Source organism: Haemaphysalis longicornis, unplaced genomic scaffold (genome assembly GCF_048455015.1).
Source record: "Haemaphysalis longicornis isolate Haplotype H1 unplaced genomic scaffold, Haemaphysalis longicornis Haplotype H1 scaffold_6, whole genome shotgun sequence".
Taxonomy (NCBI): Eukaryota; Metazoa; Arthropoda; class Arachnida; order Ixodida; family Ixodidae; genus Haemaphysalis; species Haemaphysalis longicornis.
Window position 1 is genome coordinate 116,501,266 of NW_027526407.1, and position 72,089 is coordinate 116,573,354.

The window sequence follows — 72,089 nt, forward strand, 5'->3', positions numbered from 1 at the left end:
TTCGAACAGAAACATAATGCTCTTACAAAAAGTGGGCATCTCCACTCGCAATATTCCTGCCTGCCCATCCCCAATGCTGATACTTGAATACAATGTCTGTGCTTTTCGCCCCCCCCCCCCTTTTTTCTGTGTTGTTCCAAGCCGACTTCGACATACCACGCGCCTCCCTCGACCTTCGGCATTTCGTCTTACTACCTGCTTTACACACACACGCAAAAAGGAAAAACAAAAAAAAGAAAGAAAACAGAAACGAAGTCCTTGAATGTACCGCAAAGCTCCGCGTGAGTTGGAACCGCGCATACCCCTTCTATCCTTCTGTGAACTCTGACCTCCACAGTCAGAATTCTTCAAACTATACAGGCTGTTGCTGTTTACAAGTTTTCTCCTTTGCACACAGTTCAGTAACCTTGTAATTGCACCCCTAAGACGCCTCTCTCTTCCCCGATCTTTGCGGAAGACTTCTTTACGCCGCCAGGTACCACCGCAGCCCAGCTTAAGCCGTTCCCCCCTCTTTTCTCCGACTCTCACGTAGTCTTCCCTGTTTCTCTACTCCGGGTCCTGTGACAGTAACCACACCTCCCTTTCTGTCTCACTATTTCGCTCCTTTCAAGAGACCTTTGACCCACTCTTCTGTCCTCCTTCCGGCACCGCTTTTAACAACCTCCCCCCTTTCTCTCCAACTCAAACTGTATCTATAAAACAGTGTGCCAGAGATGAACCCTGTTACCTTGAAAAAGACAAGTCTCCTTGTCAAAAAATTGGCAGAGGTCTGAGGCTGCTACCCTCACCAAAGTAGTGTTTGTATCTGGTGACCATCTTCAAAGCCATCTCGGTCCCTGGATTTCATCTACGGAGATGACGGGACAAGGTAAGCAACCTCTCTTCTCTCTGGCGCACGTAGCTCTAATTGGAGACAGCAATATCAAATACATTTAAGATCACCTTCCGTCCAGACAACATGCACCATACATTAAATTACAAAGCGGCGCCACAACACAGGACATTAAGAATCTCATAGATTCTGCCCCACGCAACATCACGCACTTTATACTTTATTTCGGAACTAATGATCTAAAATATAACAGCGCTGAAAACACTTTCGAAGCCATCAAATTTCTCGTACGAGATGTTCAGACCAAACGACCCAACGAGGAGATAACACTGACAACAGTGCTTCCCAGAAATAAACCTCAGGTACACAGGCTCTAAACTCACTACGAGCGAACAGTTAAGCTCAACGACGCCCTCCTTGACCTAGAACTCACCCAATAAAGCGTGGATATCATCTACAACATAGAAATCTATCATGACCCCAGGGACATCTGGTCAAAGACGCTTTACACCCTAACTTCCGAGGCGTTTGGATTATGGCAAATAACATCAAGTATAGAATGAGCAAGTCATTTGAGGTGACGCTCTCCACTACCGGCCCCACCGGCCCGTCAGTGACCAGCACCGAGCAGCAGACCGAACCTGACATTCCCAACAGTAGCGAACCACCCTGTCCCCCAAAAACCCCACACGCGTCGCGAGCACACAAACGGTAGATGCAGCCACAACACCAGCTGAACAGCGCGAAGGAGAACAACATCACGACCCACCAAGGACATCACGCTCAATGTTCACACAGACACTAACACGCACTGAAACGCAAACAAGCACCCAAACAGACTTACACATTGACACCACCCCTAACAGCCACCCTAAGCAACTGACTCCGAACAAAAAAGAACCATTCCGTAGGTCCACTCAGAACAAACGAAAATGACTTTCACCAAGCGGACCCGACGCCTTGTTCCTCAAATCCCGCGCTTTCCTTAGGGTTCGAACACTCGCCGGAAAACAAACACACTACAGATTTCACCTCAACACCTATTCCTCCTACCTCCAAACAAGAAAAATCATCAAAGGCCTCCGCCTTAAAGCTTTTAGTTCTCTTGCAGTTCTCCCCCCTCAACTAGAAGCTAAATGGCAGGACACTTTGAAGCATGCACCGCTTTCCCTCCTAGAAATTCTCAGAGAGCACTGTGACAAACAACCTAGTATTTTAACTGAGCAGATCGAAATCATTCCACTCACTGAGCAAGAGAAAATTGATCTTGATGCCTTTAGAGACCGTAAGGAACACGAGCTGTGCAAGAAACACAGAAAGAAATTTGAATGTGACCAGCTCCTTTTGCCTGACACACATTGCACCAATCAAGCTCCTTTCCTCGCTAGGCCAGAAGACGTGGCACTAAATCATCTGACGTCCCCTGCAGACACATCAGAATCTGCTACGGTGGAATTTTTTCCTCCCGCTAATAATCAAAATCTATAATCTAGCTCCCGCAGTAGGATTAACAGCAACCTGACACCTGTTCCCGAACAGAATGTTGTATCTGCCTCCCCCTCACGTGTAACAGCAACATTATAGATGTTTCAGAAACATTATCAACAACCGAAAAAATTATCCTAGAACGAGGCCTCATTTTCTGCCCTACCAACAACCACGTGAATGAATACGAGTTAGACAAGGATATCACTAAATTTTCCCGAAGAATGAGGCTGAAGGAATTCTTTTCCGATAAGCAAGACAATGCTGAAATCAATGACAGCGCACTCCGTGCACCAACCACTTGGACGCCAGATGCCGAGGAATCTCCAGAACTCGATTTGTATATAAAATCAGTATCAAAAGAAATATTATTCTCGGCCAAGAAATCAAATAAACGCAAGAACTTGACCTCCACAGAAGAAGTCACTCTAAATAACCTAGCCACCAGAACGGACATAATCATAAAACCTGCAGACAAAGGAGGTAGCGTTGTCATCTTACCAATGAAAAAATATAAAGATGAAGCCTATAGGCAGCCTAACAACCATGGTCACTACCATCCTTTCGACCATGATCCTACCAACGAATACAGTCAAACGATCCTTCGCACTCTTACAGGTCTGCTGCCCGGGAAATAATCACCACAACAGAACTAAACTTCATGAGACCGACGAACAAGCAAGCAGGACGGTTCTACCGCCTCCACAAAAACCATAAAGTCCCCAAAGAAGCATATTTCTCAGCTGACATTCCGGGAAGGCCCCAAGTTTCTAATACCAACACCCCCACAGAAACATTGTGGTTCTGAATCACCATTTGGCAGACATTCCGACTTCTCTTCGTTCATTCGTTAAGGACAACCCACACTTCCTCCGCATAATAGTAGCAATAAACGGTGGTGGGCAAATACCCAATGACGCCCTGCTGGTCACGCTCGACGTCTCCGCCCTCTATGCGAACATTCCACTCACCGAAGGAATAGAAGCTACATCAAAGGCTGTAGCAGAAAACCGGCACCAACATTAATTGGAAGTTTAAATTACCTTACTAAAATTAGTTCTAACTTTCAACTATTTCGAGTTCGACTCATATTACTACTTGCAAGTTTTTGGAACCAGCATGGGCACTCCTTTCGCACCAACCTACGCCAACATTTTTATGGAACAACTTGAAGCTTCCCTCTTAGACTATTTCCCCCTCAAGCCTAAGGTTTATCTTCGATACATAGATGCCAGTCTTCATAATTTGGGAGCACGGCCGCACAGCCCTAGAAAGTTTCATTTCGCATCCAACCATTAGGTTCTCATGCCAGTACTCGGATAAACAAGGGAACCTCCTAGACACCACTGTTGTTCTTGACAATGGTAAACTGAAAACCCCACTTTATGGAAAACAACGGACAGGCAACAGTACCTAGACTACACTAGTCATCACCCACGACATTGCAAACAATGTATGTTTGTATGACAGGCTACGAGACTAAGAAGAGTATGCAGTGATAACACAGACTATATAAAACACCTTAACGAACTAAAGTCCACCCTGGCAAGCAGAAATCACCCGGTCAGCTCGCTGGATATGGCTTACGAAAGAGCATCCAAGCTAAAAAGTGACCAAGTGCTCAAGCAACAACGTCGAAACGAAAGCGCCCGACCACCAGCCTTAATAACCAAATTCTAAAACGCGCTCCCTAACAAAAAGAACATCCTGCGGAAATACTACCGCATTCTAGCCAGTAATGACCGACTTAAAAACACGTTTCCGGAAGCCCCCAAGAGTTACCCACTGAAGAAACAAGAACCTTAAAGACATTTTAGTGAATGCCAAATTAGCGCTTCCCAGGAACTAGTCATCAGCACTTGCCTCCGCCATCGATGCAAGACCTGATGATGATGATGGTTTGATTTCATTGGCGCAAGGACGACACGGGCAAAGAGCGCCAGATACCAAGTTATTTTATGAGGAGATAACACGAAATAAAATAAGTTAAAAAAAGAGGCCCCCGCGTTTCCCCGAGGGGAAGAATGTGAAAGTCGAATGCACGAGTTGAATTTGCGCGGTTCGGTAATGTTCGCGAAAGAGAGATCACACACACACACACAACTACAAAGAAAGAAAGATGCATTTATTCACAGACACCTATTTGTGTTCTCGTTGTACTTGATTGCTAGAGCGGATCTCAGCTTTGAAATTTCGTGTCAGTACTCCTTTAAGCAAGTGCATTAGCCCTTCTCACGCCCGATTCCTGGCCAATCCCCCACGTGGGTATGCGGCATGTCAGCAGGAACAACAACAAGAATGAGCCATGGGGACGCGGCCAGGCAGCGCGCGCCCATCTCCCCCGTTGCTAGGGAAGACGAGGAGCGCGCGCACCCGCAGCTGTTGCTATGCGGACTACGGCGGCGGACGATTCAGGCTCGCTTAAGAAGTGCATTCGCACTTAAAACTATGAGCACAGCTGGTGTAAAGGGCCAGGGTGAAGAACAAGAGTGGTGAAAAGATAAATGAGGTGGTTGGTGTTAAGGACCAGGGGTAAAACTATGGGTGGTATGAGATGAGTGGTAAGAAGAGAACTTCTGATAGGAACCTAAAGGTGCGCTGAACAGAAAACATGGCATCGTCTCCTAAGAAGTATGACGGGTGTGGTGGAATATGTCGTGAGTGTAGTTTTGGGAAGTGTTTGCGTCGTGTAATGTCTAGTGCCTTACATTGTATGAGGATTTTGATCACGGACAGGGCCTCTCCGCACCTGCTGCACAGAGGTCTTGGAGATGCAGTGAGAAGGTGCGCGCGCGTTGCATGTGTGTGCCCTATCCGTAATCTAGCCAAGGCGACTTCAGAGTATCTATTGCGTGTGTCGGTGGTGTATGGTTCCAAGTGAGGTTTTATTACGTGTAACTCGTCTGTTTGTTCACTCCAGTGTGTCTGCCATGTTTTGCGAAGTTGTTGTCTGATGTGTGGTTTCACGTCGGTGCAGGGTAATGCGGTTATGTTTACTGTATTCAAGAGTGTAGCAGGAGCAGCCATTCTATCCGCTGCTTCGTTCCCGGCTATACCACAGTGGCCAGGGACCCAACAAAGAACCAGTTCAAATTTGCGTACATACACAGACATAATACCCTTGACGATCAGATTGACAATGTGGTTTTTCGAAGTCATTGTTGGCGACAGTGCCCGCACAACACTTAGGGAATCTGTATAGATAATTGATTGTGGGATGTGGCTTTGAAGTATATGATTGACAACAAGAAGTACACCGTAGGCCTCTGCCGTAAAGATACTAGTATGAATATTCAGAGTTCTAGTGACATTAAGGCCGGGCCCATGCGCCGCGCAGGATAAGAGGTTGGAGTTCTTGAAGCGTCCTTATATAATTCAGAACACTCATACTTCTGCTGCAAATACAAGAAATGCTGCAGAATTGCACATGTTGGAGCTCGGTTTCTATCTACATGTGTGAAAGATGTGTCGCATGATACAGGGCGGAGATGCCATGGTGCTATAAAATCTGTTAGAGAACTTTGGATTGTATCTAAATAGGAGACAGCAAGCTCTGACGCTTCCTCTCAAACTATGTAAGAGAAGGGCGAGGGAAGCGATGGTCGATTTAGAAGGAGTTCAGTCATGAACGTATCATGAAAAACTGATTTAAAAGGATGGTGTGGTATGGATGAAATTTTAAAGGCATAAAGGAGATCTGTGTATGCTCGCTGACGTTGTAGGTTCCATTTGTTGCACTCCACATAGAGGCTTTCGACCAGGCTAGTGCGGAAGGCGCCACACGCCAGGCGGAGCCCGAGATGGAGCAGTGGGTCCAGAATTTTGCGGGATGCTTTACTTGCTGATCCATAAGCAACGCTACCATAGTCAAATCGTGAACCTATCAAGCTGGTACAAACACGTAAAAGTTGTTTGTCAGCGCCAAAAGAAATGTGCGAGAGAACCTTTTGGATAGCCATTGCCTTTAACCATTTATGTTTTAGTTGTTTTATGTGTGGGATAAATGTGAGATTTTCGTCGAAGATTATACGTAAAAACTTGTGTTCATTTTTGACAGGAATCAAAACACCATTTAGTTGAATGTCTGGATCCGGCCGCATGCCACACCTCTTGGAAAACAAAACACAAGTGCACTTCCCGGGATTAAATTGAAAACCATTGCTATGTGTCCAGCCAGCTAGCTTGTTAACACCAAGCTGGACCTGGCGCTGACAGACAGACACTTTACAGGATTTCAAGGAGATTTGAACGTCGTCTACATAGATTGAACAGGAAATCGACGGTGGCAGCGCCTTCCTAAGGGAATTGATTTTCACAATAAAAAGGGTGCAACCTAAAACTCCACCTTGCGGCACTCCATTTTCCTGCACATGAACCCTAGAGAGTGCACTTCCAACTCGCACACGAAAGGTTCTTTGAGACAAATAGCTGACCAGTGTTTTCATCATGTTACCTGTTATGCCGAAGGACTTGAAATCGTTTTGGATGCCACACCGCCACGCGGTATCGTACGCTTTTCCCAGATCAAAGAATACCATCATACAATGTTGTTTGTGGAGGAAGGCATCCTTTAAATAGAACTCGAGCGCGACGAGTTGGTCGTTGGTGGACCGCCCCGCCCTGAAGCCTGCCTGGAAGCTCTCGAGAAGACCATTGTACTCAAGAAAGTACTCGAGTCTCCTGTTTATCATCTTCTCGAGGAGCTTGCACAGGCAGGTTGTGAGGGCGATGGGCCGATAGCTGGCGGGAGAGGAAGGGTCCTTTCCTTCCTTCAGGAAAGCCACTATTATGACCTCCCTCCAAGAGCGAGGAATGTGCCCCGAAAGCCATATGTTGTTGTATAGATGTAGGAGTGTTTGAAGAGTGTCTGCGTGTAGGTGTTGTATCATGGTGTATGTGATTTTGTCTGCACCTGGAGCTGAAGGCTTCTTGTGCTCAGAGCAACCTTCAGCTCATGAATTTAAAAAGGAGAATTGTAAGAAGTGTGTGACTTGTTGTTATCACGCAGGGACTTCTTTTCTACAGATGTTTTGTGTTTTATGAAAGTGTTTGTGTAGTGTGCTGAACTGGACACGAGTTCGAAGTGTTGTGGAAGTGTGTTACCCTGGTCTTCCAGTGTGTCCCCTGTTGTACTAACCAGGGGCAGGCTGTGTGTCTCTTGTCCTTTTAGTTTTCGTATTCGTGTCCAGACTTTGTGTGTGTCAGTGTATGAGTTGATGGAAGTGAGGAAGGTGCGCCAGCTCTCCCTTTTCGCCTCACGACGAACTCGCTTCATAAAAGCCTTTGCCCGTTGAAAAGAAATGAGGTTATCTGACGTTGGGGTACCGGCGAAGGACACCCCACGCCTTGTTCTGGGCCTCTTGCGCCCGCCTGCCTGCATTCTTCGTTCCACCAGGCGCTCCTTCGGGTGCGGGACCCACTGGAGGCCTGGGGAAAGGACTTTTCGGCGGAGTCGAGGATGTGCGCCGTGACGAGTTGGGCGGCTTCCTTCACGTGTAGGTGCTTCATGGGTGTGTGGTGTAGTTGAGATGTTTATGTGAATGTGCTCCAGTTTTCTTTTGATTCATTAAACCTTTTATGGGAAGATGTACTGCTCGCGCTTATACCTATATACGTTAATGAAGTGGGGAAATGGTCACTACCATATGGGTCTGTGCCCACACCCCACTCAAGACATGGAAAGAGAACTGCGAAACCAATAGCCAAGTCAAAATGCGAGTATGTATTGTTTCCTAAGTTATGGTATGTTGGATATTTTTTGTTGAAAAGGCATGCTCCGGAGGAGCCCCAAAGGGAGTTGTGCGCATTAAGGTCACCTGTTAGTATTGATGGTTCCGGCAGCTGGTCAACCAGTGCTTCGAAATCAGACATCAGAAGTATAAAATCAGGAGAGATGTAAATGGAGCATACCGTTATCAACCTATTAAATATTATTGTACGGATCGCTACAGCCTCGAGGACAGTGTTTAAAGAGAGAGTGTGGCATGCTAATGATTTCCGGGCGATAATGGCCACACCTCCTGAAGAGTGGGTGCAGCCAACCCTGTCCCTTCTGAATACCATGTACCTATTTAAGAAATTTGTTTGTTTAGAATTGAGGTGGGTTTCCTGGAGACACAGGATACTTGGCTGACTGGCATGCAGAATCTTTTACACATCATCAAGATTTTAAAGGAGGCCTTTGCAGTTCTATTGGATAATGTTTTCTGTTTCTATTATTTAAATTTAGGAATAACTGTAGTGTGTGTGTGTTTGTTCATGTGTCGTCTTTCGGGGCTGTTATTCTAGGATTTTTAGGCTTTTCTGTCGGCTTGGAAATCGGAGGCCGCTCCTTGCGCTGCGTTGCAGGCAGGAACAGCGTGACGTCCATCTCCTCGTCGGATGGCAGAAGGGTGCCCGGCGGACCAGGCCCCCCGGACTTGGCCCCCTTTCGGGAGCCCCTCGTTTGAGCCCGCACCGCGGACGGCGTCCGGGGCACCAGAGGTGGCACGGGAGGTGCGGTGGCGGTGGGAGCCGATGGGCGGCCCCCGGTGTCCATCCGGTCGGCACCCTCCAACGCACTGGAGGACGGAGAGGCAGATGCGGGAGCGGCACCGGTCCCTACAGGAGATGTCACTACAACCGCTGCTGCCTCAGCAAGCGGCGTGGCAACGGATTGGGCTGCCTGAGGCACCCTGGAGGGACCAGGTCGGACTCGCTGAACTGGGTCCCTGTGGAAACCAGGCGCCGCTCCGCCCCCCGGCGATCTGCGTCGGCGTACCTCCGCAGAGGGAAACAGGTGAACCTCTCTCTCGCCTCTGGAAAGGTGATGTTCTCAGTGACGTTTACATTTATGATTTGTTTTTTTTTGCTTAAATTTCTCACAATTGCAGGACCACGCTGCGCGTGGCCCGTGGCAGTTGGCACATGTGAAACTTTGGGTGTTGTAGTTGTCGGACTGGTGGTCATGTTGGCCGCAATTTGCACAGGTAAGGCGGCCGCGGCAGGAGTTAGTGCCATGCCCAAACCGCTGGCACTTAAAACAGCGCCGTGGGTTAGGGATGTAAGGCCGGACCGGACATCGAACAAAACCTGCATTGATGTATTCCGGAAGGCTCGATCTGTCAAAAGTTACGATACGATGCTTTGTAGGTACTTGTTTGTCCTCTCTACGTATGTTTATGCGCCTGACCTCTGTTACGCCCTGACCTCGAAGGCCTTCCAGCAGGTCGGCTTGAGTTTCGTTCAGTAGATCGGGATCGGAGATCACGCCCTGGGAGCTGTTTAAGCTGCGGTGGGGCATGACCCTGATTTTAAGATCACCAATTCGGGTCTGGCTCAAGAGTTTATGTGCCTGCTGCTGCTTGGTGACTTCGACCAGCAAATACCCAGTTCTTTGTTTATTGGCTTTTTATGCCTCACCAAGTATACTTGTCAGGAACTTCGATACCAAGAAGACAGACACCGAAGTGACCGATCTTTCTGTGTCAGTTGACTCAACTACAAGAAAACGGGAATACTTTTTTCGGTTGTTGGAAAGACTGTTGTTGAAAGAGGTGGAAATGAAACTTCGGTGCGGCCCCTTTTCGGAGGCCGATCACGTTTGGAGGTTGTTTTGGAAATGCCATAGAGCATAGTATAAAAGCAGGGAGAAGGGGGTACTTTCTCCTTTGACCTTACCCTGGTAGTCAAAGAGGCCCCGGAGCTCCCTCTCTGGTAGACAGGCAGGGAGCCCATCGGCCGGAGCTTGACCAAGGCTCCGACGGCCACCGTTTACGGCTTCTACCCTTCACCTTTAAACACCTCGCCACTGTTGGACACGGCTTATGTTGGGAGCTCGGGGTCCGCGGTGTCGCAGCTCACCGTCACCATGGTAATTCAAAGTGCCCCGTGCGGGGAGATGCAAGACCTGCATACATCTACAGACGGATTGCATTGCCAGTAGCACTGCCAGCGAATACGTTCGCAAGAATTATTCAAGCTTCACTTGCAATTCTTCTAACATTGTGTATTTGCTTGAATGATCATTCTGTCAAAAGCAGTACATTGGAGAAACGAGCCAACCTATGAGCTTACCCCTGAATGGACATCGGGAGGACACTCATAACAGTGCCTCTACGGCAGTCGCGCAACACCTCAACCAGCCGAACCACAATTTCCATGACCTCAAGTTCTATATTCTGCAGTCAAACTTTAAGTGTCCAAGGTACCGGAAACACACAGAATAGTACTTAATCCATAAATTCAACTGCCTGAAGCCTGCTGGAATCAATGCTTCAAAAGGCAGCTTAGAAACCTTACGGTATCTGAATCGAACAGAAAAATAATGCTCTTACAAAAAGTGACCATCTCCACTCGCAATATTCCTGCCTGCCCTTCCCCAATGCTAACACTTGAATACAATGTCTGTGCTTTTCTCCCCCCCCCCCTCTTTTTTTCTGTGTTGTTCCAAGCCGTTTTCGAAATATGACGCGCCTCCCTCGACCTTCGGCATTTCTTCTTACTACCTGCTCTACAGACACACGCAAAAAGAAAAAAGAAAAAAATAAATAAAAAAAAAATAGAAAATAAGTCCTTGAATGTACCGCAAAGCTCAGCGTGAGTTGCACCCGAACATACCCCTTCTATTCTCCTGTGAACACTGACCTCCGCAGTCGGAATTCTTTAAACTATACGGGCTGTTGCTGTTTACGAGTTTTCTCTTTTGCAAACACTTCAGTAACCTTGTAATTCCATCCCAAAGACGCCCCTCTCGTCCCCGATCTTCCCGGAAGCCTCTTTTGAGGTTGCCCGGCCTCACCGCGGCCCAGCATAAGCCGTTACCTCCTGTTTTCTCCGACTCTCGCGTAGCCTTCCCTCTTTCTCTAATGCGGGGTCCTGTGACAGTAACCACACCTCCCTTTCTCTCTCACTATTTCGCTCCTTTCAACCGGCCGTTGACCCACTCTTCTTTCCTCCTTCCGGCCGCGCTTTTAACAACCACCCCCTTTCTCTCCAATTCAATCTGTATTTATAAAACAGAGTGCCAGAGAGGAACCCTGACGCCTTGAAAAAGACAAGTCTCCTTGGCGAAACCATTGGCAGAGGTCTGAGGCGGCTACCTTCTCCAAAGTATTATTTATATCTGGTGACCATCTTCAAAGCCCTCTCGTTCCCTATATATATATATATATATATATATATATATATATATATGTATGTATATATTAATATATATATATATATATATATATATATATATATATATATATATATATATATATATATATATATATATGTATATATAAGGTTAGTTGACACAGACACACACGAGAAGGACATAAAAATAAAAATAAAAGTTTACTGACGTGTCAGGGAGAGGAGTCCCTTTCTTCAGAGTACAAAATAAGTTCGTTTCAGAGTTATATATATACAGCAAATGTAGCAAGGGCAAGGGCAAGGTAAGAGGACGGAGAGTTTGTATAAATGGATCATGGTTGGTGGGTAGCAAAAGAATGATGAGAGAGTGGGAAAATAAATTATAAAAAGGATAATATGAACACACATTCACGCGGCGCGAACATAGGAAAAAAAGAGAGAAGAACCAAACACAGAGAAAAAATAAATAATTAACAAAAATAACAAGGTAATTTCCCTCTCCCCTGGGGCGACGGGGTGACAGAGGGGTCAAAACAAGATATGGCCATGTACGTGTTTGACATGGGCCAAAAGATTAGTCACGCTGAACGAAGAAGTTCCAAAGAACATATGCAAATGCAAATGCACACAAAGGACGCACATCTGCCCATACACACTCGTTCTAAGAAGCCGGGTAAGGTTATTGAAACAAGAGACACGTGCCTTCTGTTGGTGGGAGGTAAGGGTCGCGGCCAAAAGCAGTAGGACAGGCAATTTCGACAGGAAATGATATACAAAGAGCGGCGGAAAAATTAACAAGGTACTTACCCTCCCCCGTGGCAACGGGGGTGAAAGAGGGGCCAAAACAAGATATGCCCATGCACGTGTTTGACATGGGCAAAAAGATTAGTCACGCGGAACAAAGAAGTTTCAAAGAAGATATGCGTGTAAATTGGTATACAAAAAAACAAGGTCAAACAAATCATGAAAAGAAAGAAAACAGGCAGGTGCGCGCGTATGACGCGGCAGCAGGTGGTATTCATCTGGCCGGCGCATGGTGCCAGTTCAGGGAACGCCCAGGCGGTCAGCAACGAATATTAGAAAACAACAATACAAAAAAGAAAGAGGTCACGAAAGCAATCACGTACGCTCGCGTTCACAAATTAATTACAAGGTGAGAATATAAAAGCTAACAATGGTACGGCAGCCTTCTACCCAGAACACAATGTCCAGACTTGTTCGTCAAATTTGGTTCAGTGAATCCATTGTGCTAAAAAACGTCGTGCTAGCACGAAACTATACCCAACTACGGGAGTTCTCCAACTCATGGGAGAATATTATTCAGGAAAAGAAATGAACAGGCATAACACTAGCCTGAAAAATGCAGCCGAACTTTTAATCGGAGGAAAGACAGGTTAATTTCCCATAACTTTCATTTATGCCAATCGACGCTGATTTAAACTTATAGATAAGGTAGGACTCACGAATCTCGCGATCGTGATGCGTTTAAAAACTAGATTCAAGAATTGTGGCCTTGAGTTGTTCAAAAGAATGACCAGGACTGTTAACATACTTTGATAGAGGCAAAGAAGGGCAGGTTTTTGCATGAGAGCGGTGATTGTTAAACCTCAAACGAAAGGCTGTTTCTGTCTGGCCGATGTATTGTTTGCCGCAGAGGGTGCATTCCAGCAGGTATACGACGTTGGCGGAATCACAGTTAAAGTTCCCTTTTACATTAACATAATAGTTTGGAGCTGTGCTGGCGGCGCGCTGTGTGGTGGTCATTTGTGGGCATACCTTACACCGTGGCTTGTTACAGGGCATGCAACCAGTAGTCTGTGGTCGGCTGATGCTGGATTTAGTGAGAACGTCGCCCAAATTTTTGCTGCGTCTATAAACCACACGTGGCGGCTCAGGGAATATTCTCTTTAGGCGTTCACTTTGAGCAAGGATATTGTGATGTTTTCTTAATATGGATGCAACTTTCGGAGAAGAGGCCGAACGGGTCAAAACGAGGTTTCTTTGTTGATTGTATTTTCGAGCTTTTTTTCGGAGAATGTCGGTGCGGTTACACTGGTTAGCTCATGTAATCGCGTCATCGATCACCTGCTCTGGGTATTTTTGATTCAAGAGCGCAGTTTTAAGTTCTCTGCAGTTAGAATCGAAATCCGCCTGGCTTGTGCAGATTCGCCTAAAACGGTGAGATTGGCTATAAGGTATTGCAGTCTTGCAGTGCCTGACATGGCTGCTGTGGAAGTGCCAAGACTGGCGCTTCTCTGTAGTTTTCCTGTAGAGATTAGTCTGAAGTCTGCCCTGAGAAACTGTGACAGTAACATCCAGGAAATTTATGCTGTGCGTAGAGTAGAAATGAGAGAGGGAGATCGTAGGATGCGCAAGGTGAAAAGCCTCAATTCGCAAGAAGTTCCATTTCACCGTGCTGCCAAATCATGAATATATCATCTATATACCTTTTGTAGTACAATGGCTTCAAATTTTTGGTTGCGAGGAAATTTGACTCTAGACATCCCATAAAGGTGTTGGCGTAGTTGGGCCCGATTTTGGTTCCCATTGACGTTCCGCTAACTTGCACGTAATTGACACCATCAAACTCAAAATTGTTAAGTTCAAGGATAAGGTGAAGGAAAGTTTCAAGGGTGAGAGAATCGATAGGTTTGTCACCCACCGACCCCTCATACGCACATGATACAGCGGTGATCCCATCGGCATGCGGAATGTTAGTGTATAGTGACACGACATCTAGGGTAACAAATAAACAATTGTTAGGAATTTCCATCTTCATGATATCCGTGAGAAAATCATTTGTATCCTTAATGAAGGATGGAAAGCTGGGGGGGAATTCTCGGTGACAGTACCAATGCCAGAGACAATGGGGCGACCTGGGTTGTTATTTTTATGAATCTTAAGAAGAAGGTAGAATCTGCCGGCTACTGGGCTTAAGGGGATAAGAGAACGAACAGTTGTTTCAGTTATTTCCTGATTTTGAACAAGCTCAGTGAGTTTTTCTTTGGCAGTTAGCTTATAATCATTAGTGGGATCGCTAGGGAGTACTTTGTAGAACGCAGATTCTGAAAGTTCTCTATGAGCCTCGTTGACATAGTCAGCTTTGTCGATGATCACGATGGCGCCTCCTTTATCGGCCGGTTTGATTACTATTTCGGGGCAACCTGCGAGTTCCTCCAGGGCTTTCTTTTCCTTATTTGTGATGTTACAGCGGAAAGGGATTTGCTTTTGGTATGGTGCTCGTACATCGCGATCAACGGCTTTAATGTACATGTCGAGGCATGTATCGCGCTGCGTGGGAGGGGTACAGTGCTTGTGGCTAGGCAATGCGGTTCGGGCTTCGTCGGTTGGAGGACGGTCATGGAAGTACTCTCGCAGTCTCATTATTCTGGCGAAGTTGTCTAAGTCCTTAAAAAGTTGAAATTCGTTGAAACCGCCGTTTGCCGGGCAAAAATTCCGACCTTTCGACAAGGCGCTCATCTGATGTGGTGACAGGGTAATACTAGAGAGGTTCATCACATTTCCGGTGAGATTTTTGTTAGTTTTAGTAGCCTGGGCAGAGGTTACAGAAGGGGAATAAAAATTTGGGTTCGCGTTGGCAGACTCACTCGTACTGGCACTAATGAGAGTTTGTGAATGGTTTGTATTTGGCGTGTTTAAGGGGCGATTTTCATGTGCATTCCCAGATAATGGACAGCCCTTACTAATGGGGCTAACTGTATTCTTGCGGGTGTAGTCATTGCTAGGGATATTATCACGGGAAAAATTACGGACTTTTGTTTCGGATATAGGGGATGCCTTTTTGGATTCGTAGCTGCGTAGAAGGCCTGATTCTCTTTCGCTTAGCTCCTTACTAAGAATTTCCTCTTACTGGCGGAGGGAATGGGACCTAGTGTTGTAGTGATCTAGAATTATCTGCATTAATTGCAAGGATGCGTTGTCTAGTACTTGTTGCCACTTTTGTTTGTTGGAAGGGGACAGTTCGGCAGTTGCGGGTCTCAGCCTAACCCTCAAACCCATGAGAGCTACCTCGGCATGGGACCTACCTCGGACGCGTGACTATGTGTTCTTATTATCCTTTGTATAATTTATTTTCCCGCCCTCTCTTAATTCTTTCGCTACCCATCAACCATGATCCATTTGTACAAACTCTCCCTCCTCATACCTTGCCCTCGCCCTTGGTACATTTTCTGTATATATGTAACTCTGAAACGAACATATTTTGTACTCTGAAGAAAGGGATTCCTCTCCCTGAAACGTCAGTAAACTTTTATTTTTATCTGTAATGTCCTGCTTGTGTGTCTCTGTCTCTACTAACCTTATTTTTTCGCGCTCTGTGTGAGGTTTTGTGTCCAGACTATATATATATATATATATATATATATATATATATATATATATATATATATATATATATATATATATATATATATATATATATATATTTACATATACAGAAAGAAATGCCGGAAGTCTACAACGCCAAAGCAGGCATAGAGGAAGTTTAGACTATTTTTAACCGTTAGTAACGTTATATTATTATAAATTTTTATTAATTACGTGAGAAAGAAAGAAAGAAAAACACGCGCCCGGAGTGGGGACCGAACCCACGCCTTTCGATCCTTTCGTTCGATCCCCACTCTGGGCGCGTGTTTTTCTTTCTTTCTTTCTCACGTAATTAATAAAAATAATAATAATGTAACGTTACTAACGGTAAAAAAATAGTCTAAACTTCCCCTATGCCTTCTTTGGCGTTGTAGACTGCCGGCATTTCTTTCTGCATTTCCTAACGAGCTCCTCATTTCCAAACCGTATATATATATATATATATATATATATATATATATATATATATATATATATATATATATATATAGCGAATCAGAATAGGAAATGAGGGGCTCGTTGAAAATAACACAGAAATAAGGGGGCCCGCCGGTAGCGTAGTGGTTATCGCACCAGTCCGGTATTCTGGAGGTCGTGGGTTCGGATCCCACCTGGCGGGCATTTTTTCTTCACTTTCTTTCTTTCTTTCCAAATTCTTAATCTGTTTCAATGATCTACCACATCCTCCCCTTTGCTTTCCGAGGTTTTCTCGACTGCCAACCTTTATTTCTGTGTTATATATATATATATATATATATATATATATATATATATATATATATATATATATATATATATATATATTACAGTGAGCACTATGTCAGTCGCCACCCGTTTGGGACATTGACTGCTACTGCAGTTACCCAGTGGTCACTATCCGATACCTCATCCTAATTCTGATGCTACGCCTAATAAACGTCCTGCAGCACCTGTTGTTCAAGGTCTTTACAAGTGGTGGCGGTCTGGCTCGATCCCGTCCTCTAGGTCTGCCCATTGCACACATGTAGCTCCGTTCTGGACAGCGTTTACCACCAAAGGCCATGCAACGTGAAGCCGGGATCCAACCCGCCGGTGCCGCCCCTGCTGCGATGCCGATATTTACGGTCATTAGCCACCAGCGCGAACCACCGGTTCTTGCCGGGCTTTCCGGTGAGGACGTAGATGGCAAGTTTACCAGATCACGAGAGTGAGTGCATTTAAATGATGGGTCGGCTTCTTGAAGCTCTACATCGTTGGTGTCTACCATAAAGAGGTGGCAAAGACGTTTCCTAAACCCGAGCGGCCATATCCCTGATTGTACCAGCGTTAAGGAAGAGATTCGCAATATTTTTGGGACTCCAAGAACTCATTGGAACATTGCCAAAAGGAAGCTAGCTTCCCGTATCCTACACCCTTAGACGTACGCCTTCTTCATTGAGGACGTCCTTGCTTTCTGTCGCCCAGTGGATGCTGCCATGCCGGAAGCCGAACAAAAAAGGCATCGCTCGTTTCGTATTCAACGCTATCGGAGTCAAAAAGCCTGCGAGCGTGAGCGATTTACGATCAACGTCAAACGTTTGGACGAGCTACCCTCTCTTCATTTGCACCAGGATGCTGGGGTCAATGAGTTGCCGCGAGACATAAATTTGGGCGTCCTCATACGCAGTATCATCCGCCATCGCGGCGGAACCACCCTTACCAATGGAAATCCTGCCGGCCCATTGACATTTCAGTGCCATCGCCCCGCCAGCCCCTTGGAGGCTTACTACAACGGCGTCCGAGCTGTCCGCAAGATTTTTTCGATTGATCGACCTTTCTGGTAATATTGCGTAATCCGCGAAGACATCTCTCATTTCTGTTGGCGCTGTCAGCAGGATGAGTGTCGAGGATATGCACCTTTTGAAGGCTACATGCGCTTCGCCTGCGGAACTCCGAAAAAACCAGTACGTCTCTTCAATTGGACGGCACTCGGCGCCTCCAGCCCCAGTTGATAAGCCTCAAAACGAGCGTTCATCACGATGCCACCGATGTCCTTCACCATATCTCCCCTCTGTCTCGCCCGCAGGACGCGCGTGCAGTGCCACCCCACAAACTACCATTCGGAAAACTAGCGCCTGCAGCTTTTGGATAGCAAACTGGGTTAGTCGAAAAGCAAAAAACTGCTACAAAAAGACTGTTGAATACATTATATGTAAAATATGAAGGTTTGGGTTGTTGATGGCCTCGTTGACATCCGAGCCCGCATATTTGTCTTAACCGAACATTTGTACGTTCACGGGTCTGAAAAGTAAGAACCTCGCACACTGGCCCCTAATTTTGTGGTGCTAATCAAGTTGTGCTGGAGCCGTCTCGATTCTGTACTGTGCGCGTTAGGATAGAGAAAATTCGACGCCACGTCCCGTGCGCGGACTTATTTTGCTGATCTCATGCACTCATTCTATGGTGCAGTTTTCTCTAGTTGGCATCTGCTGTCATCTCCTGTCAAAACCCGGACATCGCAATCGCCCCTACCTATCAAACAGACAACAGCATCCCTAATGTTTTGCAGTATCACGTGGTGGCGAGTAGACTTTGTTGTTAGGCCTGGCTGTCAGAGAAGAATTTCTGTTTGTGGTGATCAATCCCAGCGCTCGTTTTCTACAAGGGGTATAGTTGTCGCAACCTGTCTTGTACGTTTCTCGCATGGATCTGCGTTGCTAGTCGCCACGAACACTACACCGGCAACGATCCTCCTACGGGGAGGTACCACGATCGCTACCGCTACAAAGCTGTCACTTCTTACGCTTTAGTTTGTTTCCCTACCCTGACCTTGGCGCGAAAATCCTCTCTGACCTCTTCCTAACAAAAACCGACTGTTTATTGAGTCTTCTCGACAGGCACAAAGCTTTGTTTGACTCCCAATGCACTGCACTTGGTCACATATCTGTGGCAACGCATCGCATTGAAACAGACAGATCTCGTATTATTCGGCGTCGCCCATACCCGGTGTCCCCGTCTGAGGGGAAAATCATCAGCGACAATGTTGCCGACATGCTACAGCGCAAAATTATACGTCCATCTAAGAGTCCTTTGTTATCACAAGTTGTCTTGGGGCGAAAAAAAGACGGGTCTGTTCGATTTTGCACCGACTACTGCGCACTGAAAAAACTCCCTCTGAAGGATGTATATCCAATGCCTCGCATTGATGATGCCTTGGACTGCCTAGAAGGAGCGGAATATTTATCCAACCTAGATCTCGACTCGGCGCATTGGCAAATGCTAATGCATGAGGCCCGCAAAGAAAATACAGCCTTCGCCACCCCTGATGGACTCTACGACTTCAACGTAATGCTGTTTGAACTTTGTTTTATCGTTTTATCGTATGATAGACACTACTCAGCGGCCTTGAATTGAAAACCTGTGGTTTTCCCGGACGATATTATAATTTTTTCAAGCTTTGAGACGGCTTTGAGCGCTTGAGACGGCTGCATAATGTCCTTACGTACCTCGCAAGTGCGGGCCTTAAGCTGAATATTAACAAATGCCATTTCGCTGAACGAAGCATCAAAGTTTTAGGCCACATCGTGAGTAACGAGGGTGTCCGACCTGGCCCAGAGAAGGTGGCTGCTGCCATCGAGTTTCCGCACCCTCAGTATCAAAGCGCTATGCGTAGCTTTCTTGGCCTGGTATCTTACTTCCGCCGTTTTGTACGCAACTTCGAAACAGTTGCTTCACCCCTCGACAAGCTCCTCCCCTCCGGAACCTCCTTGCAGTGGGCGGACTACTGCGAAGAGGAGTTTCAACAGCTGAAAGCCGCGCTCACTTCACAGACTATACTGTGCCATTTTGATGAATAGAGGCCTGTCATTATTCATACTGACGCTAGTGGCCATGTGATCGGAGCAGTTGTCTTGTAGTCGGATCAACAGCGTCGGGCGTGGGTTACTTCATACGTCAGTCGCTCGCTCAGTTACACGGTAATGAAGTGTAGTATCACCGAGCAGGAGTGTCCTGCCATGTTTTCGGCCATCCAGAAGTTTCAACCATACCTCTACGGCAGGCCCTTCATGGTCGTGACGAACCATCATGCAGTACGCTGCTTGCAGACGCTGAAGAATTTACAGTGATGCTTCGGACGCTCGAAACTTTGACTTCAGGAATATGACTTCTCTGTAACATACCAATCCTCGAAAAAGCACCTTCATGCCGAGACTCTTTCACGTTGCCCACTGCAGCCGCCTGGTGCTACTTCAACGCCGCTGCCACCAGACAAGGTGCTCCCTCTCCCACCTATCAACTGCACGTCGTTTGACCTGTCATGCCTCCTGGAACTTCATAGAAAAGTTCTGTACTGCCGTACTATATTCGACCGGCTTATCGGCTCAGCGCAGCCTCCTAACAGTCAGTCCCGTCGTCACCGTCAGAGCTTACGACTTCTAAATGGCGTACTGCATCGTATCAACCATCACATATCTGGCTACGAAGGGGATCCCGTACCGCCGGGCACCATCCAGCCGCAGATTTTGGAATGCCTTCGCGACGACGCAACAAAGGGTCACCTAGGCTTCGACAAAACATAAGATCGCGTTCGCGGTCGTTTCTTTTGGCCTGGCCTTTCTAACTACGTAGCCCGCGACATCGCTTCATGCCCTTCCTGTCAGCAGGACGAAATAGCCACATAACCGCCTGCCGGACTGTTGCAGCCACTTTTTTGCCCTTTTAGGCCAATTGACAATGCTGCTATAGACCTTTACGGACCGTTGCAATGCACAGTTGCTTGCTACCACTGGATTGTAACCGCCGTGGTCCATTTGACACGTTATGCGGTACTCCACCCATTCGGTCAGGAATGTGCTTCAAAGGTCGCGTTCCAAACTTCTTGCGTTCCATTCTACTGCTTCATGGTGCCCCTCCCGCCCTTTTAAGCGATCTTGGCAGGACATTTTTATCTACCATTTTTTAACAAGTTCTGCGTGCGTCGAACACTGTTCATAAAACTACATCTGCCTATCATCCACAGACGAACGGGTTTAATTAACGACTTCATTGGACTTTCTCTGATAATATTTCAATATATATACAACCTAATCATACCAACTGGGACGCGATTATCCCGTTCGTTACATTCGCATATAACACTGGAGTGCAAAGAACGACCGGCTATTCCCCATTTTTCCTCGTCAACCGCCGCGACCCCCCATCGTACTCGACGCTTCATTTTTTTCGCCCCTTGTAACCCCTCAAGCCCGCGCTCTGTGCAGTTCGTCACCCGCCCCGACCACTACCGCCGAGTTGCCCAACTCGATACAGAAACCAGCTAACAGTATCGAAAGGTTCGCTACGACGCCACACCACGTGCTGTTCCTTTCCGGCCTTGCGATGAGGTGCTACTTTGGACTCCCACGCGTAGGCCAGGAGTACGCGAGAAATTTTTGCGCTGCTTTACAAATCCCTATTCAATGCTTGGAGAACCCCCACCGCCCCCCCCGTGAACTCTCGTGTCGCCCCTACTTGCTCTCCACTGATCCTCCGCTACTTTGGCACAGAAGTCACGCACGTCTCGCGCCTCAAGCCATTAACGCGTCACCCTTCACAAACACTTGCGGCCGGGCGGCCGCCATATCATGAGGGGGTAACGGCTGTGAACAGTTAGTCGTGCGCCACTCCTTTGGGACATTCAGTGCTACTAAAGTTACTCAGTGGTCACTATCCCATACCTCATCTTCCCCTGATAGTCATCCTCATCATCATCCGCCATCTCGTCGGCTCGTGGTCCTTCTCTTCCCCGTCGGCTGATTGTGTGTTCCCCGAGGGCTCCTTCTCTCCTTATAAACGTCCTGCAGCACCTGTCCTTGAAGGTCCCTACTTTATACACATATATATATATGTATATATATATATATATATATATATATATATATATATATATATATATATATATATATATATATATATATATATATATATATCTATATATATATATATATATATATATATATATATATATATATATATATGTATGTATTGATGTACATATATAGTAAAACACAACTTCAGGGCAATGGTGGAGGCAAGTCTTTTGGCTAAAACGTTGCAAACAAGCGTAGTCGCTACATTGTTAGAAGTTTTCTTCTATAATTATCCTGTCTGGCCTACAGCAGGCACAGGACTCTCCCGTAGATCTACAATTATCCCGGTCCTGTGCTAATCGCGACCAATTTATTTTCGATGTTTGATGTTATCTGCCCATATAATTTCCTGCCACCCCTGGCACCGTTTTGCTTCTCTAGGGATCCACTCTCTTCCCCTAATAGCAAATGGTTACATTACATTTACATTCGCATTGCATGCCCGGCCCACACATTAGTCTTCTTCTGATATTCTACAAATAACGTGTTTGTTTTCTAACCCACCCTGCTCTCTCCCTGTCCCTAACAGCACACCTTCCATATTTCGTTCCATTGCTCGCAGAGTGGTCCGGAATTTATGCTGAACCTTTTAGTGAGCCTCGAATTTTCTTCCCGGTCGGTAAGTACCGTACTAGTAAGATGCGCCTGTGATATCCCTGCTTCCTAAGGGAATATATATATATATATATATATATATATATATATATATATATATATATATATATATATATATATATATATATATATATATATATATATATATATATATATATATATATATATATACTTATACATCGCTTCCAACAATCGTAAGGAAACTCAATTGCTCAAAAGTTTCGTGACATCCACCGCAATACAGCCGTACGGCTACAAAGGAAAGATAAACAGCTTGCTCAGTAACTTCGCTGTTGAAGCAAAAAAAAAGTCAGTTGGTAATATTTATTGGAGTGTGAAGCCTACTGGCGCATGCAGCAATTATTACGACAGGTGGCGGTAGTACGGAGGAAGCTCCATGCCCAGGTCCAAAATGCAAGCGCACGCCATAGATGCCGGACGCATTCCAGGCGGGGACGCAAGCCAACAGACGCGGTTAAAAACAACAACGGTCAAGGCATTTTCTCTGTTGCTCAGTGCGTTTCAGCGAGATTGAAAGGCTCCTGTCTTTGTTTCACATATTTCTGTCTGTGGCAAAAGCCCAGACCGCAGTCGCCGAGGCAGGTGGACCCGGAATCTCAGCATCGGCAAGGCTGGGACATCAACAATGACCATTTGCTCTAGGCACTCACTTGGGATGATTTCCTATTTCCATTTGAACTAATATTATTAATCATGGTTTTCGATCACAGCACTGGTGGTTTCTCCGGGCTAGTATACTTAGTGCATATATATTGCTGTGGCCACTTATGTAAACAAGTATTTCATTGCGGGACTTCATCCAGCGGCAACACGGGCGGTTCAAGGGCGGAATGTTTTCTGAATATGTTATAGGCGACATATAATTTGAGAAAATATTCTATCTGTCGAAGCATTTTCTGCGACGGACGTCGCATCCGTCACGGCGGCTCGACGAAACGTGGCCTCAGGGCTTGTTGACTACATATGCCTCTAACCCTAAGGATTATGCTGTTCACTACGTCAACCGGGCTACTTGTACGGGTGTCACAGTCACAGATTGCATTGGTTAGTAGTTATGTGATGCCAAGTTTGGGAAATGCACAGTAGAAACGCGCCACCACACCCAGGGTCAAACTGGCTACTAATTTTCGACGCACAAATCGACTGCCTGCCAGCCCCATCAGCGCCTACAGGTTGCAAGAAGAATTTAAGGCAAACGTGTCTTCTTCAGGTAAAATACTACGGCTAAACTCGCTTTATTTATATATTTTGTAACGTCAGTGGCCTAAATGTTACGTTTTCTTCCCTGGTGCACTTTATGTGTGGTGGTGAACAACATTGAACTTAGTTCTCTAGGTGCTCAACGTTGCTACACCGGTGTTGCAGCGTGTCCACTGTTACTTGTGCCACCGGGATGTGTTACCGTCCGCCTGAACTACCCCCTCTGTGAGTAGGTGGCATGCTTGTCGTAGCTTTTGCGTGCCTTGGAAGACAGTATATGGCATTTTTTTCTGAGTCGAATAAAAACACCTGTTTCCGAGAAGTTTATGGAACACAACCCTGTACTTCTCCTTTTGGGTACAGTTTTTTTCTAAAGTGGGATTCGTCGTGAGAAGTCTTCCTCAATCCATACTCGAGGTTTCTTTAACTTCTTTAGCTTAGAGGCGCTCCTTAAAATATTGTTTTTATCTTTCAAATTCCGGAAATGTATCAAAACTGAATGACTTGGTTCTAGTTTGGGACTGCCCAACCATTGCGCTCGCTCGACTTCCCGTGCCTGGATGCCTAAATGTGTGGACACAAATTCTGTAATCAGGCGTTCGGTATCTGCCCATTGGGTTTTGTCGGCAGCAAGCCGATTTCTAAGCCTTCTGTGGTGCAAATGGTTCTGTACAAAGTCGATTATCTTTGATACGCGTCTAACATCATGCCAAGATTTCAGGGCCCTGCTCCCATTGGGTTGACCCACAGGATTGGTTATTGTCCACTGGAAGCACTATTCTATCACCATAAACTTTCTCACCTTCATGCTACTCCGCAGCGTAGCACCTTACAGCCATGACACTCGAGCCCAGATATTTATACACCATTTTCAACAAGCTCCCACTCGGGCATTTAAATTTACGAGTACAGTACACGTTGAGGCTAGCATGGGGTGCATAATAATATAAATACGTATTGCTTTACAGAATTAAGCAAGCAAAGAGATTGCCCCCTACACTTCAGATGCAAACTTATAGCCTAATCTCCCTGCTCCAGTCAGCATTAATGTGGTAAAAACATGCACCATGTACTTGTGCAAACATTGCTTAGCCGCAGCTTCATCGAACTCCCATGCCTTGACAACAATGGGGCTTGTATTCTTCCAAACACCATGAGCAACAATGACTTGAGAAATAGAGTAAGTTTTCGTATGCATGTTACGGCACTGGTTAATCAGACAGCAGTATTCAATCTGGAATTGTGTTGCATCATGTGTGAATGACTTTGCATCACCTCATCGAAAAACCCACAGATTAAACCTTTTAACTTTGCAATTTTCACATATACGACTGCGAAAATTCAAGCTTTGATACATTACCGCAAAACACCGGTACAGAAAACACACAGCAGTGGCCGTCATCATTTTCTTTGTTTTGCTTTATGCTCTGGTGTCCTGTCTCAGACTTCTTCGGCATATCAACCAACGATCTTGTGAATGCATTTTTGGAAAACGTAGTTCAGCGAGAAGGAAGCTACGTCGGAAATCAGTGTCTGGAGTTACGTCTCCTCTTCATTTTCATTTCTTGACAGGAGTGTACACGCCAACCTGTCCCCCGGTCTCCTGTGGTGGAGTTCTCCAGTGTGCCAAGATATTTATGTCTGTTAGAAGAATCTATCTCACGCGGTTATCTCTACCCACTCGGACAGATGTTACCAATTTATTTGAAGAAACAATTTTATTTTTCAGTTATTTCTTCACTCCTTGTAAATTGCCACCTAATATGGGGTTTACGTAATAAACCTGTCTCAGATCGGCTCCAGTACCATCAAAGGAAGGCTGTACGATTCGTACGCGCGATATCCTAAACGGAAAGGTTCATTTTTCAAATTCTAAAAAATTATCCTCTGCTAAACTTAATTGTTTTAGCAATATTTATTTCAGTAAATTAAGAATAACTTTGCCCTCTCAAGTGACGAATATTTGAGACGAAAGGTTGTGCATAATTACGTACGAACTATTTAGTTGGACCTAGACCCCGAACAACTGTGGAAGCCATACTATACTTAATCAAATCGTACAGCTCTGTAACAGCCATCCTTCCGTAATTGATAAAGCACCAAACTCTGAAACTATCTGGCAACACCAAAAGAAAATAACACTCCTTCTGCTTGATACAACCGGTGTTAACTGACTTTCCTGCGTGTGGAATATTCTATGCAATAAGCGTTTTATTGGGGTATGCGTCAACTGCAGGAACAGTTTCTTTTACAAAAAGTACAATTCTAAACCTCTATTGTTTCGACATGGGATTAGTTTTTATTGCACAAATAACCCATATCTTATTTTTTTACTGTACCAATTATCCGTGCTTGTTGTGCCTGTATCATATATTTGAAGTGTCCATTTTTTGTTCTTGTGCACAGCTATGAAACTGGTGTTACCTTTGACGGCATCCACTGCCTTGCGATCTGTACTCCCGGTGCGGTGGCCTCGTCAGGAGAGGTACCAGTCTCTTTTTCCACGGCACGTGCACGAAACTACACGCACATGTAGGTATGTCCGAAATAAAATTGAACAAAACGATGTCGCGCGGTGACACTTCCCTGACTTGTACAAGTACACAGTTTTACTTCAACCCTGATTATTTTTAGGAAACAAAGCAACGTTCAGACGCAAACGTGTTTTAGCTTATCTTGCCGAACTGAACTTTTAAACTGCATCCTGGACACCGTGTACGTTCTGCTCTCGCAGCATCGTTGGAGGTCTCATGGGATATGCACCCGTACATTGCCTCCTTTATCCATCAATGTCACCATCTCACATCTTAGAGCCGGGCATTTTACATTCATATATTAAGCTGTTTTAGAAATATTACAACCATCATAACATGCACACTTTGTCACTAAAATAAAACTGAAGGACCACTGACTACACTTTTGGTGCTTCATTGCATTCTGTGTCCTTGGCCATAAACACATGCAAAGCATATTATACCTGCTCACTGGAGAATGTGGTGGTGACGGAACACAGCGCAGCGGACTCGGAGGGTCACCCGACGATCATAACTCTCAGCTCACCTCTCACTGACAATTTTCAAGAACTTAACCAAAAATGACGCTCAGGATGAGGTACAGAAAAAATCTGACTAAAGTAACAAAGTTGACTTAGTGGAATATTTTTATTTGTTGAAACCTGCATAATAACGTCAACCAGTCCATAGTGGGGTAAGTAAAATATCCAGCTAAGATTATTATATAATTTGGAACATTGCTTTACCATGCCCCACTGTGAAGTTTCGCAGCAAATGTATTCAGATTGAGTGTAAGGGGGTGATAACAGGAGCCAAAAAAAGAATTTTACCGATCAAACCAATAAGCCACAAAGATCAGCTCAAGAGAAGAAATTGCGACAAGAACCAAAAACTATGTTAGTGCTTGCATAGCCTATTTTATTCGCAAGAGGAATGCAGTCTTTCCGGAGGATAAACGGAATAAGATTTATGTTGACTGCCTTGCTAACCTACACGAATTTTTACTTTTTAACTTAGTGCTTAGCACCTATGTGCCATGTTTCTAAGTCGTTGCCGTTATCTGGTTATTGACCAATTATCTTTCAATGCTATTTTCATGTGATCATAGTTTCTTTTTTTTTGGTTGGGCTTTGTTCCAGACACAAAAATATAGGATTTAGCAAACCGCCGTATATAGTTCCACCAAATTCCCAGCAATAAAGACATCGGTTAGGTTACAGTGCATATTTGCAAAGTTTGAATACTTACAAGGCTTCAATAAATAAATTCATTAGCATGGCATTACCTTCTTGTTATACACAGATGCACATGTGCGCAAGCGTCTCGTTTGTGCATTTGGGTGTTTTGTTTTCAGTGTTTGAGTTGCATGTTTTACACTTAAGATAGCTTGGTGTTTACCCAGCTACCTTAGGTGTGTAAATTGGAAAATATAAACTTACGTTTATTGAATATTGTTAACGAGACGGGTTTCTGTATATTACTTTTGTGTGCTGCGCAAGCTATCATATTTTTATAAAAAGTGTATTGCATGTTGCACCCTTCTTCGCAAATGTTCTAGATCTGATTCAGTGGGTCTGGAAAGATTGCAGCCGAAGCATTGTTGCTCGCAAGGCAGACACCGAGAGATTCGATTTGTCTATGGCAGCCTCCACACATCACTTCATTGACTGCTTCTCCGTGGCTGTGTTTTCTTCGAGTTTCAGCGGTGCAAGATTTCGCTCCAATAAACTTCGTTCCTAGAAAAAACCTGCGTCATCTTTGTCGGCACGACAAATATACAAGTTTTATTCAATTTCTCTTCAGCCTTCGTGAAAATATACCATTACATAAATATTCCGAATACTCTTTCTCTGAAAATATTGGATAAATGGTATGGCAGGTGTTCTCATTTCAAAATTTCTATATTTCGTCGAAAATTACACAGCATCAAACAGAAAACCCATGTTTCATTTTACCATCACGCAGAGTTTATTTAGGGACCTGACTCGTTGCTTCCTCCAACGTGATTCACTGCATCATTGACGTTGGTTCCCAATTACCAGTGAAGAAGCATTCATTAACTTGGTATGCTTTTTCTAGGACATCGAACAATGCATTCTAATGTACACATGACGCTGCACACATTCCTGTAGATGAAATGGGAGACCAGCTAAGTGATGCAAAATTCCTCGTTGTTTTCCCTAACAGAGACTTCTCAACACGCCTCATTTATGTCGTGCAATTGCGTAAGCTCTTCCTTAGTATGCGCTCCTGTGTGCAATCTTTATTTTTACAAAAAAAAACAGCTGGTGGCTTGGATTCATTTCGCGTAACTTACTTTTTTTTTACTCGCATTTTCCGCACTCTCTTGTATAACCACTAAATCCAGTGCTTGGTTTTCTAAGTCATCGGCACATACAACGTCTCCATTTTAACCCAAGAACAAAAACTTTAACTTCGGGTGTCAGTTCAGGCTCAAATTGTATTGGCGAGATTGCATGTCTGCTAAGAGAGGCAGTTCAACTAAAGGCACTTAAATTTGCTAAACATAGTGTTACATGAAAAGGTGAACGTACGAATAGCTTCCTTGGGGATATTCGGACTAGATATTATGCACAATGCCTTCGTCCTCACAAAAGCATTTCTTTCTACATAAAACGATAGTCGCTGAACTCTACATTTTAACTTCAAAATTCCTTAACTAATTTTTCACAGCGAGAGACAATATTTTAAAAGATCCACCAACAGAAGGTATAGTGGCCCTTTAGGTTATGTTTTGAGATATTTCACATATTACAAGAGCTTATATCTAATTTTTGTAGGTATTGAGGTCTCCTTGCGACGTAATCGAGAAAGCTTAGCAATGAACAAATCAATAGGATGATTTTGAGAGAAATTTAGAGTGTTTTATTTATGTGCGTTTGATTTTTTCTCTGCTTTATCCCTGCCCACAAATTGCAAAGCTTTTGTCAGCCAACCCAAGTGCTTATAATATTGTAGCTGTCCAGGATAGCGTCCTTAACGAAAAAAAATCCGAATTTTGAGAACGCCTTGTGGAATAATTTAATCTAGCAAGAAGTCGAAATTATACGGTATGTATATGTTCCTTTCCCTGTAAAACAATGTTTCTTTTGTCTGTCAAACAATACCCCTCCGCAGGAACATTTTTGGTGAGAAACCCGAACTTATTAACATTAGGAAAATTATGTCGGAAGTGCCTTTGATGTTTTGCTATAACCAACGTCACTGAGCCCAGAAAATGTGATGACGGCCTAACCGGAACACTGAAAACTGTGCTCGTGTACATTATTCTAGTCGTCACACGCAAACATTTTTGGCTGCCTAAAATCTATTCTGGAAGTTCCCGTGCCCGTAACCAAAGATTTTTTATTTAAATATGCAATTTTGAAAATGTATACTGCTTTGGCGTACAAAGAGTGTGCACTTTGTCCTTGCATAAAACTTCACGGGTATGTATATAGGAAGCCAGCAAGCATAATACTGGTGTAGCTCCCTGTATTATTCAAGCGGTTTGCTTGCTTCCGTTTTGAGCTTGCTGTTCATAAATATCGTCAGCTCACAATAATAAAGATGCATTTCATTTAAACCATTAGTTTCAATTAGTTGTGACAATTACCTGTATCATAAACCGTCATTGTATCCCCGGCTTGTGCAATTTCTGCGTTCATCATCTGCCGTTGCCTTTCGGGGAAGAGAATAAAAGAAAACGTAAATTTTTCTGCGGGGCTGAATAAAAGTGATAACACTTACACACGTCCTTTGAAGGTGTATATCCTGGCAAAATAAAAGGAAGCTGCCGTTCCATCGATAAATTTGTCAGCCCTGCAGTAACGTCCACTGTCGTTATTATTCGCACAGTAGGTCCATACGTAGATACCAGGCTTCATCAGCTGCATGGAAATGTGAATAGGTGTAATATATCAGTGGCAGTGTAATTCAAAGTTCCGAAAATAATATTGTAAACCTAAACATGATCAACACCCAGGCAGAATTTTCTGTTTGCTAACATTTTGACGCCAGAATTTAATAATGTGCCATTCAACCACGGAAGTTGGACGACGAAGCGGATGGATTTTGCCCCAGGAAGCAGTCGAAGTAGTGACCGGAAAAAATCACGTTTAGCGATTATCCATGCCAATTACAAGGATGAAACTTAAGGCACATAGTTTTATTTTAAAGAGAAGCGTCAGGCTGCTTTTAAATTTCAGAATTTCACTTCTTCTACTATTACACAGCCAAAGTAAGACAAGAGAATAAAACCCTTTTCGTGATGCAGTACCCCTAGGCTCCAATTTCATTATATGTTAGAGCAATGTATCGTATTGAGCGCTACGGGGTCTTCACCAGAAAGTAGGCTTTACTTACAAAATGTTTTTATGCAATTTTTGTGCAAGCCCGCATTTACTTCTGTCACAACATATATAGAATAGCTCTGCTGCATGAGTGATACACAGCACCACAACAAGGTCGGCTTTGTCGTCTTAGAATTATAGCGCTTTCCTTCAAAGCATTATGTTTTGTTCGGAACATAGAGTTCAACCCCTCTGCGGGGACAGCTATGGTGGGGGTATTGTTAAAGAGTGTAGCAAGACTGCTTCATTACCTTGTAGGTACTACAAGTACTCAAGGCTATACCTGTGCCTTGTAACACTGCAAGATCAGAGATCGCGCACCACTCTGCATTTAAACTTTAGAAATATGGAACGCATAGGTCAGAACAAAAAGGCATACTAGTTCCACCCAATATTATTTTTGTGTCATTTATTTCAAGTTGAATAGTTTATATTTTTCCAAACATACTGTTCTGTAATCTTCGTGATTTTTCTCGTTTGTTTTTAATTCTTTAGTGTGTATCCTACTGCGGGTAACATTGCCCTCTGCCATGCAGGGGCTGAACAGAGAAGCTTGACGTGTGTTTATTTTGAGAGCAGGTATCTTCCTATGCGAAACATAGATTTGTTGCAGAAGCATTACATAAGGCTCAACGTTTCTGATTAAAAACGCAGGCGTAAGCTGGCGATGTTGTGTGCTCTTCATCTAGACGATGGGTATATGCCGATATTTCGCGCCTAAAAACATATAATGCGCACACAACATTTTCAGTGATTTCTGTCGCAACTTGTTTTAAAAAAACTCACCGAGGTTTTGCTAATGACAGAAAGAGAATTTTGTCTTCTCTGTGAGTGAAAAAATGAGCACTAAAACTTTCGGCGTAGCTTAGAGAGAACCTAGCATTTTTTTACTGCCGACATGCGATTTCTTTGCGGAAACGTGAAGTCACAAGTATTTGGGAGCTGTTTTGTGATAGGAATGCCGCAGATTTGCTGCAGATTGTTGAATTAGTTTGATAGTATTCATCGACATTTGTGTGGAGTCGGTAGACAGTGAGCACGCCAACTTGAAAACGCAGGGCAAAGTATAAATATAAACACTAACAGCACAGCGGAAGCTGAAAAGAGGGTGCTATAGGAAGGGGTAAAATTTCTTCATCTCCCCTTGGGGAACCCTGAGTAGTATGCGAAGCAAGCATGGTGTCGACTCAAGTTCCTATTAGTTTTCAGTTCGATCGTGGCGTCCCGGGAAAATAATGAGGGGAGTGGAGCACGCGCGCGCGTCATTTATACCGCGCAGCTGCAGTGGCGCCCCCAGCGGAGTATGCAGCGGCTACCATCGCGTCTCTAACCCTAAGCTGCTTCGCATTATCGTACGCGGAGCCGCAGGTGTTGCTCTTTGTTGCGCAATCCCCGAGAAGAGAGGACCTTTGGAGAGGAGAGGAGGAATCCCGGAGAGGAGTGGAGCGGCGAAGCGGAGAGGAGGAATGCCTCGCATACTACTCAGGGTTCCCCTACGGGAAGATGACGACGGTGATTGAACGCGAAACTATCTCGTGATGGATTCTTTGGTTACCCAATCCTTAGAGGCATCCTCCCATAATCATCGTCAGGGGTGCCTGGCCAGGAAAGCGCAGTGGGGGTGTGGACGCCGCACAACGGCGCCCACACAACGGCGGAGGGAACAGGCACGGCGATAAGCTGTTTCGCATCTAAAAAACTGGCAAAGCTGTACCCGCAGTTAGCAGTTATAAAGAACTTCCTGGCAGAAGGGAAGCTGAGGAACTTTGGAGTAACAGCGCTAAGGCAAATCCAAACAACCTAGAGGCAACTGGACACAGAACATGTCAGCGGCTCATCTTCGTAGAACGGACATGGCTGGGAGCGCATCTGAGAGAGCCTTTGGAGAAGGTATCCAACAAGATAGCCAAATAAGGCCTAATACAAATCACTTGAAGAGAGAGAGAGACCAAGGTTTCAGTTCCAAACCACATATTGCCTAAAAACATTGAAGCTAGGCTTTACGTAAACAGATCACTCATTCGTTACTGCTTAGTACCATCGGTGAATTGGACATAAGCAGCTGCATCTCTGAAACCAGCTACCACCAAAGCCGATACGCTGCTTTTTCTGGTTACAAATAAAAAGAACCACCCGAAAATGACGACTTGGAGCTTCACTCCAACCAGGCCATCAGAGAGCCAAAACGTACTTTGTAGGTGCGGAAAAGACTGAAAAGAAAATACAAGCTCAAGAAAACACACAGCCCCTCCTTGAGCTTGCATTTGACCAACCCCAACACCCTCAGGCACACCAGAGCCATAAACGCCCCAGGAGCAGGTTGAGCCTTCTAGCGGGAGCAACTCATGCTTAAAGCAAGTGCCCAGGGGCTGTGTGAGGCTGGCTCCTAATTACATCGTAACAGGCTTGGCCAAGACACGGTACCTTTTCGAGTGAACAAAGAATATTGCCAGGCGCTCGGCATCAAATTACTTCTGATGTCTCCAAACATGAAGACCAGGCACATGAACAATTTAAGAACTGTTCTCTGTACACCTTTTTGCATAAGTCCAGACAGGTAGTGTAGAAATACACCTGAGCCAGAAGGCTGAATCGTTCCGAACGACAGCGCGCCATCTGAAGTTTCCCGGCGAGTTCTGTTGGAAGCAGAGAAGTAAAGAAAATGCGAACAACCAATTGGCTTTTTTAACGGCAGGACAACTTTCCTGACTTCGGAATGGCATGCTCTTCTTCGCTGCTCATTCCCCCGGTGGATGAACCTGTGATTTGTATGACAGCATTTGACTCACAAAATTCAGTTTTCGTAATTAAAAATAACTGTCTTGAGATAAAGATTAGAGTGTAATTGTTGATTTTGATTTTCGAACCTTAAAAGTGTGTGTGGCTCTGCCCCAGCAAACTTTTTGAGGGGGTAGAATTGTAATGGGATTGCCGAATCAAAAAAGATTGGCCCAAACATAATGGATGTGGAGCGCAACGCAACGAAGGTAATTCTGGTAGAGCGTCTTCGCCAGGATGCCCAGAAACCCCTAGGATGAAGTCGATTTTAATAGAGAGTCCCTGTACATTCCCATGGGTAGGGCCAAGCCAGTGATATTGCAAACGGTAGCAGAAAGTCCATAACGACGGCGTCCTGCTTCTGTCGACAGGGCTGGCAGGAACCATGAGCCCATTGTTTACAACGGGCCGAACTTTTACCATCGAGCCACACTTCTCTGCATTCGCTACGCCCCTGAACCATGACCTTTACGTTACAAGGCCGGACTGTCTGTCGTGCCTTCAACGCCTACGTTCCCCTGCTTCTTCATTCTCAGCCAGACTTCCGGTCTGTAAGGCGAAAGCAGATGTTATTTGCTTTAGTGAATTTCACTTGTACTCTCGTGTTGCCGGCATCGTTACCATACGCCACATTTTTACCGTGTTCTATATTTGTTAGTGTTGGGCAGTTCGCCATCCTCATGATCTCGAATAGAGGGTCTGTACCTCTCTGTTCCATTTTGCGTGATCCGAGCAGCCAGTCGGAAAACCGGATGCTGTAGCTTATGGAGGGAAAACTGCATCGGTCGGATTAATCACACCTCCTCCACAACGCCCATCAGATAGTACTAGTAGAAGGTATGTCTCTCCAAGCTTTAGTGGACACCGGGGCTAGTCTTTCTGTTATGCCTTTTGATTTGTGTTCCCGCTTATGAAAAGTGAGGTTCCCATACTCTGGCCCGGCGCTATACAGCGCCAATGAATATCATATAAAGCCTGTTGGAACTTGTAGAGCGCGCGTTTTCATCAGGGCCGATCGACACCGCACTGAATTTGCGGTTCTTCCAGAGTGGAACACGAACTAATTTTCGGTTGGTATTTTCTGTTATCGCCTTCCGCCATTCTCTCCTGTTCTCAACCAGCTATTCACATTACGAACACCGAAACTTCTTCTGCTTCAAGTCCACGACAGCATTTCTTGATTTTGCATTCCGATCATGCTCTAGAACCCAGTAGTGAAGACGTAGGGCCTGAAGGTTTCCTCTAGCAGCATTTGTGACGGGGATGTAGTGGCCTCGCCGTCAACCCGTGTGCTTCCTCGAGGAATTGTCATGTCAACGAGCCTTCTCCGCTTTTTACGGGTACTTGCAGCTCTGGTCGTCATCAACAACACGCATGGGCCCATTCTATTACCAAAGGGCATGACCATCGCTTCAGTGGTCGATGTCGCGCCAGCGTCTGTTGTGTCTAGCTGCCTAACACGCCTTCAGGCACATGCCTTCAGGCATGTGCGGTGTCACTACTTTGGACAGTCTGTCCGTTCTTACCGCTATTATTAGCCCAGAGGTGACAACCACAGAGGCGGAAAAATTGCTTCGCGTATTCAAGAAGCACATTTCATGATTTGATGTGAATTCCTCCAGACTTAAACGAACGTCCGTGGTCACACACCAGATTGAGATAGATGTCTCGGCGGTTGTACGCCGTCGCCCGTACCGTTTGTCTTCGCATGAGCGCACGATTATAGAAGACCACGTCGCTGACATGCTCAAGCGTGATGTTATACGTCCATCATCGAGCCTATGGTCATCGCCAGTCTTGTTATTAGAGAAAAAGGACGACTGAGTTGCCTTTTGTGTGAATTACCGTGCCGTCTATAAGATCACTCGGAAAGAACTATTACCGATGACCCGCATCAATGAAGCTCTGGACCACCTTCAAGGAGCTGAGTTCTTCTCCATCCTTGATTTACGCTACAGGTATTGGCAAATCGCGATGCACGAAGATAGTAAGGAAACGACGGCCTTCGCCACTCCAGATGGGCTTTACGAGTTCAATATTATGCCTTTTGCGCTATGTAATGCGCCCGCGACATTTGAGCGCATGATTGATACCGTGCTCCGCAGCCTCAAATGGAAAACTTGTCTCCGTTATCTCGACGACATTGTTGTTTTTTCAACCACGTTTGAGCAACATCACCCACGTTTCGACGAGGTAATGTCATGTCTCTCAAATGCCGGATTTCAGATTAATACAAAAAGTGCACATTCACCAGCAAATCGAAAAAGGTGGTAGGGCACATCGTGAGCAACACGGGAATGCAGCCAGACCCTGACAAGATTTTGGCCGTTATAAATTTCCACGCCCGCTATAGCAGAAAGTCCTTCGCAGCTTCCTCGGACCAGCACCGTACTTCCGCCGCTTCATACGAAATTTGGCAACGGTTGCTTCTCCACTAAATACCTCCTACGCTCTGGCACAGCTTTTACTTGCAGTGAAGATTGCGAACGAGCTTTTCAAGCTTTGAAAAACGCACTCACGTCACGCCCTGTGCTTCGGCACTTCTATGACTCTGCAACCACGGTTCTACACACGTACGAGAGTGGGTAAACAACGGTGCACTTTTGTTGCAACTCGATTCGTGCAAGAGGGAACGACTGGTCTCCTATTCCAGCCCCGCACTGACGTCGGCTGAACAAAACTATGCAATCAGGGAGCAGCCATGCCTTTCTGTTGTGTGGGCCATCCAAAAGTTCCGCCTTTACATGTACAGGCGACATTTCAATGTTGTAAATGACCATCACGCATTGTGCAGGTTGTTGACGTTGAAGAACCTGTCCAGCCGCCTCGACCGTTGGGTTCTCCGTCTACACCAGTGCAATTTTACCATCCCGTACATGCCCGGCAAAAAGTATTTAGATGCAGATGCCCTCTCACGCTGTCCGTTGTCGCAATCGGGCGTCTGCTTCTCGCCGGCAGGCAGGCCTGTTTACACTGTGCGCACATAGCTAATACCACGGTTGATGAAATCAGTCTCTCGGCCATACAGCGCGACGACACTCTTTGTCGAAGAATAATCGACCGGATAGACGGCACCACGTCATCTCCCAACAGCCGTTTACATCACCAACTCCACAAGTTCCGGCTTAAAAACGGGGTTCTCCACCATTTCCGCCACCACCCTACAGACAACAGGTGGGTCCCTGTCCTACATCGGCAGCTACGCACAGCTGTTTAGAGGCATTTCACGATGGTTCGACAGCAGTACTCCTGTGTTTTGAAAAAACATACGACCGCATCCGTTGTCGCTTCTTTTGACCTGGTATGTCGACAAGCGCGGTGAAACATATTTTTATTGCACCAAATGCCAGCACCGAAAACGCGCTACGACTCCGCCACCTCGCTTGCTACAACCACCGCCTTGTCCTTTAGCGCCCTTCTGAACTGTTGGCATTGACCTGTACGGACATCTTCCCAACACATCAAATAGCTACCGCTGGACAGTGACTGCTGTCGACCATCTAACCAGGTACGGGGAGACAGCCCCTCTGCTATGTGGCTGCGCCCAGGAAAGCGCTAACTTTCTGGTGCATAATATCTCCTTGCGCCACGGTGCACCCCGCGTCCTTTTATGCGCCCGCGGCAAGGGCATCCTGTCCGAATTTTGGCAGAAGTGCTTCAAGTCGTAAATACGGTTCATAAAACAACCAGCAGCTATCATCCTCAGACGGAAGGCCTCACTAAATGAATTCATCGAACTCTCTCAGAGATGCTGTCAATGTATATCAAACCCGACCATACCAACTGGGAACAACTTCTTCCCTTTGTAACCTTTGACTACAATACAGAAATTCAGCGTAGCACTAGATACTCACCATTTTTCCTGGTTTTTGGCCATTCCTCTTCATTCTTCTTTGACACCGCTTTTTTATCTGCACCGGTCTCTCCCGTCACCCCGTTTTCTGACCAGTTCATCTCCTGGATTAACCACTGCCGACCACTATCCCGCATCCCCACTGAAGCAAAGCAGCAAGAACAAAAAGCCCATTACGATGCCGCGCACCGCAACATGAATTTTCGACACGGTAAAGAAGTGCTTCTGTGGACCGCGACACGATCACCGGGCCTGCGCGAGAAGTTTCTGTACCGCTACATTGGACCATACACCGTCATTGAGCAAACTTCACCTGTAAACTATAGACTATCTCCTGTAGTTGCCTGCAACGACCGTCGCGGACGTGGAAGTGAAGTTGTCCATGTTCCTCGTATGAAGCGTTTTACCCAGCGCGCCCCTTAGCTAGCATCCAGACCGCCGCTTCCCACCGAGGGGGGAATGTGTGAGCTTTTATTGGTGTCTTGGTTGCGTAAGAGGCATCATGGTATGTATTAATTTCTTTTTGCTAGTGGGGATCTCTCACCTGTACATACCCATTATAATCATTATTTGTGGATAATCATAATGGCCGGGCTCTTTCGGCCGAGGCATCGAGTTCACTGCAAGCTGAGTAAAGAGGCGTGCCTTGGAATTACCGTTTCCTTGTTCCAGCAGTCTGCTTTCCTGTTACAGTATATATATATATATATATATATATATATATATATATATATATATAGATAGATATATAGCGAAACAGAAATGGGAAATGAAGGGCTCTGTGAAATAAGACCGGAAATAAGGGTTGGCACTCAAGAAAAACTAGGAAAGGGGCGGTTGTGGTGGGTCATAGAAACACATTAACAAATTTTTGAGTCAGCAACAAAGTGGTGATAAACTGCCCGCCGGGTGGGATCCGAACCCACGACCTCCAGAATACCGGTCCGGTGCGATAACCACTATGCTACCGGCGGGGCTGTTTCCCCACCACATTCTGAGGTATTTGTGTTAGGGTATTTGTTTTATTCCTGCACTTGCGGGTGGTAGCCAGCGCCACTCGGACTACTCGGGGTGAAGGGGACCTTCTTTTTAACCCCCGGGCCGTGACTCGAGTGTTTACGATATGTCGACAGGGGTCGACCAGCGTTGAGCCCTCTTAAGCTACCCTTGGCACCAAGACTGCCAGAACAGAGGCTCTCGCCAAGCATGTAGCGAAGCAGAAATGGGAAATGAGTTTCTGCTTCTGTTTCTAAGACCCACCACAACCTCCCCGTTGCTTTCCGAGGTTTTCTTGACTGCCAAGCCTTATTTGCTTTCTTATATAAAAACGCACACACACACACACACACACACACGCACACATATATATATATATATATATATATATATATATATATATATATATATATATATATATAAGTACAATTCGGCCGTGAAAACGTACAATAAAAGATAAGACTGAAGGGTAACGAACGAACATGTATTAACGTTTCGGCTGGGGGCAAGCCTTCGTCAGAATAAAATACAGATGGCAAGTAGACTGCCTTATAAAGCAGCACAAGCAAATCACGGTAAACATGGTGACACGTTTTGTGTCGGGCAGGACGACAGCAGTTTGGTAAAAGCATGACATCTAACATAGTCGTCCGTTATCTAGCGTGAGCTAGACGGAAAGGGTTGAAGCCTGTTGTTGCTTGGACCTCCGTGCTGTATGTGAATACAGCGTGAGCAGATACGTCGTCCCAGATGTGTTCGACGTTTACCTACAGGAAAATAATTTCCGAGATGGTCTTGTTGAGTCACTCGTTCAGCCCATTAGCTTGCGGATGGTACGCAGTTGTTCGGCGGTGGTCTATGTAGGCAAGTTTCATCACTTCTTCTGCAATATCCGGGGTGAACGCTGTGCCCGTATAAGTGATTATGACGGCCGGGCCAGCATGTCCACGAACAATACTGTGGACGAATATTTTCGCAGTCTTAACTATTGTTTCTCTGGGTAGTGTTTTCCGTCACAGTATTGTGTGAGATAGTCGGTAGCGACAACCACCCACTTGTTGCCAGTTATTGAAGAAGGAAATGGGCACAGCAAATCCCTCCCAACCTGTTGAAACGGCCAGCGACGTAGATCCATCGGTGGAAAGGAGCTGACTGTTCTAGTAGGTGATGTTTTTTGATGCTTACAGACACGGCCCATCATGACGTAAATTCTTCACTGTCGCGGCTAACTTACGCCAGTAGTATTTTCGGCGCACCCTTGCCGGCGTCTGCGTGAAGCCCAAATGCCTAGGTGAGGGTATGTCATGCATACATATAGGACGCTTTCGCGCGGGCATTTTGGCACTTGGCAAGAATTTTGGCGATTGCACTTGGCTAGATGCAACAGCAGCGAACGGAAGGAGGGGGCTACCATCGCCCTTCAGTCTCGTGTTCTGGGTAGATACGAGACTGTGACTGTGTTTCGGGAAACATCTGCAGACTGTTTACACCCCAAAATGCTCGAAGACAAAAAGGTGCGGCTTTTAATGCCAGGAGTAAAGAAACAGCTGTTCGCAGGCCTTGTTCGAAATCCACCGGGTAGCGTTGCTGACTTCCTCAAAGAAGAAACACCAATAAAGAACGTACTGCAGCAACGTGCGATGAACTACGGCCGCTAGTCTCATCCCAGACCTCGAACTGTGATACTCTAGACAAGGGGAAACAGGATGGCGTTCCTCTGCGCCAGAGCATAATAGTCATTGTCCGCAGCAACCTAACGGGACTTACAACCCATTTTTGTCGAGTATATGTTTTTTATCCCAAATGAAAGCCAGCGTTTTTTATAGCACGGTAAACATAGGCACTTTATAAACAAATAGGCGGAAATAATTTTAATTTGCCACCAAACTTTGTTAAATCGAAGGGTGGCGGTTCGTAGTGTACAAAGTTGACACAAGAATATATGTCCCGGTCCCGTGACCTACAAACCTAGCAGCAACCGTGACTGCTGAAACGTTTATTCTTTATTAAAAACCTTTGAACACAAGTATTTGTATAATTTTAAATTGTATAGGTATCTTTAACAATATTTTTACAATGTTTCAGACGCGCCACCCCCTGTCGCTGGGTTGATCTCAGTGTAGCTAACTGAGCTTCCATGCCCAGAATCAACAGCAGCGTTCAGTAAACAGACCCAATGAAGGAGCGTTGACAATTCTGCCTGAGTCAGGGGACTTTATTCTGCAGAAATATTCGATTTTCGTTTCAAAATACGCCAGCTTCAGCTAAAAAAACAGGACGCGACCGGGGACAATTGAACTGCCGCTCTTTACAAGGTGAAGCCAGATTCTACCTATCGTCCATCTCAATAGATGGCGCCTTTCTGCAAAATAGACTAGTGAAATAAAAAACCCATAAAAGAACAAGAAAGCCTGCGATTCACACTTTTTAATATCGCTTCCCATCTCACATAGAGGCAAAAGTATGTTGCCGCGCTACTGTATATCATTTTTGTCAGCATGGCTAATGGAAGTATACACACGGCTGGTAGATCTACAAATTTTGATTTAATAAGTTCTAAGGCGTTAAGGTGCTTTAACCAGAAGCCGTTTCACGTTAAGGTGCTTTAAAGGATGCCCTTTCATTTGAGATAGAAATCACAGACTCGACTAAATTCGGTTGTACGTCCCTTTCCTGCAGACAGACTGCTCAGTGGGTCATCAGCCCAATGCAACCTGCTTCACCGACGTGGTTTGCGAGGAGATACGGCAGGTTTTGCAGCCTTAGCCGATGCCGGATCTCATCACCGCTCCAAGTTACTAGTTGACAAAACCCCACGTTATGGTATATTTGGGTGTGCTTGCGACCGGTCATCGGATGTCAACCCTTCCAGCGTTTAAATGCACCCAGGTAGGAACGGTTCACCAGTGGCGTGGCGCGGCTTCACCAAGGACAACCCGCTAGGAACGCCATGTTATGGTGCACCACATACAATCAATCCTTGTGCTATCACTGCGGTAAACCCGTTCACGTTCGGTGCTACTGCCCCTCCCGTCAGATGGGGTTACGAGCATTTTCGCCAGATGACCCTTTACCCGGTTCGCGGCTGGCACAGACTGTTATACAAAGAAGAAGTGTTTCTGTGGCGATATATGTAGTATCACATACTTTCTGTCACAGAGTGATGAAACAGGCTTTGGCAACCTTTCCTAAACACTGACACTAAGTATAGCCTCATATCGGGCTATTTCCAATCTCTTCTTAAGTGGGTATGTGCTGCCGCTAAAGGACGCTGATGGATACACGAAGAAAAAATAAGAGCAATGTAATCACAGTTTCGGCTGGAAAGGCTGCGTGCCGCCAAGCTATCATTGTGCCGATGGCTCCGGTATCTCTTGCAATACACCTTATTTTTACACCTTCGGTTGATGTGGGGTTTCGTGTTTCTTGTACCTCTCTCGAGCGCGCCTTCATCCCAGCACAGCCCTCCGGAGGGGGCGAGAACTTCACCGCCAAGTGATGCCTACCAATGAACTGATATGCACCGCTACTGGTCACCGTTGTGTTCCATCCGCATGGTTCCGGCGACATAACTGATACAGACGACACTGATGTACCTGGATGGGTAAGCATGTTCGAACGTGTGAGTGCCCACAACCCATTGGACGCAACACTCATGCTCGCAAATGTCATTTGTTGCCTCAAATGAACGGCTCGAAAGCGGTTTGTAACCAACGAAGAGAAACCAACTAGTCGGGATGTTTGTAAAGAGAAAGCTCCGAGATACGCGCCCATAATTCTAGTGACTGGTACATCAACTCCCATGAATATGCCGAATCGGCAAGGGCTAAAGTAGAAATAAAGTATACCGTAGTTATGGGAGACTTCAACACCCAAGCAGGGTTAAGCAGGCTGGAAACAAAGCAGTTGCTAACAAGTCAGTCGGTGTTGTACAAATAACCGAAAAGACTTATTAACAGAGTTCGTAGGACGGAATATTCTACGTATCATAAGTACCTTCTTCTGCAAATGAAAGAGACTTTATACTACGCAATAACCCTTGCGTGAGGCAAAATTTGATAGGGCTCGGGAGGGTGAAGTGGAGTGACTACCTCATGGTAAGATATCTAATTAGGCTTTATTTGATGAGCGCCCGAAGTCAACTAGTACCACAGAGACCGATAAATGCGCTAACATCAAGACAGAAAAGTTGAAGAATTCGGGATCGCTCTGTGAACCGATGTTATCTCTCACCGAGGAAGCACAGTGTGCCACACAGGAAGCCATTTAAAATAATGCATTATCACGGAGTGTGCGGTAGAGGTCGGAGGTATGATCGCTAGACAGGATACTGGAAAACTTTCCCAGGAGACAAAAGATGTAAATAAGAAACAGTAAAGCATGAAAATATCCACCCAAGATTTCAGAATATACGTAGCGGAACTTTTGAAGTTAGTGAATAAGCGCAAGAAAGCTGACATACCGAAGTATAACATGGTGCAAAATTGAGCCTGCTGTAATGAACTGAGACAGACTGAAAGCATTGAAGAGGCGTCTAGCCACTGGGAAAAGTCAGATAAATCCACTTAAGGAAAAACAAGGCAATGTCATCACAAACAGGGATAACATAGATATAGTCGACGAAGATTACTATTGAGATCTGTACACTAGCCGCGATATCAAGGATAATTGCAGAGTCCTTGAATGCTTTTCTGATCATGAAACTCCTGGCCAGGTTTCGTGTGATGACAACTGTTTTCGCGAAGGGCGCCACCGGAGATCGGTGGGCATCGGGCGGTCGCCGCTGCTCCGCGCGTGCAGCCACGCGACGCAGGAGGTGCGTAACCTTTGGCGCACCTTTATCGTTAGGAACGCTGTTTAGTCATTGTGCCTTTATTGTTGCTGCAACACGAAGCAGGCACGAAGGCGTAATAATTCGAGCCTCTACACGGAATCCGTATATGGCAGAATGCACACTCACAACAGTGGAATGGTTAATGTGTTTAATTTTGAGACATTTATCAGAAGTCTGTGAATGTGTTTAATTTTGAGACATTTATCAGAAGTCTGTTAACCATTAGCTCTAAAACTAATGATCCCTGGTTCACACGTGATGTAAAAAGATGTTTAACCAGGAAAAAAACGTGCATTCAAAAAGGCTACGCGAACAAATTCACTGCAGGACTGGCTTAGTTATAAAAATATATCAAAGGAATCAGAAACTTTTATAAAAGAGGCCAAAGCCCAATATTTGAACTGCACTCTACCCAACCTTCTTAAATCCGATCCCAAAAAAGTCTGGCGTGTGGTCAATCCTAGAGAAAGTCCTACTGATTCAGCACTAGTGAACAACAAAGGCGACATCTTATCAATGGAGGAAAGCGCTGAACACTTCAATAATCATTTTTCATCAGTATTTGCGGACGAACTTCCACTAAATTTTCCGATGCCGGCCCAACCTAACATTCTCCACCCTTTTCTTGCAATTACCGTAAGCGAAAATGGTGTTGCGCGTGCAATAGGACGTCTTCCTTGCAAAACAAGCCCGGGGCCTGATGGGATTACCGCCAAACTTCACAAATTATCCTGCCACAAATCAGCATACCTATTGACACTCATCTTTCAGCAATCGATTGATACGGGATGTGTACCAGAGGATTGGAAATATGCTCATGTTAAACCTCTATTCAAATCTGGCGAAAAGTCGTCTCCTAACAATTACCGCTCTATCTCGTTAACGTGTATTTCTTGCAAGCTACTAGAGCATATTCTTCACTCACACATTATAGCGCACGCAAACAGAAACAATTTACTCATTGAGAACCAACATGGTTTTCGCAACAAGCACTCCTGCAATACCCAACTATTTGAACTGTTAACTGACCTCCATAAATCCATGTATAACTCTGTTCCTACTGATGCAATCTTTATAGATCTTTCTAAGGCATTCGATCACGTACAACACAAACGTTTATTAGCCAAAGTCCGTAAACTTCAACTTGATGAAAAAGCGACACAATGGATTTCCGAGTTCCTAAGCAACCGACACCAATCAGTAAAATTCAACAATATAATTTCCAGAAAAAGCCCGATCATATCAGGTGTTCCTCAGGGATCGTTACGTGGCCCTTTATTATTCTTAGTTTATATAACGACATCGGATCTAACATTGCCTCTTGAATACGTCTAATCGCGGACTACTGTGTCGTATATAGAGAAATAACCGAACAAACCGACGTTTCTACCCTACAGTCAGACTTAATGAAACTCGCGGAGTGGTGCCGATTATGGCAAATGGAAATTAACATTGGAAAAACCAAACACATCAGATTTTCTTCCGGTACAACCAACCCTCCTCCCACATATGCAATTATGACAGCATAGTTGAGACGGCGTCATCAATAAAATACCTTGGCATTTTTCTAAGCTATGATTTAACATGGAACAGTCATCTTGAGTAAATTTCTAATAAATCCTTTGAAAAACTCGGTCTCCTGAAGCGTCGTCTTAAGTGCGCAAACGCGGACACTAAAATTCAGGCTATATAAAGCTTTGATGAGGCCTTCCTTGGTGTATGCGTCAACTATCTGGCACACTCATATGGCAATATTGACTGATATGCTGGAATCCGTACAAAATAAAGCATGCAGGTTCATCTGTTCTTTTTACTGTAGTTATCAAAGTGTCTCATTACTAAAGCATAATTTGAACCTTCCTTCTCTTGCCATGCCAAGAAAGTTGTCTCGCCTTTCCTTTTTTCACTTTTTGTATAATAGTGACACAACTTTTTCCCGAAGCTTCACTCACCCTGCTCCTTACGTATCTGCTCGAATCGACCATGCGCATAAAATTAAACCAATATTTTCGCGCACTAATAAATACCAGTTGTCACCTCTTTCTTTGTGTATAAATGAATAGAATGCCCTACCTTCAGCCATAGTCTCCCTCACTGATCCATCGCGTTTCAAATCTGCTTTATTGTCTTATTTAGAAGCCGGTAAAGATATGTAACGATTCTTTTCGTGTAAGGTGTATTACGCGTGTTGACAATGCGTGCTCGCTTCTTTTCAAGTTTTTTACATGCTGTTTTGACTCACCACTTTGTTCCAGTTCCCTCACCAAATGTATACTTCACACTGTTGTACCCGGTATTTGTATCGCCCCTATGTAATGCCTTCTGGGCCATTAAAGTATATAAATAAATAAATTAATTCATAAAAGTCTTCATAGTTTATGGGCTATAGGGTTCCGAGATTGAGTAAATTCTATCCTGACGCTTGCCCGCGCACCTCATAGCCTGGCCTAACTGCAGCTCTCAACATTGAAAATCAATTTCACAGCACGGCCATTGTAGCTCCTGAAACGGCGCTGTCCGCTCTAGGAAAAATACAAGCGCGACGAAAGCCTAAATAACTCGGCCGTGATGCTCCGTGCTTCCGTGCTGTTGGCGCTGAGGTTCGAAGCATTTTCTTTCAACCCTAAATGAGGCGAATATGAGTGACATGCGGAACTTATTTCCAACACCTGCTAGGGACGGACCCCGTGTGAAATTCAGGTGAGACATATCGACGGGTTGCGAAAGGAAATGTTTTCACGGGTGGACAATTATTCTTCTCCAGCTCCCTTCGAAGTCAGCTTCTTCAATATTTTTCTCTGACTGATCATTCAGGTGTCGTGCGGCGTCACAGTGCGCTGTTTCAAAGCGCTCAAATCCTTGGGATTATCGATCACATGAAAAAATTATCTTCATTCACGTTGTTATCACGATTACAGTTACAACTGCAGCGGTATTTACATTATTGGGGAAATGCTGGAAGTTACAAGGTTTGCCATTTCTGTAATTATTTTCTATTTTTCTGATATTTTGGTTTTTCAAACTTTCGTTCGACCGATTATCCCCGTTTACGCTATTACAGCGTTTACACGCGGAACTTTCGCAAAACCTGCATGATAGTGGACATGCCAGGTCTTATACGTTATGCCATTTTTAGTCATTTTTAAAGATTTTTTGTTATTTTAATTTTGTCTCAACAATTATCTCCAGTTACGTTATTATAGTCATTACATTTGGAACTTTCCAGAAATCTGCATTATTGTGTAAATGGAGGGCGTTAAACGGTTCGCCAGTTTCTGTAAGTTATTTATATATTTATTATTTTTAATTTCAGAATTTCGTTCCACCAATGGTCTCTTTTCAGGCTATTATAACTATTACAATTCGAACTGTCGCGATATTAGCATTTTTCTGTAAAGGCAGGGCGTTAGACGGTCCTGGCTGAGGGAGCACTGGGCAAAGAATACTAAACGTTAAAAAATACAGGGACACTCATTCACGCCTCAAGCTAGAGCACTTCCTAACGTGTATTAAAAATGGCTCCAATCCACGCTGTGAAGGTGGCTGGAAAGGAAATCTTTAAACGACACCCACAACCAGTGCCCGTGCGCGACGTCACTTGAATTGACTCAATTGGCTATACAAGGAGTGAAAGCAGTTATTCTGCCAGCCGTTACCCGAAACTCGCGGGAGCGGCGTCACGAACGCCGCAGTGACGGCAACGGCCGGAGTGAAGCGGCGGATGCCCCGGAGGCGGAGGCAGAAAGAAAAGGGAGCGCAGCGTCTTTCGAAGGGTGAGGCAGGGAACCCAGCTACCCTGATGTGCAAGATCGGGGCTACACCACCACACGACGCAAGCGCAGGCACCGAAACAATTCGGCGTCTGAGCTTAGTGATTCCCATTCAGGACGAATAAATCTTGTTAGTTTAATAAGTTTGAGAATTCTGAGAGAGCTGAGGAAACTTTATAATCCCTATTAATCAGAACCAGTTGCTCCTTCCGCCTTTTTGATACCTCTTAAAACACCACGGAATTGGTATTAACCAATTTAGAAAACGGGTTCCCATCCGTCAAAAGCCCTGCGCAAAAGGTAGCATTTTCCTAGCGGCCAGATGTCTGTATGTGGTTTGTAGATTTTGTTTTCCCAGCCTTGAACTAATCCTTAACGTATCCTTGCCGTACGACAACTTAATTTTTTTGGGTGTGGGTTACACAGGAGGTGCTGTCGAACAAGATAATCAAACCGGGCCAAGGAAGCGCATGATGGACGGGAAGCTGCGCCAAAACAAACCCATAACAACCGTCTCTAAAGCAGATGACCAAGCCATACCGCCGACGCACCCAGTGGCGAGCAGGCACCTCCGTGTGGGTAACGATGAGTAAATTAGCTGCGCCATCTACGGTGCGCTCCGTGAGTGAAACCTTCCTCTCTCCTCTAGCCCCCAAGCGCCCCCAACGCCCCGTGGGGAGTTTATTGTCCCACACGCCGCGAAAGAATACTTGGCTGTTAGATGTACAAAGCTTTGCTTTAAAAAGTGGATCTTTTCTGCTACTGTGCCCACTAAATGAACATGCATTGTAGAAATACAGCAGTCGTTCAGCTGGCGAGGGGTTTGCTTTCTACATTGCCTGTGAGCACACATCGACGCGCTATTTATTACCATTCACGACGCATTCGCCAAGGCGGAGTTAATTCTTTTTACTTATGCAGACATGCAGTAAATCAAAGCTGAATTCCATCAGTTTTTTCACGGAATGTTACGCTTCTATGCCGAGCGTAGCTGTAAGAAGAACGACGTAGCCTTCCTCTGTAGCCAGATCGGCAGGCAGGAATGCCATAACAGCTTGACCACCACACAAGATTTTTCGAACTCAAAAAATGTAAGGTCAATTTTAGCGGCATTTGAAGCTAACGCTTACGGCTAATAAAACGGCGAGTGTTCGTTCTCTGCCGAACGCCCTGAACACTTCAGCGCCTGCACTTCAATCAACGTCAGCGCAACGGGGCTGCCTTCTTGAGCAGCGCAGGAAGCGCTCCTTTAGCGTTACAGCAGTTTCATGACCCCAAAAGTATGCGGGACTAGGATAATACCTTACGAAGAAGTAGCTCAGAGGAGATAGAAATTGCACAGGTAACGACAGAAGTAAATCCCGCTTTGAAAGAAAGGGTAGCAGGCAAAGCACTTGGTGCGGTTCAGATAACAGCAGACCTTTTGAATAATGGCGGGCAAACTAGAAATTCTGGCGAACCGGTATGCGCTATGTCTAATTACCAAGAGTGTACCAAGATCTTGGAAGAACGATTGTATTATTGTAATTCATAAAAAAGCTGACATGAAGGACTTGAAAAACTAGTGGCCGTTCAGCTTAATCTCAGGCGTGTACAAGGTACTCACCAAGATAACAGCTCACAGAAATTCTGGTACCTTAGATTTTAGTAAACCTACTCAACAAGCAGGGTTTTCCGAAGGGTATTCAACAATGGGCCATATTCACACGATCAATCAGGGGATAGAGAAATGCTTGGAGTATACTCAGGCCCCCCCTCCCCCCCATTGCCTTCATATATTGTGAGCAAGCATTTGACTCGGTCGAAAGCTCCGCAGTCATTCAGGAATTGCGAAATCCGGGTGTAGACGAGCATTTCGTAAGAATAGTAAAGGATATTGCCGCAAACCATGTGTGGGTTTGTTTATTTATTGTTTGTTTTACTGCGCTGCCATTCCCGGCTCTGTTATCTGTGCCCCAAGCAAAGCACGTCTTTCATTCTTTATTTTTTTGTCGCATGGGCTATCTCATTCAGATAAGCAGAGTGTTTCGTCTTAGCGTCACTGGCCCAGAATATTCTTCACAATTCTACAATGTTCTTGATGTAAATCGACAGTTCCAGAAACGCTCGCGCCGATAGATAAAAGCCTGCAGAGCAGACGCCGCGGCATTCGAATCGTCGACGCTCACCTTCGCACGTCACTTTGTTGACTGCTCCTTCGCCGCCTGTATACTTTCAGTTGTTAGGGGAGTACAAGTTTGCTCCAATAAACGTTATTTTCTTGAAGACAACTGCGTCATTTTTGGCCAAGTGCCATCTCGTGGAGGAGCTGGGTAAATGCACCCTACGCCACCGTCAAGCCGACAAGCAAGCCCCATTTGGCCCAGCCGCCGACAGCAAGGTCTTCAGCTGGACTGTTGACTGCTTCCGGATAAAGTGAAGAAACAAGACGTCGTGACCACCACCATGATCAACGCAGGCACCATGACCATCCGTGCCAATCCTACCCTCGTTCTTAACAGCCCCGGGAACCACCATTGTTCAGCGGATTCCCCGGAGAAGACCCTGAGGACTGTTTGGAGAAAGTGGAGCACGTCCGTGTCTTTAACCGGTGGGTTGACGAAGAAACTTTCCGTCATGTTTTCTTTCGTTGAAAACCATGCGGAAAGAATGAGCCGTTCTTTTGTTGGAAACGCGCACGCAACACCCAAACGAAGGGGTGGTGATCTGCGTTGAGGAGATGAAGCAACTATTTCGCCGCGCGGACCCCGAAATGATGAAAAAAAAGAAGGTGCGCTTCTTGATGCGCGGTGTGAAGGGCGAAATGTTTGCTGGACTTGTACGCAACCCGCCTAAAACCATCGCCGAATTCGTGACAGAAGCCAGCACGATTGAGAAGTCTCTCGAAATGCGTGCTAAGCAGTATGACCACAACTTTGTTGGCGGGGCCAATGCGAACTACATCGACAACATGCCAATTCCGGCTGATAGCCTACGCGAGATCATCCGCTCAGTGGTGAGAGAGGAGCTGCGAAAACTTCTCTCCACGCCGCCGCAGACCCACATCGGATTCCTTACCGACGTGATTAGGAAAGAAGTGCAACAAGCGTTGGGAACTTCTACGCCATGCGAAGTACCCCGCGACCCACAAGCTATGTCCTTCTCCGCGGCAGTTGGCCGACCCCGCCCTGCTGCAACACTTCGCCAACAGGACCCGCTGTAGCGCCGCCAACTGTCGCCCGCCCGACCCCCGGTAGCCCGAAACTAGACGCCGAGGAACACCGACGTATGGCGAACTCCCATAGTCGTCCGCTGTGCTACCATTGCGGAGAGGCCGACCACATCTGCCGTCGCTGTCCCTACAAGAGACTCGATTTGCGACGGTTCTACGTCGACGCACCACGCCGCTGACAAGGCCAGCGCCCTACTGAGATCGAAGAATACCTTTCTAACACCAACCAGTCGCCGACCCGCCGAACCACCGCAGCACTGCCGACTTCTCACGTGGAAGGTACACCAGCCCACGCGGGGAAATTAAAAGCAGCAACTTCTGTAGGTAAAGTTGCATGACCGCGGAAAAATGAAACCCCTCCTACGATGGAGCGACTAGCTCAGTACCATTATTTATGGCATGCCCTCAGCCCGACGACCCTACCGAACCCTGACGAGACTCCCGAACACGACGACAGCTACACGGCGGGACGCGTACCTGACCTGACCTAAGCTGCCGCGGAGAATGCGACGAACACGATGACGCATTGTGCCCGACAGTCAACACGTACAAGCACAGATACGACGCCACGACGCACTTGGAACTCTAGGATGGCGGCATCGATGTTCAGCTGTCCATCGATGGCTTTAATGTAGTCGCCCTTATAGACACGGGAGCCGACTACTCAGTAATGAGCGCACCATTTTCGCTAAAGCTGCAGAAGGTTATCACCAGATGGGACGGTTCGCACATACCCACAGCAGGAGGCCACCTTGTGACGCCAAGTGGAACGTGCACATCGCTTGTCAACAGAGACAGCACAACGTACCCTGCGGCGTTCATAATTTTGCCTAACTGTTCCCGTGGCGTAATTCTCAGAATAAAATTTTTTCACGAAAAAAGGTGCAATATTTGATCTGCAGGCCAAGTCTATAACATTTTCCCCTGATCACTGCATGAAGCCTGAACCGAACCCCGAAAGCCGTGCTACTGTAAGGGTCGCCGACCATCTTGTCACCCTGCCATCCCGCGCACTCTTGATGATCAGCGTATAATGGGAAGATGCGGTTCCTCATGTCGACGTTATCGCAGACAGTGACCAAAGGTTGCTTCGAGGACGTGGTGTCTCTGTTGCAACAGGTATTGCGCGGTTTAAGCAACGCCAATACCAAGTTTTGGTCACTAATTTCACCGACGAGTACCATCATTTGACAAGGGCGCTACAATTGCGTTCCTCGAATAAACGCAAAATGCAAGTGACGTGATCGCTGTTGCCGAATCCCTTCGACGTGAATATGGCGTTACTGCAAGCAGAACGGAACAAAAATAATGGCTTTGCTGCGTCAGTACAGGGAGTGTTTCTCGTCGAACTCAAAACTACATCAGACACATCTGGGCCAGCACCGAATAATAACCGAAGAGGGAGCCTGACGTACGCGACAGTCACCGCACCGCGTCTCTTCACACGAGCAGGAAGCCATTCTGATTCAAGTCGACGACATGCTCAATGACGACATTACACAGCCATCGAAAAGCCCCTGGGATGCGCCGGTCGTACTGGTGACAAAAAAAGACGGCACATTAAGGTTTTGCGTTGACTACCGGTGACTAAACACAATCATGAAAACAGGCGTGTACCCCCTGCCCCGAATTGACGACGCCCTCGAGCACGTCAGCCATGCGAAGCACATCTGATTGATGGATCTGAAGACAGGCTACTGGCAAATTGAAGTGTACGAGAGAGATCGTGAGAAGACTGCATTCATAACCCTGGATGGCCTATACGAGTTCAAGATGATGCCGTTTGGGAAGTGCACGGCACCAGCAACTTTTCAAAGGGTCATGGACAATACGCTAGCTGGCCTAAAGGGGCACACGTGCCTCGTATACCTCGACGACGTTGTGGTATTCGGCCAGACTTTCGACGAGCACCAGGCAAGGTTGAAGAATGTACTCGAAGCCATTTCTACGTCGGCTTTAACGCTGAAGCCTGAAAAGTGCCGTTTCGTGTTCGAGGAACTCGCATGTTTTGGCCGCGTCGTCAACGCTGTGGGAGCCCTACCTGACCCGGCAAAAACTTCAGCCATGGCTGACTTCCCAATGCCGAAAGACAAGAAGGGCATGCGAAGATTTCTCTGACTATGCGCATACTACCGCCGCTTCGTCGCAAACGTCGCACGCATGGCAGAGCCACTCACATGCTTGACTAAAGATAGCACCCCTTTTTAGCTAGGAAAACGAACACGAAAAAGCATTCTGCGAGCTCCAAAAACACCTGCAAAGCCCGCCCGTGCTCCCTCATATCGACAAAGACGCCGAAACAGAAATGCACACGGACGCCAGTGATATAGGCTTGGGTGCCATCTCAGTGCAAAAACAAATCGGTTGCGAAAAAGTAATCGCCTTTGCCAGCCATAGTCTGTCGAAGGAGGAAAAGAACTACTTAGCGCATAAAAAAGAGTGCCTCGCCATTATATGTACCATTTCAAAATTTCGCCCATACGTGTATGGTAGACCATTTAAGGTTGTCAAAGACCACCATGCGCTGTGTTGGCTAGTCGTTCATTTGAAAGACCCCTGAGGCCGTCTTGGGCGGTGGAGCTTGTGCCTGCAAGAGTTCGACGTTACAGTCGTCTATAAATCCCGCAGAAAACTTTGTGACGCCGACTGCCTGTCCCGCGCTCCCGTCCACCGACCAGCACAAGAATGGAGAGAGCGCGTTCTTCGGAGTCGTGACGAAGAGCGACCTAGCCGCCCAGCAGCGTGCCGACCCCGACATACGCGTCGTAATTGACTACCTAGAAGGATGCAACGTCACCGGGCCTGGGGCCAATAAACGCAATCATCCAACATTCAGCCTAAAAAACTCCGTTCTCGTGAAAAAGAATTTCAAACCTCGAATGAAAACAAATTATCTTCTTTTAATCCCTGCAGAACTTCGCGACGAAAGTTTGGAAGCGTGCCACGATGACCCGTCATCCGGATATCTTTGCGCAGCCCGCACTATTGGAAAAATCAAGGCGATGATCTACTGGCCCCGCCGTATAACCGATGTATCCCACTTGGTACGAAGCTGCCGTGACTGACAGCGAAGAAAAAACGCCACCAAGAAGACCCGCCGGCTTTCTGCAACCGATCGCCTACCCGTCGAGGCCATTTCAAGAGATCGGAATGGACCTTCTAGGCCCGTTCGCTACGTCACGATCACAGAACAAGTGGATCGTCGTAGCGATAGACTACATGAAGCGCTACGCAGAGACCGCGGCCCTTCTTAGGGGGACTGCTCAACAAGTCGCCAGGCTCTTCATAAACCAAATTGTGCTGAAACATGGAGCGCCTGAAGTCCTAATCACGGACCGCTGAACAGCATTCACTGTGGAGCTTATCCAAGGAATCGTACGCTACAGCAACACAGATCACCGGAGAACTACAGCGTACCACCTCCAAAAGAACGGACTAAAGGAATGCCTGAACAAGACAATCGCGGATTTGCTGTCGATGTACGTCGACGTTGAACATAAGACTTGGGACGAAGTCCTTCCGTAAGTCATGTTTGCGTACAACACGGCTATCCAGGAAACCACACAGATGACACCGTTCGACCTTGTCTCCGGAAGACGGCCGACTACGATGCTTAACGCCATGCTTCCGCATGCAGAATACGACGACCTTAACCCCGTCATCCAAAGATACCTTCAGCGTGCAGAGGACGCCCGCCAGCTCTATCGAGTACATACAACGGACAACCAGTGGGTGGAGGCCGGGCGCTACAGCCTCCGACGCCGAGACACTAACCGTGTTTGGGATTGGACTCCTATCCGACGACGCGACCGCAGTAAGAAGCTTCTGCGACTGTATTGTGGAACCTACCAGATTCCACGACGTGTCAGCCAACCTACCTACGACGTGATCCCTGATGGTGATTCCGGAATATCACGACGACAAACGCGGCCCGAAGTCGTCCACGCGGCTTGCTTTAAACCTTACTATGCAATATGATGGACTCACTTTTCTAATTTGTTCGCATTGCTTTCTGTTTTAGCATCGGGTCGATGCACTCTTAGAGGGGGGCCATGCGGCGAACCAGGTATGGCTTTGTTTATTTATTGTTTGCTTTTACTGCCCGGCCACGCCCGGCTCTATTATCTGTGTCCCAAGCAAAGCGCGTCCTCCATTCTTTATTTTTACCCCGCATGGGCTATGTCATTCACAGAAGCAGACTGTTTCGTCTTAACGTCACTAGCCCAGAATAATCTCTGATCTATGATGTTCTGGATGTAAATCGACGGCTCCAGAAACACTCGCGCCGAAAGAGAAAAGCCTGCAGAGCAGACGCCGCAGCATTCGAATCGTCGACGCTCCCCTTCGCACGTCACTTTGTTGACTGCTGCTTCGCCGCCTTTATTCTTTGAGTTGCTGGGGGAGCACAAGTTCGCTCCAATAAACTTGTGTTTGTTCAAGACAACTGCGTCGTTTTTGGCCACGTTACAATATTTACAATGGCTCGGCACCTACCATCGTCGTACATCAGGAGAGCAGTAAAATACCAATAAGGAAGGGCGTCAGAGAACGTGATGCAATCTCTGCAATATTATTTACAGTATGGTTACACGAGGTATTCAGAACATTGTTTTTTGCTCAGGTCTGCTTAAGGGTTGTAGAGATTACCTCAGTAACATCTAATTTGCTGATCACGTTGCCTCAGTAAATAACGCCGGGTAATAATTACAAAGCATGATTATCGCAGTGGACAAACAGAGTAGAATAGTCCGCCTGCAAATTGATACGCAGAAAATTAAAATAATACCCAATAACATCAGGACAGCATATCGGTTTCCCATTGGTGGGGAGCACTAGAAAGTGGTAAGCGAATAAATATACTGAGGCAAAGTAGTGATCCCGGATCCCAACCCCGAGAAAGATATAACAATGGGAAGGACTGCATTGGGCAGGCGTTCTCAGATAATGAATACCTGCCTACCATTCTACCTCAAAAAGAAAGGGTTTTACATCTGCATCTTACCGGTACTCACGTAAACGGCAGAAATCCGGGGCTCCCGAAAGGGGTTCGACCAAATTTGAGGACGACTCAGCGAGCAATAGAATGGAAGATGATGTGTTTAACATTAAGGATGAGTAGACAGCGAAGTGGGTCAGGGAAAGAACGCGTGTTAAATTCATATAATTGAAATTATGAAACAAGGGTTTGGGCAGGGTATGTATTGCGAAGGCAAGATGACCGTTGGTGATTATGAGTAACAGAGTGGATCCCTAGAGAAAGCAAGAGTGGCAGGGGGTGGCAGAAGGACCGATACGCGGATGAGATTGTAGCGCCACCATCATCATCTTCTTAGGCGCCACCATCATCATCAGCAGATTGGCCAGCTGGCACGGAACGCACTCGGCACCCGGCACACCTGGGGAACGGCACCCGCGTTCTACGCGCCTCGTCGGGTTCATGGCACAGCCAACGCAACCACACTAACGTGGGCTCGGCCGCACCGCCTCATCGGCCGCCTACAATTTGGTGACCTGACAAGCGGCTTCGCCATGGCTTCGAGACGCTGCTTCCCCAGACACAACGCGGACGACGTCACGCGAAGAACGTTCTCCACCCTAACCGCTCCCTTGCTGATTCCGTTTGACGCCATCTCAAACCACGCTGCATGGATCGTCATCTTGGAGAGCCATTTTTACGCAAATGATATCTGCTCCCCGGAAATCAGGTACCTCTTCACACTACAGAAGCTACCTGCTGACCTCATTGAGCAGATCCAGCTGCGGACCCCAGGCCCCAGTGCGTATGACAACTTAAAAGACACTGTCTTCAACCACTACGGCATGAACACCCAGCAGACGACAATCCCGAAAGAACCTGGTGCCGTTACCAGCAACAGTCCTCCTCCGACACCGCCCTCGGCCCATGTACCCGAACCCTCACTAGGTGACGGGTCTGCGATCATGGGCGCGTATCTCGAGCCTCCAGCAGCACCTTCCACGAGAGGACTGGAGGCGAACGACATCACGGGCGCCCACCAACCACCGCCTGCTTTGTCCACTACTACCACACCACAAGAAGGCACCGGTGATCCGCAGAGCACTGAGGCGGCGACCTCCCTCACTCCACGGTTTACGCCACCCCCAACTAAGCTCACTGTGAGCCCTTCCCTGACACCACTCCACAACGTGTGCTCCGCAACGCAGCCACCTGAATGGCATACACGACAGGTACAGTGCGCCACCGACGAGACTCCCATCGACGCACGAACCATCTGCCGTCGTGACATTACGTCTTCCGTCTTGGTAGATGCGCAAGAGCAGCGTGACTCCTCCAAGGAAGCAATTGGGCTAGTAGGCTCACAACGAGCAACGATGGACACCCTCCAACTACCTGTGACCAAAACGATGACGGGGCAGTCAGACCAGAACAAAGAAGACCGCAGTCGGCCTCCGAACCACCCACCACGTGCACACTTGCCGGTTGTTTCGCTTGCGGAAGCCGCGTCTTCTGCTTCGAGCCGTCAACGCCGTATTAGACCACACAAACATCATGCACCTTACGACCGACTTGTCGCTCCCCGTCAACTCGTTTCTTTCATGACAGTGCGGGAATCAGAAGATCAGCGGAGACAACTCGCCCCCCCCCCCTTCGACAGCAACGCGTTCGAGTTCCCAGAGCATACAAACCCTTCTGGGTGCCTCATAGGCCTTCGCACATAAGCACCGTCGCTTCGAGCTATCACGACGGTCAATGGCCCATGGTTCACTCATCTGTAGACGAACGCGGCGGCGACTGCGTCACTCCCTCCACACATGCTGCCGTGGTGTGTGGAACCACAGAGCTGGCAGCAGAACGGAGCCGCCCTACACCCGCAAGCCATCTGCACCCGTTTGTCTGTACCACCTTGTAGCCTGGAGAGTGCACTTGAGCATTGTGGGACATCACTCTCTCCTGTGGGCGCTGCTAGCAGCTTCCGCGCCGCAGGACGCTCGTTTCCACCTACGGCCTATCCGCCACTCCCAGGCAAGGCCCCCCGAGGGAAATACACACTGGACGCTACCTTGCCGACAACCAGGACCGCGCCGTTAGTCAACCCCAGCCACTTGACCACACACTGCCCGCGGACTCTCCCTGACAACAGACAAACTGTACATACCTGTACATAGTGCATAGTGCAGTTTCGTGCATTGTCATTTACATTTGTCAGTTTATCGCGCCTCACGCTAGGAGGTCAGCAGATTGGCCAGCCGGCACGGAACACACTCGGCACCAGGCACACCTGGGGAACGGCACCCGCGTTCTACGCGCCTCGTCGGGTTCATGGCACAGCCAACGCAAGCACAATAAACGTGGGCTCGGCCGCACCACCTCATCGGCCGCCTACAAGATGAAGACGTTTGCGGTGATAAATCGGTCGCAGTTAGCGTAGGACTGGTGGAATTCGACATCCAGAGGTCTTTGCCCTTCAGTGACCGTAGATAGGCTCGTAATGATGATGATGATGTGTCACAGCACTCTATATATATATTGTTTATTTGTTTCAACGGCATACCACATTCTCCCCTTTGCTTTCTGAGGTTTTATTGACTGCTAACGCTTATTTCTTTCATACATGAACGAGCCCCTCATTTCCCATTATTATTTGCTACATGCTTAGAGAGAGCATCTGTTCTGGCAGTCTTGGTGCCATAGGCCACTTAAGAGGGTTCAATACATGTCGGCCACTCTCGACATGTAGTCAGAGATCGGCGGACTCACTCATGAGTCCAGTCACTCAAAGTCACTTGGAATCAAACTCGCACATGACTGAGTATGAGTGAGCGCGAGGCTAGTGTAGCATGGTGAGTTCGATCTTGAGTGAGTTTGAGCCCGACTGACTTTGAGCCTGAGAGACAGAGTTCTGAGTCCATTTTGATGAGTGAGTTTAAGCCCGACTGACTTTGAGTACGCCTGAGAGAGAGAGTTCTGAGTCCATTTTGATTTTTAGTACATTTTGAGGTTGAGTAAATTTTAGTTTTGAGGACATTTTGAGTTTGAATACATTTTGAGTACTGAATAGATTTTGTGTTTGAGTATATTTTGAGTCCGAGTACATTTTGAGTACTGAGTAAATTTTAGGTTTGCGTAAATTTTGAGTGTTGAGAACATTTCGAGTACTGAGTACATTTTTAGTCTGTGTACATTTTGAGTTTTGAGTACATTTTGAGTTTGAGTACATTTTGAGTAATGAACACATTTTGAGTTTGAGTACACCAGTTTTCAGTACATTTTGAGTTTCAGTACATTTTGAATAATGAGTATATTTTGACGTTGAGAACATTTTGAGTTGTGAGTACATTTTGAGTGTGAGTGCAATTTCTGTAGTGAGTACATTTTGTGTTTGAGCACATTTTGAGTACAGGGTACATTTTGAGTTTGAGTAGATTTCGAGTTTTGACTACATTTTGAGTCAGTACATTTTGAGTTTGAGTACATTGTAAGTTTTGAGTATATTTTGAGTTAGAGTACAATTTGAGTATTGATTACATTTTCAGTTCGACTAGATTTCGAGTTTTGACTACATTTTGAGTCAGTACATCTTGAGTTTGAGTACATTTTAAGTTTTGAGTATATTTTGAGTTAGAGAACAATTTGAGTACTCATTACATTTTGAGTTGGAGTACATATTGTGCTTTGAGTACATTATGAGTTTTTGTACATTTTGAGTACTATGTCCCTTTTGAGTTTTCAGTTCATTTTGAGTTTCAGTGCATTCTTGAGTTTTGAGCACATTTTGAGTTTGAGTACATTTTGAATAGTGAGTACATTTGAGTTTGACTATATTATGAGTTTGAGTACATTTTGAGTACTGAGTCCATTTTGAGTTTTGAGTATATTTTGAGTTTGAGTACATTTTGTGTAATGAGTACATTTTGAGTTTGAGTGTATTTTGAGTTCAGAGTACATATTGAGTTTGAGCACTTTCAGTGCTGGGTACATGTTGAGTTTGAGCACATTTCGAGTTCCGAGTACATTTTGAGTTCTGAGTTCTGAGTTGAGTTCTACATATCAGTAGGCTTCGAGGCCGATATTGCTGGCGGTTAAGTTTCATGTGCCGCTTTGGGCTCGCAATTCAGGTTAGCTGCGGGTACGGTAGGATTCGCCGGAACGGCAGCACTCGCCCAGCCGCTAACTCGCCCAGGTTAGCGGCTGGGCGAGTGAATATTAATCGACTTATGGAGTCATAAAAAGAGTTATCGCACCTCTTCCTCTTGATGGATCTTCTAACAAGGTTGGAGAGCGTGGTGGGAAAGCACACTGCGGTGCTTTCTTGCTGGTTGTTTGCCTGCTTCTATTAACGGTTTGATTTGCTAGAGTCAAAAAAGAAGAGGTGAGCACCGGGCGGAAGGGGCGGCGGCTATCCCCTGCACTGATTCGAATGAGTTCTCAACTGAGTTGTAAAAATGAACTGGGTGACCACCATTTAAATAAAATAATGACCGCAATATGAGATAGTTTGTGTAAAAATTGAAACAGATGTCGCTAAGGCGTGCAAGGTATTAAGGTAAAGGTCCCGATTAACGCAATCACCCGAGGCAAATTTAAAAAATGTTTCCTGTGTATAGTCACCGGACAGTCATATTAAGCCATAGATTGGGTTAAAATTCAAAATAATGCCACGAGGGCATGTGGGGAATCATATTCAAGGTCTAGATGAGGAGACTCACGTGGGACAAAAATGCGTTATTGTTATATTATGACCTACTTCATGCTAGTGATAGATTGGGTTCAAATTCAAACTCATAGCGCTAGGTCGTGTGGCGTATGAAATAAGGGATCTCTTTGAGGGGAATCCCGCCCGACAAATGCAGAAATGCTTCCTGACTATTATCATATGACAAAGTCATAAAATGTCATAAATTGGGTTAAATATCAAAACGATGCCACTAGGCTGTACTGAGCATCAAATAAAGGCTGCGATTAGGAAAATCACATAAGGCAAAATCGCGGTATGGCTATATAAGGAGACGGTTGTGGTTATTCACTGTTTGGGTTAACCTTCAAATTTATGCCACTAGGTTGTGTTGGGTACCACACTAATGGCCTCGATGAGGGGAATCACAAAGCTTCCAGATAATAATCATCAGATAGTCATGCCGAGACTTATATTTGGTAAAATTTAAGGTGAGGCCGCTAAAGCAAATGTGGTATCAAATGGGGAATTACGTGGGGCATAGAAAAAATGCGTCCTGCTTACAGACATGAGGGTCATGGTTAGTCAGATTTGATTAATATTCCAAATGATTCTGAAAGATTGTGTTTCTGAAAGTAAATGTCTCCTTGTCTCCAAATGATTCGGAAAGTTAAATGTCTCCTTGAGGGGAATCACGATGGTCAAACATAAAAATGCTTTCTAGTTGTAGCTACGAGATAGTCGTGGTGAGTCATATATCGAGTGAAAATTTTAGTGACGCCATTATTGCTTTTTGGGTATCAAGTTAAAAGTCTCGATGAGGGGAATCACGTGGAATAAATAAATAAATGCGTCATCCTTATCATCATGATATAGTAGTGGCAAGTCAATGATGGGGTTAAAATTCATAGTGATGCCGATAGGGCGTGTAGGGTATCAAAATATTGTCTTGGTGAGTGAAGGTGGATCGGATGCAACCATAGGAAATTATGGGACTGAATAATGACCAGTTGGGTAAAAAAGTCTTTATAAGTACTCCATGTATATAATAGTACTGGTTAATTGTTGTAACGCCATCTTGAAAGCATGGTTGTTTCGACACATTACTGCACTCCACATCCGTAAAAAAGCCTGCGTTCCAAAGAAATAGCTTAGGAACTATTGGGCTGAAATGCCTCCTACATATACGCGACGACGTAAGGGGGTTGGCGCAGTGAGCGAATACCTTCGATCGCATGTGCGATAGTGCAAATTTCCAAGCATGGCTTGCTGCTGTTGGTGAGCGAAAGTGTTTACATTTATTACGTGCTCCAAACTCTCATACTGAGTTGGTTGATGAACAAGGCCACAAAATACTCTTTTAACCGTGCAGGTCGTAGACCTACATGCTCATAAAAGTAAAATATTTGCCGCCTCATAACCCTATTTTCTGCTGCCAAACAGGGGCAAGATTTCATGGCCGCAAGATTTCATGGCCGCTTGCTTGCTTAGAAAACTTCAGAGTATCAACCGCGGCTGGGAACCGTGAACAGCTATTTCCTGACACGACCTGGCGTTCTCTTCAACGCCTCTTTTATTTCGCTTTCGGCTCAACTTTTTCGCATACCCGAGCTTCAGCATAGGTGTTCGGATGATTTTTGTTGGCTTCCCGTCAATGAGATAAACAGAACATACCTCCAAAGCACAGAAACGTGAGATAAGTATTGAACCTGAGGATGAATAATCATTTCTTCTGGAAGCAGCGTGGCAAATTTGCCTGGTTCGAAGTCTTTCCGATTTAGCACGGCGACCAATTTTCGGCGGCACTCAAGGGGCTGAAGAATATTGGGCAGCGAATAGATTCCGCACAGGCAGACACTTCTTTTGTCGTGGTACACTTCACACGTTTGTTGCACGAGCCGTTTGCACTAAAGCTGATTGTCGGTGCAGCCAACAATGGCATAATCACGCCCGGGCGAGTAGGTGCTGCTTATTACCAAGTACAGGCAAAGACGGCAACCTGCCTCCAATTAAGAAAACAAACATCAATTGGGGATGAAAATTCGGGAGTCCTGCTTGCATGGTTAAACCTAGCCTCAAAGGCAACCCCTGTCAGTAAGCGCTTGTGGGGTGGCCCGCCACCTTAGCGGGTTGGGGACAGAATTTATGGGCAAATCTGACAGCTCTCGGACACTCTGAACGTCCTCTTTGGGCCCTGGTGAACTTGGAGCTGCTGACGTACCGAATAAATGACACTTACTGATTTTTGATGCCGCCTGGACATCTGATATCCACGCGCGGCACGGAGCAACAGCGTGGGACTGCGACGTCGTCTGCTCGCCCAGCAGTCCCTAAGAAATGCCAACCAAGTGCTCCCTCAATAGTTAATAAAATGGCCGACGCAGCAAAAGTCTAGTTTATACAAGTCATAGAAGCGGGGTACAGCGGATGTTGGCTCATCCCGAAATTAAAAAAAAATTCCCCGATTTACATATACTTCTTGCCCCTGTGGCTGTTCACCAGCGTTGTTTTGGTGGCTATGCGGAATTTTTCCAGATATCGCGAGCCGCAGGGTGTCGACCAAGCCACGTTTTATAGATGGCCTGGTCAAATGCCGCAAACACGATTCATTCCTTTGAAGCATTAGGTTAGAGTTTTTAATTGTAAGGGCCTTGAGTACTAGGAGAAGTGGGACGTTTATCTACCAGACAGCCGTCTCCGAACACCGGTCCAGGAACCAACAATGGCGATGGTCAATCTAGAAGAAGACGAAGTATTCTTCGAAGTGTTTGATGATGAGGATAATGTGTAAGTGAAATAAATGAATTTTCTCGCTTTGGAGCTTAGCGCTTGCAATATTACCGTCCTTCAAAACTGGACTTGCCATTGCTATGTAGCATGCGTTCCCTTTAGCTTCAGGCGAATCCCGACACGGAAACCGATAAGTGCACAGCCTCAATGATCTTACGACACAACTGCTACTTCAGTCTATGAAGTCAGTGTACATAGTGATCTTACGATGCGGTAATTGCCCGGTTGACATTTTCTACCTCAAATTCCTTTCCTATGGCACCACAATTCCTTTTGTGGTACCGTTCTAGCATCTGTGATGAATTTGCGTTGTTTACTGCTAACTAGTAGTGATCACCGAGATGCCACTTTTATCTGCCCAACATGATTTTATTCATCAAAACATTTATTTATATACCCCATAAACTCTGCCGGAATTTATTTAAATGTTAACCGAATTTATGACTTACCATGACTACCGCAAGAGGACAACAACGAAGCATCTTTTATTTGTCTAAAGTGATTCCTCACATCAAGACTTTTTAATTTTATACACTATACTTCGCGGCGGCACCACTTTGAATGTTACCCATATCTATTAGTCACCATGACTGTGTTACAATTATAACCCGGAAGCATTTTTTGTCCCACGAATATCCCCGGACCAACATCTTCAATTCGGTGCGGGGGGACCCACTAGCGATATCTCAATGAATTTTAAATCTTTATATGATTCACCGTCACTATATCATTATTACTAGCAGGATGTATTTATTATTTCTCCAACGTTATTTCACTAATCGAAACATTTATCTGAGACACCATACGCCTACGGGTCACTCTAATGAACTCCAACCTTTATTATGATTAACGATAACTAAGTCATTATTATGACCACGAAGCATTCTTTTTTGTTCCACGTGATTTTCCTCCTCGAGACCTTCGATTTGATACCCCACATGCGCTAGCGGCACATCTCTTTGAATTTCAACCAAATCTCTGGCTATGCATGACTCCCACGTTACACGGTTCGCCATTTTAAGTGCGAATGCACTTTATAAGCGACCCTGAATTCCGGCGACCGCCGTCCGTCCACATAGCAACAGCTGCGGGTGCGCGCGCTCCTCGTCTTCCTTGGCAACGGGGGGAGATGGGCGTGCGCTGCCTGGCCGCTGACATGGCACATACCCACGTGGGGGATTGGCCAGGAATCTCCTCGTCTTCCTTGGCAACGGGGGGAGATGGGCGCGCGCTGCCTGGCCGCTGACATGGCACATACCCACGTGGTGGATCGGCCAGGAATCGGGCGTGAGAAGGGCTAATGCACCCGGTTAAAGGAGTACTGACACGAAATTTCATAGCTGAGATCCGCTCTTGCAATCAAGTACAACGACAACACAAATAGGTGTCTGTGCATGGCCCATACCCACGTGGGGGATTGACCAGGAATCGGGCGTGAGAAGGGCTAATGCACCCGCCTAAAGGAGTACTGACACGAAATTTCAAAGCTGAGATCCGCTCTAGCAATCACGTACAACAACAACACAAATAGGTGTCTATGAATAAATGCATCTTTCTTTCTTTGTAGTTGTGTGTGTGTGTGTGATCTCTCTTTCGCGAACATTACCGAACCGCGCAAATTCAACTCGTGAATTCGCACTTTCACATTCTTCCCCTCGGGGAAATGCGGGGAAATTTTTTTATATTAAAGCAAAGCTTTCTACCTGTACCCCCCAAGGGTTCTTTCGCGACCGTTGGTGTCACCAGAAAACTCCCGTGAAGAAATAAAAGAATTTACTGCACCGCCAGGAATCGAACCTGGAACTAACGGAAAAACAAAGCAAGAGCCCGTTGTCTTACCGATTAAGCTACGAGCCCACGTGGAGTTGCGGAAGACAAGTGGTGCACTCACCAAGCACATCTAGGGGCATAACCCCTGCATTCTTGCTACATTCCACGTAAAAGCGATTAAAGGAAGCTCACACCAACCCATGTCATCTCGCTTCTAGTACGCCAATGGGCCTGTGGCTTCTAGCATTCACGTTAAATTTTTAGCTCCTTGTCATGCCCCCTTACGCCAATCGATACCTCAAGGAACACATTGGAATACTCCTTTATGGCCAGGCCATCACTCCAAGCCCCAGCATCAAGATCCTGGGCTTCAATCTTCAGGCCAACAACATGCGTGGCGTATACTTGCAGCACCTCAAACACGCCTTCAGTAAATCATACACATGATCAGGCGAGTTGCAACCAAGAATCGAGGCCTCAAGGAATCCCATACCGTTCGATTAGTTCGATTAGTCCTCTCGAGAATCACTTACGTAAAACCCCTGTCTTGTTCTCGGCAACGAGAACCTAGACATGCCTTATATAATGATTAGAAAGGCGGTTGAGGAAGCCATTGGTGCTCCAATGAGAGCGTCTACAGAGACCCTGCTTAGCACGGGGCTCTACAACACGGTGAAAGAGCTGATAGAGGGCCATCTTTCGATCCAGAAGCTCCGAATGAGCAGAACTGCGGCGGGTCGCCTTATCCTTCACGAGGTTCGCTGGGCAGCACAGAATCTCACTCCAATTGGTGTATTCCCGGACTTTTGGCGACAAGAAACAAAGATGCTCCCTCTACTTAGAAATATGAACCCCTCAAACTACGTGGCTCGCCGACAAGCACGGCCTCAAGCGCTCAACACCACCCTCGGTGGGGATCATGCAATTAGCTACACAGACGCCTTCCAACATCGAGGGCAGCAGTACGCCATCATCGTGGCTACTTTCAGAACCAACCTCCTTGCTTGTGCCTCACTCAAGACCGAAGACATGACGGCAGCAGAAGAGGCAGCCATCACCTTGGCTCTCACAAACCCTGGGTTCGTAAGGTAGTCACCAATTCCCAACAAGCTTACCGGAATTCCCTGTCGAGTTTGGTGTCCCGACCCGCACGGCGTGTGCTAAAAAACCACTCCCCAAATGGTTCCATTCAGCTCATCTGGACGCCCGGTCATGCTTCCACGGAAGGGAACGATTACGTCCACCAAGCCGTACTTTTAGCCCCCTTGCTATGAAGCTGCATGATCACAGTCAACCGCTTGTCTCGTTCAGGGACGTAACCCAGCATTATCACCTTCTGAGACAGACCCTACCTTCGCCTTACCCTGACCTTTCCATAGAACAACAACCTACCCTACGGCTCATACAATCCGGCTCCTTCCCACACCCAACGTGTCTTCACTTAATGCACCCGAATCGCTACGATGCTGAATGCAAACTTTGCTCAGAAGTATGAACACTGTGCCACATAATCGGGGTGTGTGACTTCAGCCCTGAGCACCCTTCTCTCTTTCCATCAACTACCGAAGAAGAGCCATAGGAGATGCTGCTGTCCAGCCCCCCTCTGCCTACCCAACTTCAGCTGGTAGAGAGAGCACAGGTGGCGCGGACTAAATATGGGCTACCCTGAAGGAGGAAGCACTCCCCTGGACCACACTCTGGGCCTTTCAGGAATCTGAATAGAAGTATTTCCTCCTTCTGCATCTCCTACTCCTTCTGCGGCTCCTGCTCCCTCTCTGCCGCTGATCTCGTCGCCTCCATTCCCGACGGCAGAGACGGAAAAGTGAGATCGTCTTACACCGGGTTTTAGCTTTATTTCGTGAAAGAAGTTTCCACTCATGTGCGATACCAATACAACTCAACGAACCACCGTTCATGCTTCATGCAATAATTTAACCTTACCAAGAAAATCTGTTTGAAGGAGTAGAGGGTAGAGGGTATGTAAAGTGAATTTCTCTTCTGTCTGGTTTCAATATTTGTGGAGCGAAGTGAGTGAATTATGTGACGTCGCATTGGTAAGCATTGTGGGTGCCGTTTACCGCTTTGCTTTCCAAACACATTCACAGCGTGTATTGGCGTTAATTGTTTATTTTTAATATAATTTGTACGTTTTTTTATTTCGTTTAATCAAATATCTACATTTACGCTTTTATATTGATTACAGGTTGAACTTCCGTGATATCTGCATTTTTGTAGATATGCAGGGCGTTACATGATCCTGTTCCAAGGAGGCGAGCGGGGTACTCGGCAAAGAATGCTACGCAATAAAAGAGAAAAGGCATACCCATGAGCCCGTAGCGCTTCAGAGATTTGGGGGGACAGTTCGCTTTCACGCAAGGCGTTTTTTTAGGAAGCAGTGCAGGGATGCCCGGGAGCGTAAATATAAACACCTTCCATATAAACGAACTGAGCAGTGAGCGCACGTCTCTTCGCCCAACCTTGTTTGTTTCACCCTAGGGCCTCAGACTAACATCAAGTCTGGAACTCCTCTGCCATGAACACGAACACGGAGCCTGAATTAAGAGTTTGGTATCCAATATATCCGTACCATTGCTTGCAACCAGCGCTAATCGTCACGGCCAGCAGGTATAGCTATATAAAATATGCAGCTAAAATTGTTTCCGACCTCACAGGAGTTACGGTGTCATTTCGTACAGAATGCACTAGTTTGAGCTCACGAAATTGCACCTGTAATATTTTTACCACGCGTCAATTTTCAAAAACTGAATGCTCATGAAATCTGAGTCCATCTGAGCCCGAGTAAATTCTTAGCACGAGAGAGTTTTGAGTCCATTTGAGTTCTGAATTCATTTTGAATTTTCAGTCCATTTGAGTTTTGAGTTCTATTTGGTACATTCTGTGTTATGAGTTGAGTGCATTTTGAGTTTGAGTACAGACTACATTCTGAGTTTGAGTACTTTTTGAGTATATTTTGAGTTGGAGTACATTTTGAGTAGGAGTACATTTTGATTTTGAGTACATTTTGAGTTCTGTGTACTTTTGGAGTTTAAGAACATTTTGAGTACTGAGTACGTTTTGAGTTTGGTGCATTTTGAGGTTGAGTGCAGTTTGAGCTATGAGTACATTTTGAATTTTGTGCCGAGTGAGTTAAGAGTTCTGGGCTCACTGTGAGTTTGAGTTTGAGTGAGCGCAGATTTGCTGCTCAGCATTGAGTCTTAGTTGGAGTGAGTGGTGATTAAAAAAAATTGTGAGTTGGAGTGATCCGCTCCACCTTTGCCGAGGTATGCATGTAGTAGACACTCGAATCACACACCGGGGGTTAAAAAGAATGTCCCCTTCACCCCGAGTAGCCCAAATGGGGCTGGCTACCACCCCAAAGCGCAGCAACAAAATACCTCAACATAAATACCCCAGAAAGTGAAGGGAAACATAGCCCCACCGGTAGCGCAGAGGTCATCGCACCAGACGCGTATCATAGAGGTCGTGGGTTCAGATCCCACGCGGGGGGCATTTTTTCTCCCAATTCTTTCTGTATTTCCAAATTTTGTCAGTTTCAATGAACTACCACAGTCTCCCCTTTGCATTCCAAGGTTTTCCTGACCTCAAGCCATTATTTCTGTCGTAATTCAGCGAGCCCCTCCTTTCCCGTTCTAATTCGCTACATGCATAGCGAGGGCCTCTCTTCAGGCAGTCTTGGTGCCATAGGGAGCTTAACAGGGTTAACTCTGGTCGACCACTTTCGACGTCTTGTAGACATTCGAGTCACGGCCCGGGGGTTAAGAAGGTCCCCTTCACCCCGATTAGTCTGAGTGGCGCTGGCTACCACCCCCAAGCGAAGCAACAAAATTACTTTAACATAAATACCATGGAAATGTAAGGAGAAAAAAGCACCGATAGCAACGTAGTGATAATAGCACCAGACGCGTATTCTGGCGGCCCTGGATTCGGCTCCCACTCGGTGGGCATTTTTGTCTCCACTTTCTTTCTTTCTTTAAACTTCTTTATCTCTTTCAATGGCCTACCACATTCTCCCATTTGTGTTCCGACGTTTATTTGACTGACAACCCTTATTTCTCTCTCCATTCAACGATTACCTCATTTCCCATTTTGCTTCGCTATATGCATGGCGAGAGCCAGTGCACTGACCGTCTTGGTTGTATGGGGAAATTAAGAGGGTTCAAAGCTGGTCAACCACTCTCGACATGCCGTGGAAACTCCAGTCACGGCCCGGGGTTAAAGAGAAGATACCTTTCACCCCGTGTTGTCCGAGTGGCTGTGGCAGAAATCCCCAAGCGCAGTAACAAAAATACCTAAACATAAATACCCCAAAAGTAGACGAGAAACTAGGCCTGCTGGTTTCGTAGTGGCCATTAGCACTAGACGCGTATTCTGGAGGTCGTGAGTTCGGATGCCACATCGAAGGTATTTTTTCTCCACTTTCGTTCTGTATTTCCAAATGAGCAATCTTTTCAATGACCTACCACATTCTCCCCTTCGCCTTCCGAGGTTTACTTGACTTTGAACCCTTATTTCCGTCTTTTTTCAGCGAGCCACTCATTTCCAATTCTCATCCGCGATATATAGATATATGTAGCGAATAAGAATAGCAAATGAGGGGCTCGTAGAAATAACACAGAAATAAGGGTTGGCAGTCAAGAAACCCTCGGAAAGCAAAGGGTCGGTTCTGGTAGGTCATTGAAAGAGATAAAGAATTTGGAAAGAAAGCTGAGAAAAAATGCCCGCCGCTGTTTCCCCAGCACTTTCTCGGGCATTTATGTTAAAGTGTTTTTGTTTCCTGCACTTGGGGGTGGTATCCAGCGCCACTCGGACTACTCGGGGTGAAGGGGACCTTTTTTTTAACCCCCGGGCCATGACTCGAGTGTCTACGACATGTCGAGAGTGGTCGACCAGCGTTGAACCCTCTTAAGCTCCCTTTGGCACCAGGACAGCCAGAACAGAGGCCCTCGCTAAGCTTGTAGTGAATCAGAAAATGTGAAAATGAGGGGCTCCGTGAAATAAGACAGAAAAAAAGGGTTGGCAGTCACGAAAACCTCGGAAAGCAAAGGGGAGGTTGTGGTGGGTCATAGAAAGAGATGAAGAATTTTTTGACTCGAAAACAAAGTGGTGAAAAAATGCCCGCCAGGTGGGATCCGAACCCACGACCTCCACAATACCGGTCTGGTGCGATAACCACTACGCTACCAGCGGGGCTGTTTCCCCAGCGCTTTCTCGGGTATTTATGTTACATTATTTTTTGTTTCCTGCACTTGGGGGCGGTAGCCAGCGCCACTCGAACTACTCGGAGTGAAGGGGACCTTCTTTTTAACCCCCGGGCCGTGACTCGAGTGTCTACGACATGTCGAGAGTATATATATGTATTGTCGGGAACCGCGGGGTAGCAGTGTAGCGCAAGAGAGAGAGAGTACCAGCGTGGCTGCTTTTGGAATCGAACTGCCAGTGTGTGCTCATGCACCCAGCACGCGCAGCTCGTCTCTTTATTGTCGTCGTCTTTAATAGCCAGCACCTTGGCGCCGGATAAGAGCGCTGACAAAAGGGCGCTACAGGGCCCCCCGCCCAGATGGAATGTCGAACCTCACGTGACGGCGAGGCAGATGAGCGTTAGATTTGGGGGCAAGGAGTTAAGTGTTTATGCCTGTGATGTCTGAGCGGAGTTCGTTGGGTAGCGTCTCGAGCTACGCCGGTTTGATGTGGTCCAACGAGAAGACTTCTTCTCGGCCATTCAACACTATGCTGGCGGACTTCTGGGTCTTGTTAAGGACACGGTACGGCCCGTCGTACGAGGGAGTAAGAGGCGCCTTTACATCGTCTCGCCTGAGGAAAACGTGTGTCGAAGACGCCAAGTTGGGATGCACAAAGATGCGGTGGTCAGAAGACCGAGGCGGGACTGGTCGCAGGTGCTGCATGCAGTCCTGTAGGCGTTGGAGGTACTCAAGCGGCTGGGGCGAGGAGGCCGAAGGGACGAACAAGTCCCCAGGAAGGGCGTAGACAAGTTCAGCAGTTGAACAGCCGAGGTCGCGACGAAGGACGGCACGCAGGCCAAGAAGCACTACGGGAAGGTCATCGACCCAGTGTTGTCGATCCAGACGCGCAGTGAGGGCACTTTTTAGCTGGCGATGGAGCCGCTCAACGATGCCGTTGGCACATGGATGGTACGCCGTGGTATGGCAGTGTTTTGTGCCAAGCAAGCGGCTGAGGGAAGTAAACAGAGTACATTCAAACTGCCTGCCTCGATCCGTGGTAACAATGCCGGGGCATCCGAAACGGCAAACCCATGCCGAAACGAAGGCTTTTGCGACCGTTTCTGCCGTGATGTCCGGAATCGGTACGGCTTCGTGCCAACGGGTGAAGCGGTCAACCATTGTCAGAATATAGCGGCAATCACTAGAGGGAGTGAATGGCCCGACCAAATCCAGATGCACGTGGTCAAAGCGACAGCTAGGTGGCAAAAAAGGCTGCGCGGGAGTCTTCGTGTGGCGGGTCACCTTCGCTGTCTGACAAGCGAGGCACGAACGGGCCCACTGGCGGACATCCGCATTGATGCTCGGCCAGACGTGCCTCTGTGTAACGAGGCGCTGGGTGGCTCAGATGCTGGGGTGGCAGATGTCGTGGAACGAGGGAAAAACGGCACGACGAAAGGCAGCCGGAACGAAGGGTCGAGGCGCCGCCGATGACATGTCACACCACAGTGAGCCAGGAACGAACGGATCAGGCATAAGCTGTAGACGGAGGGAACCCGGGTGGTCCCGGAGTGCTTTCAGCTCAGTGTCTTCAATTTGCGCCTGAGCTATGCGTTCCCAGTCCACAGCAGATGCAGCACTGCCGATGGAGGTAATGCGTGAAAGTGCGTCAGCAGCCTCGTTGTCGGTTCCTTTGATGTGCCGAATGTCCGTCGTGAATTCCGAAATATAGGCGAGCTGACGGAGCTCCCGTGCGGCGTATTTGGAGGAGTTCGTACGGAAAATGTACGCCAGAGGCTAATGGTTCGTGAGAACGTGAAAGGGCTGGCCCTCCAAAAAGTGCCGGAAGTGCTGGATGGTGGCGTAAATGGCGAGCAGGTCACGACCAAAAACGCTGTAGCGCGTCTCGGCAGGTTGGAGCTTCCGAGAGAAGAAACCCAGCGGGTCCCACTCGGAGTCGATTCTCTGCCGGGGAACAGCGCCAATTGCAACGCTGGAAGCATCCACCATTATGCGAGTGGGGACGTCGATTCTAGGGTGGATGAGAAGCACCGAATCGGCGACGGCTTGTTTAGCAGCGTTGAAAGCCGACTGAGCTTCGGGAGACCAGGAAATCGCGAATGAGAAGCTCTTGGTTGTGCGCAGAAGCTCAGTCAGTGGATGCAGAAGTTCGGCGCAGGGGGGTATAAAGTGTCGCGGGAAATTCACCAGGCCCAGGAACTCACGAAGCTGGCGGAGGCTGGTAGGCTCGGGGAAGTCCTTCACGGCTTGAACGTGAGAGAGTAAAGGGCGGATTCCTTGCGCCGAGATGTGATGGCCCAGGAACTCGAGCTCGGAAGCCCCGAAGACGCATTTCTGGGCGTTGACAACCAGGCCAAATTGTTGGAGGCTTTCAAAGAGTTCTCGGAGGTGACGCTCGTGATCTTGGGGAGTGCGACTCGCGACGAGGATGTCGTCAATGTACGCAAATACGGGCGGAAGGCCGCGCGTCACCTCGGCAATGAACCTTTGAAATGTTTGAGCTGCGTTGCGTAGCCCAAAGGGCATGTGCACATACTCAAACAAGCCGAAAGGTGTAGTGATGGCCGTCTTCAGGATATCGGCAGCAGTGGCTGGTGAAATCCTGGATGTCGGGTAAGGGGTAGTTGTCGTGGACAGTCTGAGCGTTGAGCGCCCGGTAATCGCCGCACGGGCGCCAGTCTCCACTTTTCTTTGGAACCATGTGCAGCGGAGACGCGTGGTTGCTGGACGATGGGCGGATAATACCGAGTTCCAGCATGTGCTCGAATTCACGTTTAGCAGTCGCCAGACGCTCACCGAAGAGGCGGCGCGGCCGAGCTGCGACTGG